The 72,089-nt window shown below is 36.0% G+C and overlaps 1 protein-coding gene, 1 long non-coding RNA gene and 1 other non-coding gene across 10 annotated transcripts; 1 reads left to right on the top strand and 2 right to left on the bottom strand.

Moving 5' to 3' along the window:
* Positions 1-4,922: 4,922 nt before the first annotated feature.
* Positions 4,923-4,996, bottom strand: Trnas-cga (transfer RNA serine (anticodon CGA)). Its single transcript has one exon. It is a non-coding gene; the product is annotated as a tRNA-Ser (tRNA).
* A 5,078-nt stretch (positions 4,997-10,074) lies between these two features.
* LOC149783816 (uncharacterized) lies at positions 10,075-21,799 on the top strand. Its single transcript, XM_089932037.1, has one exon. The coding sequence runs from the start codon at positions 11,714-11,716 to the stop codon at positions 13,571-13,573; it is 1,860 nt and encodes a 619-aa protein (XP_089788163.1). The 5' UTR covers positions 10,075-11,713; the 3' UTR covers positions 13,574-21,799.
* Positions 21,800-22,096: 297 nt separating this feature from the next.
* LOC149783817 (uncharacterized) lies at positions 22,097-45,845 on the bottom strand. Of its 8 annotated transcripts, none has more exons than XR_016413683.1 (6): positions 45,764-45,845; positions 43,205-43,295; positions 41,569-41,660; positions 39,198-39,333; positions 36,072-36,281; positions 22,097-26,177 (listed from the first exon to the last, which is right to left on the bottom strand). It is a non-coding gene; the product is annotated as an uncharacterized LOC149783817 (long non-coding RNA). The 8 variants fall into 8 exon arrangements; XR_016413686.1 differs by having other exon boundaries at positions 36,160-36,281; positions 41,569-41,671; XR_016413682.1 differs by having other exon boundaries at positions 41,569-41,671.
* Between the last annotated feature and the right edge of the window lie 26,244 nt (positions 45,846-72,089).

A 72,089-nucleotide genomic window follows, 5' to 3' on the forward strand; every position in this document is an offset into this window, starting at 1 on the left:
ACAAGCAACAGCTTCACCACCAAACAATCATAACTACACAGCACCAAACTACAAAACTCCATCAACAAGTCCCAGGAAACAAAAAGTGTCTGAGGGACCTAAAAAAGACCAACCGAAATAAAACAAACAAAACACAGCAAAAAACACCACCATCACCACCACCACCACCAGCAACAACAACGGAAGAAAGTAACATAATGAAATGACTATATAGTCACACATTTATAGACCAAAACTAATATAAACAATAGAAAACAAACAAACCTTGCCATATCATGGATAAAAAGGAATATAAATACTCTCATGCAATGTTAATGGTCTAAATCCAAACAAAACAAAAAAATTTATGAACTTAGCAAGAAACTATGAATTTATATGTCTACAAGAAATTCACAATATAAAAAAGCACAATTGATTACACTGAAGTAAACAGAGACCCAACTATATAGAAAGAAACAGGCTAACGACCCAACCAGACTACTATTGGCAAGGCCTATACATTTACTGGTTTGGTTTCTTAATTCCATACAGAAAAGATATTTACAATAACAACAAACTAATAAAAAAAATCAAACCACCAGCAACTGTCTATAGAATAACTGAAACACTAAAAACATACAAAAATAACAACGATATATGGAACCCCACCAATAACAAACAAAATATGAAATAATTCGAGATTTAAGAATGCCAAAAAAACAAAGTAGAAATACAAGAACCCCTTTTGAACTGGGATAAAATTTGGAGCAAATGGAAAAAATTTAATCTTTACACCTACCTCCTCAATGCGTGGTGGACAGGCCAAAAAGCCTTCGAGAAAAAATAAGAAAAATACCTAAATGCCCTTTATGTAAAAATAAATGTATGATAATTAAAAACACATTATCCTTTCCTGTGAAAAATAGAAATAAAAAGAAGTGAAGTAACAAAAGAAATCTCCAAAAAGATAGGACACTTCAAAGAAGAACACTTACTATACGCAGATATGATTGCAGAAAAAGATCATTATAGTAAAACAATAAACTTTATTTTAGACGCGATTGATCTAAGGAGACAAAATATATGGATAAATGACACATAAAACCCGTTTTGGATAAATGACACCTAAAACCCGTTTTGGAATAGCCAACTATAGGATAAGCTAGCTAAACAGCTCCAAACAAACATGTTTTCAATCCCTTTTGTTAATAGCATCTTACATGCTAGCTAAAAAGCAATAAACTAAGACAAACACCTTGGAAGAGCTATAAAATTAGGTATCCTGAAGGGAACCAAGGAAATGTCTTATATTTATAACAAAATATACACTTTGACTGCCCTCTCGCAAAACAATCACGGTTATGGATCTAATACAGAAATGAAAAATAACAAAAATACAGGAAGTACTGGGTTTTATGCCTTTTAGGCTCAAAACAGGAAAACACAGACCCCCCCCCGTATCTAATAAAACAAATAAGATAAAACACTAATTACAAAAAACATTCTAATATAATGTACAGGTACCAAGGTACTGCACAAACACTAAACCAACAAACAATTAAGGTAACACACACACACACACATATATATTATAATCTTTCGAACTACACGATTACATCTTTTGGCATATGTAATCGATGCAACCAATGCCCTCTCCCAAGACACGCAAATAAATTGTATACATGTACAACAGTAAACCCAAAATTACACACGTTTTCAATCACGTCCGCGTGATTGAACATTTCAATCCTCTTTCAGAAAAGAAGCGTCAAGATGCTTCAAAAATGAAAATCTAACTACAAAACGGGATGTTTTCCATCACAGAGGATTTCAATCCCTTTTTGTACATGAGGTGCCAAGGTACCTACTCATATAAACAACACATAATACAAAATAAAATAAATTTTAAGCAAATGCAAATATAAATTAAATACTCTTTCCAATGGAAAAACCAAATTAGACCAAACAAGTGCTATGGCACAAAATATACCAAACCATTGATACATATAATAAACAAATAAATTATGCTGAGGCATAAAATAGACACAAGCAACATGCACTCACAAACAGTAAAGCAATGCAGTATATACACTTTATTATTTTATCATTTGGATCTAAAGGCAAAGCCTCTTTTAAAAAATGTTAAGCCTTAAATAAGGAATAAAAACTGAGATGAATTTGACCTAGATAATACCATCCATACACAAATATGGGGACAATATACAACATCAACACCACACATTGAACTTTCCTGACTCTGGCAGAGTTGCTATTATAGCAAACAAATAAGCAAATAAAGGGGAAGAAAACTAGCTCAAACTTTAAATAACTTTAGAGGGAGCTCGTATTCTCCTAAGTTCATGTGAGAAAATGGAAATCAGGCCCACTGCCAGCCCAGACAAAGGGAAGATAATACATTTTCTCCAAACCTCAAAGGGATAATGAAATCAATAACATTTGAGGAACAAAACAAAGAGTAACCCTGCTAAATTATTTTACTATTTTATTATTTTATGACACAAACACTTATAACACATTGGTAGGTGGACAGGGAAACCCATAGCATACAACACTTTTTGGAAAACAACCAGGGTGCCACTTTTATGTCCTAACCAGCCATATGTGTTGGGATGGGACTAAGAGGTGTTAACACTCTAAATTATTGCATGGTAAAGAAAAGTATCATAATCAGGACAGCAAGTCTTAGTGGTGAACAGCAACTTTGTTCAAGGAAGCAGTCTGGGACTGCAACTTTATTCAGGGAAGCAGTCCTGAACTGCAACTGTCAGAATCCTGTAGAAATCCCAATACAATTAAGTTCTACAAACATAATTATTAGGAACTACAAACATAAATATGAGGAACTGCAACTTAAATGTCAGGAAGATAAGTATTACAATATAGAAGACAAAAAGCAAAGATATTAAAATTTTGCAAAATAAATATGTATATAAAATCAATGAGGAAGGTGAAACAAGAGTCCAGGGTGGGTATGATATATCTCACCTGCTTAGCTGACATGTAAGTTTGCAAATGCAAATTCGCATGCATATCTAAACTGTAGAGGGGAAGCCCAAGCTTGTAGTTTTTACACTGTCAATTAATGCTGATCTCTAACTGCATGGATTCCTGGGCCTGTCATTGCCCAGCTACTTATTGCCATGGATCATAATCAAACTCATCTGAGATCTTGATAATAAACTCCTATATACCCATATCCAGTTGATAATGTACATCATTACCAGCATAGACCCAGATCCAACTTTATAATGGACATCATTACCAGCATGGATGTAGCTCCAACTTTATAATGTACGTCAATATTGGCATGGACCCACATCCAACTTTATAATGTACGTCATTACTGGCACAGACCCAGATCCAACTTTATAATGTACGTCATTACCAGCATGGATGTAGCTCCAACTTTATAATGTACGTCAATACTGGCATGGAACCACAGCCAACTTTATAATGGACAACATTACCAGCATAGACCAAGGTCCTACTTTATAAAGGTCAACATTTCCAGGTTAGACCTAGATTCATTTTTACTGGCATGGACCTAGATCCAACTTTATAATGCACATCATTACTGGCATGGACCTAGATCCGACTTCATAATCTACATCATTACTGGCATGGACGCAGATCCAATTTTATAACGGACATCATTTCCAGGATAGACCTAGATCCAACTTTATAATGTACATCATTATCAGCATGGATGTAGATCGAACTATATAATGGACACGATTACCATCATACATCAAAATCCCACTTTATCATGTACATCAGCACCGGCATGGATCCATATCCAACATTACGAACATACAGATGCAGAATGGAATCATTGTGAAACATACCTTTTTACTTAATTTTTCCATAGATATATGCATGACATAGAAACTTAAATTCAACTGGCCTTGAAACAATATGGAAGTTGTGGCCCAATATAATGCAAACATAAAAACAAGCAATTCTTTTCAACTACTTTCATGATATATGGCTGATTGGAAAATCAGCACATAAAAGACATATGGTAAACAATGCCAACCCCAACCCAACACCCACCCTTTGCGCATCGAGTTTAGGACACTATGCAAACAAGAATATCATTATTAAAAATGCATTAATAAGAAATCCAATTGTAGAAAAAAATAATTAAAGAGCATGGTAAGTAAGAGAATGATCAGAATATATATATATATATATATATATATATATATATATATATATATATATATATATATATATATATATATATTTATACCAAACTGACAAAGCTCTGATGCACAAAGATAAATTAGAATGTATACTATGGGTACTACGGGTATATATATTATGCACTAATATAACGTAGTTCAATTAGAGAACGAAATAAATGTGGATAACAAATACCATGGATAAATGGATTATACAGAAGTATAACATGGTTTCAATTAGAAAATGAAATAATGTGAAGGTTAAGGTACATTACAGTACACATATTTGGCAGACAATCACCATCCTGTCTTAGAAATGGAAATTAATTCTTGAAGTAATTTCTTGTTACATTATACTTTTTATCTTTATTTGTTTTTCTTTCAATCTCAGATATTGATGCAGTCCCCTCATGTCTCAGATGGCAGATATTGATGCAGTCCCCTCATGTCTCAGATGGCAGATATTGATGAAGGTGCCCCTACCTCTCAGAGGAGCATGCCATATGATCTGGATTTTTAATGTAGCTTTAACAGTCGTATAGTCATATCGCTACGATGTCTACAATGTGGCAGTTTATAGAGATGTCTAGCACTGGGGCATCAGGCCGCAGACATGTGGCATGATATCCCATCCAGTCACATTATCTTTACACCAGGCCGACCAGTCTTAACACTAACTTCTTAATGCTGAGCGCAAAGTGAGGCAGCTGTTATTACCATTTTTGTAAGTCTTTGGTATGACTCGGCCGGGGATCGAACCCACGACCTCCCGCATTCGAGGCGGACGCTCTAACCACTAGGCTACCGGAGCCGTCTCTCAGAGGAGCAATGACAAGTGTCAGCGCCATAATCTCCAACCTTATACTTTTAGTTTTATTTTGGTATACATTATTGAGAACCACAGAGAAACTATATAACAAGGTATGTATGTATGTATGTATGTATGTATGTATGGAGATAGATAGACAGATAGATACCAAACAAAACAGAAAGTGCTATCCCTCGATTCTACAGGAGAATACTTGATAATACTGACATTATTTTTAAATATGAATAATCATACAAGATAGAGAATTCTTATTATATGGACATCTGAACCAGAGTATGTGGGTAAATATTACTTTTTGATGATGTGTGCATAGTCAAAATGGTACAAGGGTTGGTGATTACTGGCCATGTGATGCGTGCAGTTTACCTGAGGAACCAGGTTTGAATCTCTGTAGAGTACAAATTAAAATGCTCTATCCTGTATGATTATGATATATATATATATATATATATATATATATATATATATATATATATATATATATATATATATATGCTAGCGTTTGTCCATGTTTGAAAGTTGTATTTTTGATTAAAAAAACAAGATGTTTAGTACATAGTTAACTTTTGGCCATGATTATGAGTTGTTGATATTATGTTTACAGAGCATTTGTGTTTTTAACATTCTGCCTTGTTTACCATTACACTGGAATTTCCCACTGGATTGATTCACATTCTTTTGCTTAGCAGGGCTAGTGAAAATGTGCATAAATAGCACGTTGATAAGCAAATTATTAATTTCTGTTTTAGATTAGTATCTGGGAATCTGATGAGTTTACAATTGTGTCGTTAAAATCAGAAATAATTCGAAAGTTATTGTTTAGTTAAAATATTCATTGGAATTACTAAAGTGCTCATTGACCTTTCGATTATTTCATTGTTTTGGGCTATGTGAACTCACGCAAAGACTTTTAAAATTGCTTCTTTGTGGTATATCAGAATATTCAAAACTATTGAAATTCATTTTGAACATTCCATATTTTTGGACTTGTGATAGCTAGGGCATTTAGGATTATTTTGAGTTCAATTCACAATGATGTGTCTTTTGAATTTGCAATTTATTTCTATAAAAATAAATTGCTTTTTGAATTGTACATGAATTGCTAAAACAGTATTGTAATAAATCATATTACACACTTCTGTGGGATATACCACTAGCTACTAGGTGAGATTGTGCGCAAATACGACTCAGCCCATATGTTTCTTTTGTAAGAGCTAAGGGTGATGATAAGCTATGCTCTCAATGCACTAAATGAGGTAGAGAAACTCTTATTGGAGTCTCTGAAAACAAGGGCAGAGTGAAAGATATACTATAACATAATAAAGAAACGAAGGAATACACTATTGCATGCTAACAATTACTAGTCGAAAATATACTTAATAAAACCATTCAGAGCTTGAAAAACATTATGTGTTCCTTTCAGAGATTAAAAGTAACTCATAATGGAATTCGCCATCATCGACACAAATCATAGGCAAATAACTCTTTTACATCTAATGCAACACCAAATATATAAACCCAAAATGGACGAAGACATTTATTCATGCAAATGATCACTATCTCTCTTTATAAATACCAGAAGTAGACAAAACCAGATACAAGGTGTAATGCATGTGGAGTTGAGTACAAGTCTATTTATGAACAAAATTTAGACTTGGGGAAAAGAGCTCATGGAAACCAGTAAAGGAACCCAGTTTAAACAATGTTGTTAAAATTCTGTATTATTTGTTTAGATCAGAAATAATCATAATGCTGGCATTGAGAGCAGACATGAGCATATAAGGGCCTTTACCTTTTGTGCCATGGTGGGAGTCACCTCATATGCCTGTGCATTCTTTCAGAAGTAGAGGTCTGATGTGTCTACCCAAACAAATCTATCCCGCAACATACAGTTGGGCTAAATGCATGGTAAACCAAACACGTTAGTGTGGGCTTATCCCAACAAAACTAGGTATTGAGTATGTTTTTCACTCAAACTAATATTTGAGTCAACCTAGATAAGTATGGTGGACTTGTACAATATGGATTATGAAGAAAACCTCACAACTTTGACTAGGATTTGCCTAATCAAACCAGATGTTGTCTGTATGTCTGAAACATGCAAGGCAATTACGCGTATCCCATGGCTATGTTGGTGTACATTCGAGATAACAAAAATTCATGGTTATCTTGCCCGTTTTATGGTATTTTGGCATAAAAGGCATATATGAAAGTAAGTTTCCTTTTCCAATAATTCATCAGGAGATTTTAAACAATGATACTTTCAACAAGTGACTTTGATACTTTGCTGAAGGAGCTGCATACCATCTTCTCTACAGTTGGATCTATTTTAAGTGATAAATTTATATTTTTTGAGGTTTTTTATTTATTGCAGACTGTAAAATCCATGTCCAACTAAAGAATGTTCCCATCCCAAGGAGAAAATAAAAATAATATATTTTAACATAATTCTTTGTTTTCTTTTTCTGGATGCATTTTGCTTTAAAATTGCTGCTTTAAACATTTTCCCCGACCCGGATCCCCGGCCATTATTCATGCACGGGAAGCAGAAATGAGACATTTATCATACATAAAAATAGATTGCAGATTAATATTATTGCAGCATAATTGTGTCTTGTGTCAGGGTAAGAAAGTCTAATATCTAAGATCAGGCTAACAATAAAGCGGACGTTCTAACGTCGTCTGATAACACAGAATTCAATTCTTAAATGATGTTGGCTGCTTTAACATAAGAGGCGGTGAAGACAGAATGAAGATGGCTTAATGTGTGCAAAGCATTTACGCATGCAACATTGCAAATGGGAGATATTATCTCCCCCTTCACGATTATAACTGAACACATATTTGCTTTTTAACTTAAAAGAAAATCGACGTCTGCTTTGTATTTTCCAACCAGAGTGCACATTGAGACGTCATATAACCGTATAACCGGTTGTCATTTCCTATTCTGAGACGACAAAACCCCATTATACACTAAAGTTCGAATACTTTTAACGGTGATTTTGGGCCTATTTTCTATTGAACAAAATCTTAATTTCATGATATTTCGGCAGTTTGAAACTGAGAAAACACATTCAGCTTAAAATTTAGAACAATTTATAAAACAGCGACAGATTTAAACGTCTGACGTTAATGGCAATGAAAATTTATATTCTACGTTGGTTTGTTCCCAGGTGAAGTTGCGCCAAGTCATGCAGGATAACCTATAACATGAACTTCATTACGAGTATATCTTTGAGGTAAGTTGGAATAACATATGTATTAGGATTTGTTCACACTGAAAAGTTCATTAGTGACAAAGTAATGAAAAGAAGCGAAAATAAATCTGCTGGCGTCCGTGTTAAAAAAAAAAGCCGTCTAATAAAGAGATGCTCCAACTTCCTCTTAGAATTAAATTTAGGAACAGTGCGTACTAGATTGGAAGGAAAACTCGAAACACAGCAGATCGTTCAGCACTGACATATCTAACGTGCCATGCACATATGCTCTCTCTCTCTCTCTCTCTCTCTTTCAGAATAGACCTTTTCTAGAGAAATTGCGCAAATTGTTAAATTGCTGTGCTTTTTCTCGAAACAATGCATGGCATTTGGTTCCAATGGGCCATTCTAAAGAAATTGCGCGCAGCAACTTGGAATTCCAAACTGAACTACTTTATTAGAAGGCTTCCTAGAGATTTTAATCGGTGTGTGAGTGTGTGTGTGCTTTCAAATTACATTAATAATAAAAATAAAGAATCATTACAAAATAAATTTGTTAGTCTACTCGCAGCTATCTAATTATTACATATTTGTTTTTAACTATGTATATATTTATTTAATAGTTTTCCTTTGTTGGCGTATTTTTTTAAAGATCCGTTCTTGAGATATATTTTTGAAAAATAAGGCCAATAGAGTTACATTTCACAGTTATGGAGGTTATTCCAAGTTTTTGCATGATGCTTGCATGCCACTTTTTAGAATTAGGTTCAGAAAGGCTGAGTTAAAGGTAGGAAAGGTCTTGAATGGAGTCTATGATCAGAATAGCTAATAGAGTAAGCATGTAGGCGTACCAAGAGGTTGAAATAGACGTTTATTATTTCAGATATCTTCCTTATATTAGTTTACATCAATGGTTATATATTCATGGTAGTAAAATTATGTCACCTATTGGTACAAAGGGTTACATCATAGAAATGCCTGAAAGACCTTTTACACTGCATTAAAGGTATTCTCATTTAATATATGGTAGACTGGACACATTTAAAACAAATTTTAACAGTTGGTACTTACATGAATAAAGAACACTTATGGTGGTATATTATTTCTTTTTGGTGGTTTTCGAAAGTGTCATACCCAAAGTGTTCAACCATATATGCTTGAAAATAAAATGAATGTGGACTAAATCTTTCTTCTTTGCTTTACTTTCTGAACAGAAATAACCTTCTACTCTCCTTTACACTCCAGAATGTCAATATCAAATTTTACAGCATACATTTCAAAGGTATTCGCTTTAGGTCATAACCTTGCATTCAATATAACAGAGCCCTATTTATATACTACATTTCTATCTTCTTATTGGCAATTAACATGGTACAGGTCAAATTAATGCATTCCTGCAATAGAACTAGTTACCATTATTACTTGATTGATAGGATAGTCTGCTCTCGCTTAATGACAATGCCAATGTTTTGACTAATGTCGGACACAATCACACATACGGCGGATCAGTAAATAATCGTACATCCCACTTTGCGGCTCCAATGGTAATACAACCGATTCATATGTTTAAAAAATTCACATCATAGTTAGACAAACAGATCAAACAAAATTTATTTCTCAGTTTGTACACCTATTGCTAACAATCAATTCGTCAGATTAACATTCTGCAGAAATAATAATGATCAATTCTAACCATACACGATTCATATATTATTTAAGACAAATCAATTCAAACTCCTATCTTGAGACTCATATAAAGCAAAATTATTATGAAATTAAGACACAGCATCTTGCTTTGAGATTCGCTGTCGTCCCTTTAGCAGAACGGTCTCCTTACACTCACCCCCCCCCCCTCGTTACGTGTCTTTCATAGTGGTCTTTCATGGAGAACCAAAAATACGTCCATTGGACAAATTTTGCGAGGCTTTCAGCCCTTCCCCCAGATTCAAGACCTTCATTCTCGCACAAAAATTAGACTACCCTTTTCTCCTGGGTAAGTCATTTATAACATCGAAACATTGCTTGAGAAACATCCTTATTTCCCCTTAGCTGTCAACTTACCCAATTATAACCCAAGTTTATCTAACCTCCGTTATCAACACACGCCCCTCCAGAATGTGGACAATTTTATATTTTCTCCCGCTTCCATTAATATACTGAACTCTGCAAAGTTTCAAATTATGACAAATATTCCAACATGTATATTTCTGCAACATTGTGACCCCTGGCATTTCGGTAAACAAAACCCAAGCTTTACCCCCAGTCTACTTTCGCTTGACATAGTTGTCAAACGGTACCTCATTAACAATCAATCATGTTCATACCAGATCCATTCAAATATTAGCGTCCTTACATATGCCACAAATTTAACCCAGTGTAAAATCGCAGACATGAATATAAAATTGCTATATGATACATTTACATCTTCAAAATTCACCTGTTACGTGTTACAATTACATTTGCAAAATTCACACTATTACAACTTACAATGGATCCTTTGTCATTTACTATGGTGTCATTATAGCGGTATAACAAATCTGACATAGCTATGAAACATTTTAATTTACCATTAGAATATGTGCCTGCTTCTGATAAATGCTTTTATAGAAATCACTTTGTAGGTTCAAAACAATATAAATCAATCACCATATGTTTCCAATTTCTCATCCTGGATAATGGGTTCGGTTCCTCCGTTCGCAGGTCGGACAATTTCTCAAAAATGTACTTTGCAGCAAAACTGGGTGCATCCCATGATCCTGCATGTGAAATGGCACTCAAGAAGGGCGGACTGACATTCAGTTTCTTGAAAACCCTGGACTGGATTTTAGTTGTTTTTCTCTTAATTTTTGTTTCATTATTGTTATATTAGCAGAAGGTGAAAAGTGCCTCGTTCACTCAAATTTGAGGAGAATAATGTCTACTTTTTATTTTATCATTTTATTATATAATATAGTCAATAAATATTGTCTCAAATTCAAGCCGAAGAACCAGAAGAAAAAAAAGAGAATCAACAGGCAAATCAATATGAAGTTGCGAATGGTGCTGCATCATCTTAGAACACACCTGGCCTAGGTAAAATGGAATACTCTGTATTGTTGCAGAAGCATTAAACATCCTTAAGTCTCACATCCAGCATATAAACATTATTTGTCAAAAGCCCTTGTCACGGATTTTTTTGTCGTCTTATTATTCTTGTCTTTCTCCCGGCAAAAAGAACAGAGTTGCTCTATGAACATCATCCACTGTAAATGCACTAATGTAACTGATGCACCAGCCGCTCGGTCTTTCGATATCGCTTGGTACGGTCACACAAGTTCTCGAGAAAGAGCACAACAAATAGGGATTCCAAATTGTTGCGTTATTCCAAGTTGGAGCCCGAGATAGCAGATCAGGAAGTAAAAACAACTTTATTTAAGCAATGAAGTATTTGCAAATTTGTTATCCAAATAGTTGATACAACAAAACATTTAGACGTTTTCAAATCAAGGTTATTTAATGGTTGAATGTTAAAGATGGCAGCTGCTAAAACAAAGACTGAAGATCTACCTTGTTGTCCAATTTGTTTGGAGCAATTCAACATACCCAGACAGCTGCCGTGCGCCCACTCTTTTTGTGAAAAGTGTTTACAGTCTCACATAGCGACAGTGGCTGCCAAGCATAAGAAGTTGAAATATGTTAAGTGTCCAGTATGTAGAAATTCATCGAGTCCGTCCATTAAGGATAGACCGGTAAGTGAATGGGCGACTTTGTTTCCTTTCAACACAGTCTTGCAGTCAATATTGCCAGCGAAATCGAAAGTAGCTCGTTTGTGTGACGCTTGTAAAAGTGAAGGTGCCTCTGTCCCGGCTGAAGGATTCTGTGTAGTATGCAAAGAGGCCATGTGTGGAGATTGCTTGAAATTTCATAAAAAACAGACAGTATCAAAGAAACATACTATTATTGGTGTGGAGGAATTAACTTCTAACCCAGAACATGTTATGAAACTTGCCGAAGGCTTTACATGTTCTAAACATCATGGAGAAGATATAAAATACTACTGCAAAAACCACAACGTCCCCTGTTGTGGCACGTGCTTCTTCGAGTGCCATAAAATTTGTTCCCAGTTAATAGACTTAAAAAAAGAACTCCCTGCACTGCTACGTGAGAGCAAGCCAGACGAAATAATTGTGGATATGAAGAAAATCGAGATCCATTTAAAGAAGTTCATGGATATGAATGAGGCCTTTGTTAATAAACTTGAACCCAATGTTAATAGAATGACCGATAAAATCAGAGAAGTAAGAAAGAAAATCAACTCGGCTCTAAATGAGTTTGAGAAACAAGTGAAGACAGAGGGAAATAGAATTTTCAAAGAAGAGGTTATAAGGAAACAGGATGAGAATCAAAAGTGCTTGTCACTAGTTCATGCTGTGAGAAATTCTTACCATCTCCTTGAAACAGTAAATAAATATGGAAGCAATTTGCAAACATTTCTGATGGCAGAAAAGATGAGGTCGCAGTTAGATTCCTATTGCAATCTGATTAGAGAAAAGTATGAAGAAACTGGCTTTATAACAGTAGAATTGGAATTCTCTCCTATGATGCAATCCATTTCGTCCCTCTCTTTGTCTGAATTTGGGAATGTTGTAACTACAGCCAGCTCCAACACTCTACCCCTAACATGCTCATGGCAGCCAACAAAAGTCTGTCAGGTTGAGAGACTTGATGTAATTGATCCTAAAGCCCCTACTGGTAAATCGCTGTGGTATTCTGGTGTCACATTTCTCCATGGAGACAGGGTGATGATTGCTGATAACTTCAATAACCAGTGCATCCTACTAAACTCTTCCTATCAGTTCATCACAAGTTATACACTAACAGGTGATCCATGGAATGTCTGTGTACTGGATGACCAGGAGGTGGCAGTGTCGTTCTATAAACAGAATAATATCCAGATCCTGTCAGTGGTGGGCGACGTAATCAGGCCAGTCAGAACAATAACAACAAAATACTACTGTCATGGATTGGCAGCTGCTGGGAAGGGGGAGATGGTTGTGAATGGTTGTTGTGGTAATAACAAGAGTCACTGGAGTCTGATTAGCACGAGAGGAGATACAAAGTATTCACACCAGTATGACTCTCTGGACAATTACAACTACATAGCTCTGAATAACATGAAAACACGAATGTATGTCAGTATTGATAATATGGATTTACTTCTCTGTTTTGACATGGATGGTAGCAAACAGTTTACCTACAATCCCGACAATCTTAGAGGCCCCAGAGGTGTAGCTGTAGACAGATATGAGAACATCTATGTTCTTGGATACTGGTCTCACAACATGCACGAACTCTCCCCGATGGGTCTGTCTTACAGGTCATAACTTCAGGCGTGCCAGCATATCCCTCAGCAATTGGCATTCACAAGAATAAGAATATGTTAATCATCACAAATGGTTCAGACACAACAAAACTACACATTTATCATCTGAAATAGAAATAATCACAAGGTCATTTAATGTTATGTCATAACTTTAGGAGGTACAAAATATCAGTATGAAATCTGAATTCACAAGAGTAAGGATATGTTAATTGCCATAAATGCTTTAGAAAAACAAAATACAAGTTTATCAACTGAAATAACTGATTAACATGATGGGAGATGTACAGTATTCTTATCAGTATAAATCTGAATACAACTACATAGCTCTGAAAAACATGAAAACACGAGTGTATCTCAGTGCACATAGTATGAATTCTCTTATCTGTTTTGACATGGATGGTTACGGAAGCAGTTTACCTACAGTCCTGAAAATCTTAGATGCCCCAATGGAGTAATTGTGGACAGATATGAAACCATCTATGTTCTTGCATTCAGCACAAACAATATTCATCAGGTATTCACAATCGCCTGTTGATTGGATCTGTCTAACAGATCATAACTTCAGCAATTAATTAAATGTAATTAAATGATAAGCAAATATCTGTCATTAAGAAAGAAAGTTTACCCTTATTGTCATATGATGGATGTTAAGTGTGTAGCCTTGTATTGTATTCACATGGTTTGCTGTGTTGCTACTAGTGTTCGTATTATTATTGGTAGACAAGTCAGTACATAATTTTCTAAAACTGAACGCCATATGAGATTACAAAAATTGGATAAATTAAACAGAATCCAAATATTGTGTAATATGTCAGTTTGATAAATATTTGTGGATAATAACCTACATGATTACATATTTGACAAGTCAAATTTTATTTTTGTGCTATGTTTGGTTTCACTATTTCGATCTTATAGATCTCCACAAATCACCAACGGTGATTACAATTTGTATACGGCAATAATTGCAATCAGGTAAATCAAATATGGTGATGGACACAATGAAATTTTGTTGAGTTTGTATATTGAGTTTCTGTGCAAAGATAAACAGAGGCCTATTTTGTAACGTGTTTTCATGGTTGAATTCATGACAATTGAACTCGATTTTCCTACCAATTATTTTACATAAATACATAATTTAGAATTAAATCAATGAATTGTTAATTTATGGTGTAAAACAATTCAAAGATAGACCAGCACTCTCTGTAAATGTTTCCAGCCTTATTGCTTGTAAACATTCAGAAATTCAGAATTTTGAGGATGTATGATTTGCCTAATCTTCTAACAGTTCAAACTAAAAAATAAAAAACAATAAATGAAAAACCAAACAAAGAAACAATCAAATTGCAAGAAAGATAATTATATGAGGATAAATAGAGTAATTTGTACGTTTAGAAGAATATATTATGGTTTCAATGGGATGCCTATAGCAAATTGTTATTGATTTACTTGGACGTAATCATCAGGATCATCACAATTGCAAAGGAAAAAAAATCGGCATGATTATCAACTGAACTCGAGTGAAAATGAATACAATTTGTGTGCTAAATTACTATAAAGATGCAAAAGCCTTATGAAGAAAATGTTTGCTTTTATTTCCATTAATTAAATGTGAATAATATTAACTAGGGAGATGTTTTCTTTGTGAGCACATAGCTTGCATGGCAGCTGTTTCTTCTTCTTCTACTTACTGTTATTGTTATTATTATTATTATTTGTATACTATCAGAGCAATATTGTTTCAACATGAATATATTGTCATTTATGTAACTTTACCAGCTGAAACAGAAATCAAGTTATACCATTTTCCTTTGTCTATCATGTCCATTATGGTGTGTGTGATTTGTATTTTAACGTAGCTGTAAAAAAAAATCAGTCATATCACTATGATGTCTGCAGTGTGGCAGTTTAAAGTGATGTCTAGCACTGAGGCATCATGCCGCAGACATGTAGCATCATGTTCCACCCAGTCACATTATCCTGACACCAATCTGACGAGTCCTAACACTAACCAATGAGCAATTAGCGAGGCAGCTGTTAGTACCATTTTTGTAAGTCTTTGGTGTGTCTCGGCCGGGGTTCGAAAATGAGACTTCCTGCATCTGAGCTAGACGCAGTAATCATTAGGCCACCGGAGTGGTATGTCGATTACATGCAGCCTGTAATAGACTAGCAAGAGACTGTATAGAATATCCAATGTATATAATATTGAGCATGATCATAATGAAATCACACACAATTGCTTTATGAATCACATACATTTTAAATATTACAGAATCTAGAAATAAATCATGATGTTCCTTTAATGATGTTTGAAGTATTGCAATCATCATTATCTATTGTCTCACCTCCCTTAATCTGAAGAATGCCATTTTGTATGTTTGTCTCCGAACATCATATTTCATATGCACAATATAAAGCAACACAATAGCAAAGAAGATACCTTATGGCATTTAAATGACAGTCTTCATGTATTTGGTATCATCATAGCCCATGAATGATGTGACACTTTCATACATGGCAGTCATCATGCATTTGATATCATCAAGGTTCGTGAATGATGTGACACTTTCATACATGGCAGTCATCATGCATTTGGTGTAATCATGGTTCATGAATGATGTGACACTTTCATACATGGCTGTCACCATGCATTTGGTTTCGTCATGGTTCGTGAATGATGTGACACTTTCATACATGGCAGTCATCATGCGTTTGATATCATCATGGTTCGTGAATGATGTGACACTTTCATTCATGGCAGTTATCATGCATTTGGTATCATCATGGTTTGTGAATGATGTGACACTTTCATACATGGCAGTCATCATACATTTGGTATCATCATGGTTCTTGAATGATGGGACACTTTCATACATGGCAGTCATCATGCATTTGGTATCTTCATGGTTCGTGAATGATGTGACACTTTCATACATGACAGTCATGCATTTGGTATCATCGTGGTTCGTGAATGATGTGACACTTTCATTCATGGCTGTCATCATGCATTTGGTACCATCAAGGTTCGTGAATGATGTGACACTTTCATTCATGGCAGCCATCATGCATTTGGTATCATCATGGTTCATGAATGATGTGACACTTTCATACATGGTTGTCATCATGCATTTGGTATCATCATGGTTCGTGAATGATGTGACACTTTCATACATGGCTCACATCATGCATTTGGTATCATCATGGTTCGTGAATGATGTGACTTTCATACATGGCTGTCATCATGCATTTGGTACCATCAAGGTTCGTGAATGATGTGACACTTTCATTCATGGCAGCCATCATGCATTTGGTATCATCATGGTTCATGAATGATGTGACACTTTCATACATGGTTGTCATCATGCATTTGGTATCATCATGGTTCGTGAATGATGTGACACTTTCATACATGGCTCACATCATGCATTTGGTATCATCATGGTTCATGAATGATGTGACACTTTCATACATGGCAGTCATCATGCCTTTGGTATCTTCATGGTTCGTGAATGATGTGACACTTTCATACATGGCAGTCATCATGCATTTAGTATCATCATAGCCTGTGAAAGATGTGACACTTTCATACATGACAGTCTTCATGCATTTGGTATCATCATGGCCTGTGAATGATGTGACACTTTCTTACATGGCTCACATCATGCATTTGGTATCATCATGGTTCATGAATGATGTGACACTTTCATACATGGCAGTCATCATGCCTTTGGTATCTTCATGGTTCATGAATGATGTGACACTTTCATACATGGCAGTCATCATGCATTTAGTATCATCATAGCCTGTGAAAGATGTGACACTTTCATACAGGACAGTCTTCATGCATTTGGTATCATCATGGCCTGTGAATGATGTGACACTTTCATACATGACAGTCATGCATTTAGTATCATCATGGCCTGTGAATGATATGACACTTTCATACATGGCAGTCATCATGCATTTGGTATCATCATGGTTCATGAATGAGTTGACACTTTTATATATGACAGTCATCATTTATTTGGTGTCATCTTGGCTCATGAATGATGTGACACTTTCGTATTTGGCTGTCATGTATTTGGTATCATCATAGTTCGTGAATGATGTGACACCTTCATGTATGGCAGTCATCATTTATTTGGTATCATCATGGTTCGTGAATGATGTGACACTTTAATACATGGCAGTCATCATTTATTTGGTATCATCCTGGCTCGGGAATGATGTGACACTTTCATACATGACAGTCATGCATTTGGTGTCATCATGGTTCATGAATGATGTGACACTTTCATATATGGCAATCATACATTTGGTATCATCATAGCTTGTGAATGATGTGACACTTTTTATATATGGCCGTCCAGTGTTTATGTCAATATAGCTCGTGAATGATGTGACAGTTTCATATATGGAACTTATCATGTACCTCTTGAGTCAACAACATTTCATGTACTTAACTATTTATAGATACATACAGATAATGAAATAAAATCACTATGTTATGTAATATTATTCACAAAGGTGGGCTAAACACTTATTTGATTGTTCAACTTGATTATTTTGTTATAGGGGATGAAAGAGTCACAATATAGGAATGTACATCAGTGGCATGTATTTTCATTGCGTAAACAGCTGACGTGCCACATGAACTAATACAAATGGTCGTTTAGCTAAGACTGGCTATTTAAGTTTCTGAGGTGGAGGGCCTGGAATTTAATAAAAAAGTTCTGGCCTTGAACGCTTCAAAAACATATTCTTGCTCTGATTTATAGAAAGAAAGGAACCTTATCCATCATTATATTACTTTAAGAAAAAATTATTTTGAGGTAAAAGAAGGAAAAACATCCTGGTCTTACAAAAAAATCCCAGCCCTCCCCCCCCCATTAAATGGTAGGTCCATTAAGGTTCATCGTACCAGTTTGATCACTACACTACGTATTTCATCACATGACTTAAAACAATCACAGGAAAAGCTATACATTGTAATAAATTCTCTATACTAGTACTATGTATATAGATTATATTACAGTATTTATAAATAATAATAATAATAATAATGAGGACTTTGTATAGCATCTAATCTTTAGAAGCTCTAAGCGCTTTACATCATTAGACAACACCTATAAGATAAAAAACATATAATAATATTATTACAAAAACAAACACCATGAAATTAGAAAAACTTTAAAAACTAAAAAAAACATGCTGAGAATATTTCAGGTAGGAAACATTATTAGGTCTTTAAGATTGTTCTTGCAGTCGAAATAAGTCAGTTTTGAGAGCCCTCTTGAATGGGATCACTGTGTCTTTGTGTCTAAGTTCAGTGGGCACTTCATTCCACGTTGCTGGGCCCTGGTATGCAAAAGAACACTGTCCATATGACTTTGTTTTCATAGTGGGAATAATGAGTATACGATTGTCAGAAGAGGAGCTTAAGTATCTTGCTGGTGTGTACACATGGGTGAGGTCAGATAGGTATGTTGGACTAGAGTCCGACAGTGAAATGTAGCACAGAGAACAAATTTTGTGTTTGATTCTGGATCGAATGGATAGCCAGTGTAGGGTACAGAGCAGCGGGGAGGTGTGCTCTGATCGTGGTACTCTAAGTATGATCCGAGCAGCTGTGTTTTGAACTTTTTGAAGTTTCTGGAGTAGATATTGAGATGAACCAGACAGAATTGAGTTACAATAGTCCAGTCTTGAAAGTACTAATGAACACACAAGTGTTTTAGTGGCATCAACTGAAAGATATTTGCGAATTGAGCTGATGCGTCTCAGCTCAAGATATGCAGCCTTGCATATGTTCATGACATGTTGGTGCAGTGTGAGAGTACTGTCCAGAGTAACACATAGGTTTCATACTGATTGTGTGAATTTAATGTTGGCATTGCTGATATTTATTGTTTGAAGTAAAGGATGTGAATGAGAAAGTCTTTTTGTTGTTATCAGAATGGTCTCAGTTTTATCATCATTCATCTGCAGCTTGTTACATGTTATCCATGATTTCACATCAGAAGTGCACCTCTCTACACCTTGGATGGTAGCATCAACTTCAGTTGGGTGGCTAGATTTGTATATTTGGGTGTCATCAGCGTACAATTGGTGAGACACTGGATGATGATCTACAACAGAAGGAAGAGAACAGGTCCAAGAACAGACCCCTGTGGAACACCACAACATAGATCAACTGGGCTGGAGTGTATTCCATTTGCAGATACAATTTGTGTCCTGTTTACCAAGTAGGACTTGAACCACAGTAAGGCTGTATCATGAATGCCAAATACATGCTGCAGACAGTGAAGTAATATATCATGGTCTGTTGTGTCAAATGTTGCAGACAAATCAAGGAGGGTGAGGACTGTAATCTTTCCGCCATCCAACGCTGAGAGAATGTCATTAACTACTTTTAGAAGAGTAGTTTCAGTACTGTGGCAAGGGCGATATGCAGATTGTACATTGCTAAAAAGACTGTTTGAATTTAGATGAGACACAAGCTGGGATAGAACAACCTTTTCTAAGATTTTTTATAAGAATGGGAGATTAGAAACTGGGCAGTAGTTCTTTAAATCGTTATGGTCTAGTGTTGGTTTCTTCAGCAGAGGCTTTACAATGGCAGTTTTGAAAAATGATGGTAATTCCCCAGAGAGAGAGGTATTAATAACATCAGTTAGTGAAGGCAATACTGGATCTAAGCACTCAAGCAGCAGTGATGGTGGAATTGGATCAAGTTCACATGACTTTGGTGCACTCTTCATCACGATTGTACGTACGAAATCCATAGAGACAGGTTCAAATGCTGCTATTGGTTGCCGCTCAAATTCTGTATCCCAATTGTATGGTGACAACGAGTCAATTTAAATTGTGGTGTCAAGCTTATCTCTAATGGTTTGTACTTTGTCATGGAAGAAATTTGCAAACATGTCCGGAAGGTCGACTGGAGAGAAGGTAGTTGGAAGTGGTGTTGATTTGTTCCTTGACATTAGCTTGTTAGTAATCTCGAAGCGCTCTTTGCAGCTGGAACTTTCCATGGTCTTAGTAGTGTAAAGGTCTGATTTCGCTGCATGGACTATATTTGTGACATTCGTCTTAGCGACTTCATAGATTTGCTTATGAATAGTGAGTCTGGTGGAAAGCCAGAGCCTCTCAGCTTTACGGCTGTCTCTTTTAGCAGTGCGAAGCTGGTCCCTAACACTGCTATACCATGGAGAACACTTTTGAATTGATACTCTGCACTTGATAGCTGGGGCATAACAAAATATATTTAACATACTCCCACCACAACAATAAATTTTCGTTAGTGTTTTAAACTTCACCAAATTTTTTATGAAACACAAATATGGTTTTACGCTTGTAATAAATAGCCTCAGAAAGTCATATGATTTGAGAATGATCTTGCAAATGAGAATGGTTCCCAACTTGTGTTTCTTTAAATCAGATTTTCTGCTACATTAATTTCATTAACTAGAAAAATAAATTTAATACTGACCTTTAACACAATTTGTTCTGTATATTATGATGTTATAGATATGCTTATGTGGGAAAAGTAAAAAAGCGAAATGATAAGTATTATCGTGATAATTATTTGCCTGTAGCCAACTAAATATTCAAGTAAAGTTTAAGTCATATTCTTTGTCTAATAACTTTGCTAAGAATAAAGGTCCACTTTCCACATTCTTACTGCACACATTATTGAATAGAACAGCTTTTGTATGAATAGAACAGCTTTTGTAGTATGCGTGTATATATATGTGTTCATATGTCTCTTTCTCTCTCTATCTATCTATCTATATGAGTGTGTTTGTGTGTGTGTGTGTTTATTTCATCAATGTATAAAACATTTCCACTATTAGACTGTTCAATATTGATTTCCCCTGGCAAATTCCTAATGACTATATATTCCAAAGGCTTTTTATAATGTTACAATGTTTAATTGGTTATAGTGTTTAATTTATGTGTACATCCTGAGCAAATTTGCCCAAATATAATATTTTACCACACGAAGCCAGATAAACACTGGCAGTCATGTAAATAAGAAAGGCATTATAACAATGGTGCCAGGTAACAAAAGCTTCATATTCAAACTTCATTCACTTTATTTGGAAGATAACAAAGGCCAAACAAACGTGCCATGTAACAAAGGTGCGATTATCACACCTCATTCATTGTTAATACTTTAGACTCATGGGTTGCTGGCTTAATGACAATAAAGGGTGAAACTAAATGATTTTGTTTTGTACATTATTGACAAAATAATCTTAAATACCATAGCAACCATTATATGCCTGTATACTGTGTAATTGAGTAGTCATATTGAAGTAAATATCTCACATGTTCATTTTGATTCTAATTGTTGTGAAATGGATGAAAATTCACCAGTCAAAATCTCACTTCAGACACGAAACTACAAATAATATACGGGAACTGACGCAGGGCATTCAGAGAACTTTTAGTGTGAAGTAACTATATTGTGTTACGACTCTAGATCTTAAACTAAATAGAAGAAAGAAGCAAAGCTTAGTAAAGTAAAAAGATATAATGTATTTCTCTAAGTTACAAAGTTACAATTTAAGAGACACAGTATTGAGAATTAAATCCCAAATACTCCTAAATGTCTTTCACCACTTGATTCATGACACAGTAAAATTCTGATAAACAAATGAAAATTTCCACAGATTCTTAAAGAAGGTTAGGCCTTTAAACCAAATGCTAATAAATATTTGGTTTATCAGAGTTACTCTTACATCAAAAGTTAGGTATGCAGAAACTCGATCCGCAACCCTCAATCACACTCATGATAAAAGTCGGGTACACGATATAAATTAAATATACATATAAACATATTAAATTTACATAACAATTGTCCACAATCAATATGATTTATTATTGATGGATTATTGTTTCCACGGATTGTGTTGCAAACTATGTTGTTAAGGCAGTTTAGTGATATATCATTATAAGTGATAGTGATGCTGCTGTTTCCCTTGTTATTGTGTGTTACACCTACTTGGGTCTGCTAAAGAGGATGTTGATTTCTTGGATTATGTTAATCTTGACAGTTGACACTGTCACATCTGTGATACCAACGACTGGATATATTATTTGCAAATTAAGTGTTGCTAGGAAGCGACTGGTGTTTCTGCTATTGGAAGTGATGAAGATGATAACGCAATGATTTATTACCAGACATTATATCTAGGGACAGCTTAGTACAATGGAAAAGTCGATGACTTAAAACCAGCTACAGTGATATCCTTTTGCTTTTAAGTGAACATGATCCTGCAGTGATGTGTCTTCGTGAATCCTTTTTAAAAGATACTGACATCACACTTAAAAATGATTCCTTTTTTAACATCTACTCTCAAAACATTGACAGGGCCTCAGGAGGACCTTTCATTCTTGTGAATAATAGAACTCCTCAAGATGCCATTACTTTAAAGAAAAATGTACAAGCCACTGCTGTACGTATCACACTTCATCGAGAGATTACATTTTGTTATATTTATATAACATCAAATACCAGTTTACATCAAAATGTATTAGACAACCTCGATCAACAGCTGCCTACCCCATTTATTCCGTTTAAGGATGTCAATGTCCATAGCATTTTAGGATGATCATAGTACATACATGACAGACACAAAAAGTTAAAAGATTACATTTCCATACATGATTTTTGATAGCAACATTTTGCTAAAATATTCACCTTTGGGATCTGACAATTTGTTCTTTTCTGCTTTTTGATTATGATTGGAAGTTTACTACTGACCTTCACAGCAGTAACCACTTCACAATCTCCATAAAGAACATTAACTCTATTAGCAATGTGCCAATTCCACACTGGAATTTAAAAAAGGCCAACTGGGCCACTTTTGAAACACTGTTGTGTTTGGAAATAAAAGGCACTCGTCTCTAATGATTAACCACCAGGATTTCTCTAAAAAGGTGATGAATGTAGTGAAAAGTTAGCACCTACAAGCAGTGTTTATGATCTGTTTTTAAGTAATAATTACAAGGGGGATGATAAATACTTATTGTTTGGCAAAGAAGTACATGGATAATAGTAAATATTATCAAATCATTCTCAAAAGTCAGCTTGGCAAAGACTTTGAAGCTGTTGCTGTGTTCATAGTGAAACGATAAATGCTGAGTAAATGGATCAAATAAGTGTTCTTATATTATTATGTTGTGTGTAAGAATAAATCAATACAACAGTTCAGACTGCATCATTGTTGATGTAATTGAAGAAACGTGTCTGCTATTTTATCTAGTTTTAAAAGAAAACTTGACAAAGTTTCTACACAAATATTAATGAACCCATTTCAAAGAATAAGCACCAGTATGATGAGCAAGAAGATTCCAATTATTGTGGATTAATCAGTATCTTTGGCTAGAGTACAGCTCAGAAAATCTGCCACTGCAGAAAATATCCGCAAACTACTCAAAACAAAAAAAGGGTTAGCAAATCCATTTACCATTGGGACTGACAGCCCTAAGACCCTATCAGTATTTTACAAAGCATCTCTTAAACATTTGGCAATCTCTAATCCCCTTTCTGCCTATATATATGTGTGTGTGTGTGTGTGTGTGTCTGTCTGTCTTTGCTCTTCGGAATACATCTGCTTTTTAACCCTTCTCATCAGTGCACATGTAATATTTAAATATATCTGTCTTTAGAACTTTAATTTTTGGCATATGTTTTATCTAGCATCTGTGCAGTTTTACTCCAGAACTGACTTTTAGAAATTCACCAATATTGTACAATTTTGTGAATTGTCAAAGATCAATAAAAACAAATATCATCCGATTAAAATAATTTTATTTATTGAGACTGGAATAAACATAATGCCCTACTTAAGACTGAATAAGTCATTGCTTCCAATAAATGACAACAAGTGCTCAGAGTCAAATGGTAAAAATATTTTCAAAGCAGGTTCAAGAGCACAACAGCGATATACTGTTTCTATGACAACAGGCAAGTGACAAATAATAGGCTGTTCAGAGTCAATCAGAATTTGACTAGATATTTTTAAAGTCTCAATATGAGCACTTGCAGATGTTAAAATCTGGAGGGAATATACACTGTTGTTATTCAGTGGTAGAAAATGTAAATAAATCTCTACAATAACATTCATTTTAGCAGTAGAAATTTGTAAAGTTAACTGAAAGCAAATGATATATTTTTAACTGGTAAATTTGTATAGGTGGATATGAATTCTCTTCTGTATCCTGACACAAAAGACAAGTGCCCTATACAAATAATTTTGAGTACTCAATGCCCGTTTGGGGACTCCAGACACCTGCCTCTTTAAAATGTTAGCTGTAACACTAATGAGGATTAAATACTATAAATATATTGAAGGAGAAACCCAGCAATACATACAAGCATCTTGAATGGCTCTCAAGAGAATAATACATGTAGTACAGTATGTTGTAATCCCATGTATTCAAAAACATTATATTCCCTGGACATATGTACAGTAGTAATGTTATTGGCCAATTGGAATTCAGTTGTCTCTATCTAAACCTGTATTTTCAAACATCCATTGTACAAATATGAGAATGTCAACATTCTATAAATATTCAGTAAAGGCTGGTACAGTCATTTATAAATTCACACTTACAACCATAGTATGTTATTAACTAAATTCTCACAACAAGACATAGTTAACTGATTTGCAACTCACACTGACATAATAACTGAATTCTATAAGCAAGACTTTGTTAATTGATTTGCAACTCATCCTGACACAATTTTTAACATGATGCCTTAAGTTTCTGGAATTCATTTTAATATATTTTCCATGCAAAAATGGCATTAGCAGGTCTTCCAATATGAAAATGATCTTGTCTAATATGAAATAGACCGGTAGTGCTAAAATTAATGCAAATTTCCTAATTTCAGGCAGGCAATCAAATGAGATTAAAGTTTAATAGGAATTTTACAATCACACTACTTGCTAGATAAAAGAAACAACTGTGAAACATTTGATATGTTTTTACATATAATGCTAACACCAGAACATTTGCAGTTGTCTCCCTTGATTTGTCAATATTATCGCTAAGAGTGGGCTGTAGGGCAGACTTCCCCGACAATGATATGTAGAATAAAAAGAAACCATTCACAAGTTTTCTATATATGCAAAATGAGCATTCACACAAACAAAAGCTACAAGACAGTAGGTATCATAGTTACATTTTTTAATGGATATGACATGTCATTTTAGGAAAGAAATTGTGCCCTTTGAAAAGTATCTTTGAAATTGTTCTATTTTTTCTCCCCATCAACCGAATAATTAAATATGCAAGATGTGTATATATATATATATATATTTGACCCTTTCAAATGCTTTTCTTAAGAGATAAAATGTTTAACTTTTGAAATATTTTGTCTTCATATTCCCTGAGAAATGTAATTCTTTGATCCCAGTTGTCTTGCTTTTAAAGTGACTGCTTTCAATACATCAATCAATATTCCTGGAAAACCCCTCTTCACCAGAACATGCATGGCAATGACAGTGGTGCCTCCTGGAGAACAATCCCAATCCTTGAGTTTGCAAGGATGTTTATTTGTCTGTCTGTAAAACCATCATTGTTGCACTCTATAAGAAAAAGAGAACAAAAATTATATTGCAGTTATCAATTAATAAATGTCATATTTATTAGAATTCTTCTTCTTGGGTTTTAATATCAGGTACCTATTCCTCGATATCAAACAAACAAGAGCCCCTTGCACAGACACTCTAGTGATTAACAATTAATAAGTGCTACATTCATTGTGATTCTTTATCTTGTATTTTAATTAGCAGATATCTATTCCTTCTTATGAAACAATCAAGAGTTGAAGTTTTATAATTAAAGACACATTTCCCCTTATTTGTGACATAATAACCTTTTCTTCTGAACCCAAAATGCACACATTAAATCCTCACACCATAATTTTAAGCCATGTGCAGAAATATTTTTTCTGTTATGGGACACTGTGACTGATACAACTGTATTTAGGACCAACCATATATCATTAAAAGAATTTTGGTGAAAAGTTCATATTGATATGACCATCTGCTCAGGATGAGTGGTACTGTCAATACTGAATGCCAGATCAACACCATTTTAATTTAGGACCAACCAGACTGCACTCCAAGTCTTTTGGTTTAAACATCATTATTCATCCATTCAGGAGGTAGAATAACAAAAATTTCATGGTTGTTATATGTGATCAGCATCATTTTCATTAAGAAGCAAGTAGACATCCTAGTTTGAAATGTTCTCTGTTCATTAGTAGCAATAACAAAAGTTTTAGGACGGCTAATGTGGCAACCATATTGGAAGTCCAAGAGGTGCCATTTTCATGTAGGACCAACATGACTTTATGAAGAGTCTTTTAAAGTAAACCCAATATCAGCATGGCCAACACTTTAGGCAGAGTAGTTTTCAAACGATTTTCAAGATGGCCACTGTGGCAACCATAGTGGAGATCTGAGTGGCTCTATTTTCAATCAGGACTAACTAGATACAGATCTTTGGATGAATGTGTATAAAGCATATTTAACAAGTATTGATAATAAACTTGCACTAATGGGCAAATGGATGATGGACAACAATGGTTGCATGTACAATGGACAATAGTCCATAGCTTTAGCTCTTTGGTTTACAGCAATTACAGGTAAAAATCAGATTACTTGCACTTTATCTGCAGTTACAGTTAAAAGCATTAGTTTCTATTTGGTCTATAACATCAAGAACAGAGTTATGTTCTGCATGAAGAACTGTAATCACAAGTTTCATCTGTGTACTACACACTAACGCAGTTAATGTTACTAGTAAAACAACAGAGTATGAAGAGCAAACGTAGAACAACTACATCATAATGCAGACGGAATTAAAATTAGCTGAACAACAAATGTAAACAAACTGATAATAACAATTTGAAGAAAATGGCATACAAATGCAAACTGCAGAACAATAAATGATAAAAAACGGATGAAAATGAAAATACATTTCCAAAACATGGATTTGAAAACATTATTTTCAAGCTGTTGCTAAATTTCCATGGTGTAAGGCATTTTACCATTCAAAAAATGAACCAGATTCTTTAAAATGGCAGACAATTTTCAGCCTTACAAGCTATGATATTACATTATAGCAAACATAAGCAACTGTCACTAGTGTGATAAGATTTTTTTCAGTGGTTATATCTGAACAATTATTACAGTGGTTATAATTTCATGTTTTGGTTTTGCATTTGATCTATTATCTACTGTTTTTAAAGCAGGACATATTTAAAAAAGAAATGCAATGCTATCCCACATAAAAGCTCCTGATATGAGACAACCCTACTTTGGCAAACGAATTTCCATTTTGTTCCAAACAAGTGAAAACAAATGGGAAAGATAAATGGAAACCATAAAGAAACATCAAATGTATTCTGGTACCACAAATGAACAAGAGTCTCTCACAGGAATGGATAGTCTATTATCTGAAAGGAATTTCAAGGAATTCAAGACCATTTTGTTTCTTTAATATCTGAGTATTAAAACCATCTCTGATGTTCTCGAATAATAAATCTTACGTCCAGATGTACTGGATGTAAGATTGGCACCATTTTCATTAGAGCAGCCTAGCCATCATTAAAAGACTTTTGGTAAAAATCCTATAGCAAGATGACCATCCATGCAGGAGAATTAATTACACTATATTCAATATGTGCTTGTGGCATACTGGATGCCTGCAGGGCACCGTTATCATAAGGGACCAACCAGATATCATAGGAAATCTTTTAGGGAAACCTCTTGTAACCATCAATAGTAGAAAAGGAACAGCGTTGACAAGATATTAAACACTGCCACCATGGTTGCTGTATTTGATGTTATATCAGCATCATTGTTATTCAGTACCAAGCAGGCACTGTAAGAGGTCTTCTGGTAAAAACTGTATACCAATATGACCTTCCATTTTTCAAGTTGGTTGTCATCATGGCAGCAATTGGTGAAGGCAAATTGACTCATTTTTCATTTAGGATCAATATGGACCCCATATGGCCTAGAGGTCTAAGGTACTTGCCTTTACAGATCATTCCATTTTCATTCAGGATCAATATGGACCCTGTATGGCATAGATGTCTAAAGTGCTTACCTTCATGGATCACTCCATGTTCATTCAGGATTAATATGGATCCAATGTGGCCTAGAGGTCTAAAGTACTTGCCTTTATAGATCACTCCATTTTCATTCAGGATTAGTATGGACCCCTTATGGCCTAGATGTCTAATGTACTTGCCTTTGAATATCACTCCATTTTCATTCAGGATCAATATGGACCCCATGTGGCCTAGAGGTCTAAAGTACTTGCTTGTACAGATCACTGACATTTCACCTCTCTCCAACTGGGTTCAAGTCCTATGCTTAGATAATGTGGGTACGTGAGAAAACTTGCCAGTAGCTTCCCATGGGTCAGTGGTTCTTAATGGGATTGTCTAGCTAGGGTTCTTTTTCTATCAAATGTACTAGCCACCATGTATAGACTATCATGTGCTGAAAAACGGAGTTAAAGCCATAACAACAACAACAAAAAGATCAATAAGATATCATAATTAGTCTTCTGGTGTAAACACCATGTCAGTATAGTTTTTCAGCAAGCAGGACTAAATGTATGATTGACAAGACTTTCTGAAGGGCTGCAATGGTGGCATACTATATTTCCGATGAGCTCCATTTCCATTTAGTACCAACTAAACATGACGACGTCATCCAGTGTAAACAAAGTCTTGATATGACTTTTTATCCAGGAGAAGTAGCAATATGTTTAAGATGGACGCTGAAATGGCCATATTGCCTTTATTGGATATCAAATTGACACAATGTTTATTTAGGAGAAAGCAGAAATCATATGTAGTCTATCAGTGAAAACCCCCTATCAATATGACCTTCCTTTAGGAGGTATCATAGTTCCATTTTTTATGGATAGAAATAAGAAACATGTGCTAATGGACACATAGATGCAGGCATCAGGCCACACCACAAGGTTTTCTGGTGTATGGCCCTTTGAACTAAAATGTATAAGGTTACTTTTAATAGATCTGCCTGACAATACTGCCAAAAGTCATAAGGCCAGCCATTAAAATTCACAAATTGCGGTTCCCTAAACCACCATACGACAAGCAGCGTGGCTTCAAATTCATCGATATCAACTCAGTCTTCCACATACATCTCCATGTTTGCATTTTTGAGGATATAAACCTTCAGATTAGGTTGAGTGTATGAATCAAGTATGAGACTCTTCAGATCTATCATGTAAGCCAGACCAGTCACATACAGACTGCTTTGGTAGCTTAACTGGTCAGAACATCTGCCTCTGATGCAGAACTTAGGCCACAGGTTTGAACCCCACACTAATTAAAACAAATGGAACTAGCAGCTTCCTCAATAATAAGGAACACTTTCTCTGCATAGAAATGGCAAATCATATAGTGAATGAGTATTGTCCCATGATCTTTAACTTTCTATGGGAACTAGGCCTTGATTTCTACCTCATAAACTAATCATAACACCACCCTTAAATGATATACACTTCCTTTGCATTACAAGGGGAGTTAACTGTCAAATCTGTGGGGGTTCATGGGATTGTCCTTATGCAGCATACAGTCATGAATTGTAAACCATTGAGATCACACACACACCCGGTTACCATGGTAACTCAGTTGTTAAGTTGTTGGCATCATGACCAGAAGTTTGTCAGTTCAATTCCAACCACCTATAACCAAATTCATCTGAGATCTGGATTGTACAAGCACAGATACCATTTTTGATCAGTATATTTTAAGAAATAAGGTATAAAGAGTTTTTACAAGCTTAGTCTGTCATTACAAGATAAGTCTGTCAGATGCATGATACAAGCTCAGTCTGTCACATGCATGATTACAATTTCTGTCTGTCACATGTATGATTACAAGCTCAGTCTTTCAGATGCAGGATTACAAGCTCAGTCTGTCACATGCATGATCACCTCATTAGCTTGCATGCATATAAATATTTCATAAGCAAACTGGTCCAAAATCCTTCATTACTTTCAGGTGAGCTAACATGACACAACACATGAAATACACAGTCAAAATGTGTTATATAAATTTCATCCCCAATAAACGTAAGTACACTTTTGAGAAAGTTATTGCTAATTGTCTTGCAACTGTGCCTGAAAACTGACCCAGATGCAAAACCCTTCCAAGGTGTGATACAAGAGCAACACTAAATGCTCCTATTACAGTCACCATGGGACATAAAATGTAATCAAGGTGTGAAACAGATGGATGGACAAGGGTAACACTACCTGACCCTATTACTGTCATCATAAACCCTAGCCATGATGTGATAGATGGATGGATGGACAAGGGTAACACGACATGACCCTATCACTGTCATCATAGACCCTAGCCACGATGTGATAGATGGATGGATGGACAAGGGTAACACGACATGACCCTATTACTGTCATCATAGGGAATATATAACGTAAGGTGTCATAGACGGATAAACAATGGTAACACTACATACCCTAATATTCTTAGGATTGAGCATACAATCAAAGTGTGATAGACAGAAGGGTAACATTAAATACCCCTATTACTGTTATAGTGGTGCATTAAAACCTAAGCAAAGGATGACAGACAGAAGGATGGATAAAGGTAACACCACATACCCCTATTACTGTTATAGTTGGGCACTAAACAATAATTCGGTATGACAGATGGAAGGATGGACAAGAGTAATACTACATACCCCGATTACTGTTATAGTGGGGTGTTAAACAATAATTTGGTATGGCAGATGGAAGGATGGAAAAGGTTAACACCACATACCGTGATTACTGTTATAGTGGGGCATTAAAATTAATTTTGGTATGACAGATGGAAGGATGGAAAAGGTTAACACTATGGGCCCCTAATATTCTGGCAGGGCCTAACAGACCAAGTGGATTACTATCTACATGTGTTTACATTGTGCTTCATATTTTGATATATGTCAGCATTGTCAAGGCAGCCATTTTAATTGCAAAAGATTGAATCAGTCCATCTTTACTAGTTGCAAAAGCCTGGCAAAGTTAAAATCATATTTTATATTGCATTTAACAAGTTATAATATGCACTCAAATGCATATCAATACAGAACTGTCAATAAATTACATCTGCGTTTATGATCTTTGCTGTGTGTATGATATTATGCCAATAGCATAGACCCTCATCCAACTTAATAAAGTGTATTTCTTTGTATTATGGATGTTACCAAGAAAGCATTGATCCTAAACTGCCAACACAATTAAGTGCTTGAATATCTGGGTCTATGCTGTTAGCAGTTTGCTGAGAGTAACATGGCTAAATAAGATCTTGGTAGAAATATTTCACTGGATGAGAACTATATCCACATCAGATGGATGTTCTGCCAATGTGATGCATCTGATTCATTAAAAAATTCAAAGTCAACAGGGGCCATCACTCAGTAAAATGCAGATGGAAATCAATTAACGGTGGTACCAAATTTATTATGCTGCGCGAAAAGTAGCTTGAAATATCAGCTTTATTCTTAAATAGGTCACGCGAGAAAGAAGAGAAGTGTCCTTCCTTGTAGTTATTATACAGTACATGTATGACAGGTAAGTTGCAAGAAACGATACGAGCCCCTGCGAAAAAAGCCTGGACCGAATAAGCCTGTTACCTTACTTTAGATTAAAGGTGTTTTATTTGAAAGTCAAAAAAGCTTTGAAATTAAGCTCATGTTTAACCTAATGAGGCCAAACTTCATCTTTAAAGACAGCCAAATTTAAATGTATCAAAGGGTTTCCTGTTCTAAAAATAGAGTGTGACTACGCTGTGATCACATGACAAATCAAACTTGTAATCTACGAAGTGGATATTGATGTTTTCACATTAATAAGAATATATGTACTGGGTGTTCCATATATGATGAAATAACTTTAATATACAGTAAAAAAGCAGTAGGCAAAGCAAATAGTTTGTTGTGTAATGAGATCTCAAATTGTTAAAGATTGAAAGTATACATATTAATCTCTTTCTCTCTCAAAATAAAAAAAAAATAAACCAATAATCATAAAAGGATGATCCTTCTGTTTGTTTATATGGTACACCAACATACTCATCTCAAATTCACACACGGTGCAAGAACAAGCGGGGCCCCGAGTGGCCGAGTGGTCTAAAGCGCTCTTCGTTACGGATCACTGCCATCTCACCTCTGTCTGCGGCGGTTCGAGTCTAAGATTCAGCCAATGTGGGCATGTGAGAAAGCTTGCCAGTATCTTCTCGTGGGTCGGTGGTTCTTTCCGGGGTTTTCTGGGTTCTTCCTCCACCATTAATACTGGCTGCCATGTATAGCCTATCGTGCTGAAAAATGGCGTTAAACCCCACAACAACAACAACAAGAACAAGAACAAGCCCCCCCCCCTCGAATTATTGGGCCTTGGTGAAGAAAACGTTATTAAGTGTTTAAGTCTGTTCTTGTAGTCAAATAGGCGAGTTTAAAAGTGCATGCATCTCTCTCTCTCTCTGTTACAATAATAAAAGGATGAGCTCTCTCTTTGTTTGTGTGGTACACAAATATACTCTTCTCCAATTTTCACACAGTGCAAGCTGAGGTACCTGCAGAATTATTGGGTGGGGAAGGGTATAAACATGTAGTGGTTTGCTATTAAGTTTTACAGATGTAGGTCAAAACATGATTAGAGGTGAAATCAGGGGTGAGGTGGGGTGGCAATACCATCCTTGCCGCTTTGTCCAGAAGCCCATGAGTGCAAAATTGTTATTAATAAGTGACACTTTAGGGGAGTTTTATAATGAATATATATGAAAGATTGATCCACAAAGTTAGACAATGTAAATAATAATAATAATAATAATAATAATAATAATGTGGACTTAGTACAGTATCTAGTCTTTATAGTCTCTAAGTGCATTACAATTTTACAAAGTTACGAAATGAAAACATCCTGACACTAATTAAGAACGTAAACATTATTAAGTCTTTCAGTCTGTTCTTTAGGTCAAAATAGGTGAGTTTTAAGAGCACTGTTGAAAGAAATCACAGTGCGTTTGTGTCTAAGATCAATGGGCAATTGGCTTCATGTAACTGGGCCCTTGTACGCAAAAGACTCTTGTCCACATGACTTCATTTAAACAGCATGAACAATGAGGCATATCACACTTGAACAATTCTTGACAGTTTGACAATGTTAAATGAAGTGGCTTTGAAGATGTGAACATTATCTTACAAACCTGGTTGTCAATGGCACCATGATATACACTATGCACAGTAAAGAAATGTTGAGTAAGGCAAATACATTTTGGTTTAGCAGCAACAGTTCTTTGAATTAAGCAATTGTAATGGCAAAAGAAACAAGTTCATGGTAACATAGATAGCATAACGGATAAAAATATATATTTACATCATCATTCTCCACGTTAATTTTCCATAAGGATAACTTCATTCATTATATTTAATACATATCTATTCTTGTATCATTAATGTAAAATATCACTGTTGTTTAAATTTGCTGCAAGGATCGACTGATTATTATGGAATCATCTAGATTCTAAGGCAATAAAAATCCAGCGATTTTTATTTTAGTTTTGAGATGGCCCTTGTTCCCTCATATCAACTTAATTTAAGCCAATTTCCATATAGGTTGTATCCTTTGTCCTGTCTTCTAGTTCATATTTCTCTGTTTTATTGACCACTTTAATCCCGTGTGTGTATGCAGATTTTCCACGAATAACATTTCTTCTTGCTCTTCTAGGAGGTGCATCTTTGGTACTCCTAATGTATACATTGAATCATGAACTTCTATGGTAACAGCCACAGTTGTTCGAATATGTAAACATCATTTATATGCGCTATTTAAAGATATAAAAACCGATGCAAACGTTTATGAAATTTGAAAGCTGGACTTAGATCTTCTATGCTGGTCTGAATGTTTGATGTTAACTTTATGGAAAGAAAGGTGTGTGTTTACAAGGACAACACTCCTGTTGAGTTTCCTGGAATTTTACTATTTCTTTTCTTCTTCATATTATACAGTTGTGTTCCTTTAATATATGATTTGGAACAACACTGGACACACCGGAAAGTTCATTACTGACAAACAAATGTTGGTACAATATAGGGAAGATTAGTCTGTTCGAGTCCATATAAAAAGTAACCTGTTAAAGAAAAACCTATTGTGTCCTGCATAACAGAAATTTAGAACAAAATGAACTTGACTGGAATGCAACTTGAAACACAAAGTGAATCTTAGAAGTAATTGCCACTGACCAATTAAACACGTCCATGACCAATAAGTAGACACAGAACACAATTAATTTTACTATATGTTCTCTACATTTTTTTCTCAGTACTGACCTTTCCACTGTATGACAATCAATACAAATCATTTGTTAATCTAAAATACTTTCAAAGATGACTTCACGGTGAAGTTCTTGTCAAAGCTTAACCTGCATTTTTTGGAGTGGCTGGACTGTAAATAGAGCAGCATGTAAACAGAACACAGATTTCACTTCCAGATCATCACCAAGGCCTATTTACTCACTGTTCACTGTCACCAAAATACACACGGACAACCACACCCTAAGCTAATATTCTCCAGAATAAACAATCACCTTTAGATCCCTACCAAACATGTTTAAATCTAACTCTTCTATCACTACCAAAATGAGAGAGGAAAAATGTTCTAAAAATAGACTAGAACTACATTCATGGGTACTGAGCCGGAACTATTAATAGTAACCTGATTCCTGACAGGCCCAATGGCCAATTTTTTTCAAACTTTTCTATTTGCATACCACACCTATTTCAACCTTTTACATGAAGTCTTTTTAAATTTCCTTGTAAACAAGACATGTGACACCTGTCAGAAAGTGTGCAGTGCATGTGTTCCACAGGGTGCAAGTTTTGGTCCAAGTGCTCTTGAGAAACCAAAAACTAAATTTGCTATATCTTCCTTAAATATAGGACTTTTTCAATGCAGTTAAAATCTAAATGTAACACAAGATAAGGCCTGTCTGAAAATATGTTTAAAATTTAAAAAATATTGATAAACTTAAATTTAATGGAAATTTAAATAAACATCTTAATTTTAAAAACTAACTTTTAAAACTCAATTTGACAAATTTTAGACAGCAAAGTTGACTAATGAATGTTATTTTAAAAAATGGTAGTTTAGGTATGTACAACTGATAACAATTTTCCCAGGAGTAGTGAAGCAACATAGCTCATTGTGATTTTGGCAGCAAACAACAATATGCCTGTCCAGATGCATATAGGTGTACACACTAAGGAAACAATGACAGGTACTCTGTTCCATAATTATTGTGTTATGTATTTAAAGTTCTGATGGGACCACTACCATGTTTTAAAACAAAAATGCATTCCATTTCGATGTCGATAACTACAAAATGTGGAAATGGGATAAGAAAATGGTTTCTAGGGAGGCTCTACCTTACTGAAAAATGGTGCTTATCTCTCTCGTGAAAACCTAAACCATGTTTTTGAGGTGCTATATATCAGTGTGGTGATATGAACTAACCTTGGTCACTTATGGCAGTACACTGCACATGTCCTTATGAAACCTTGCTATTACCACCAGATTACTGGAGAGCTTCCAAGCTGATCCAACTCTAATACTTTGTTCCAGATACCAGGCTAGACCTGAAAAGATACAATGTGTTTCACTTAATTCTAGAAAACAGTAAGATCTATGTAAATGAAGTTAAAATGTGTTAGATATGGTGATTTCAAAATAACATTCATGTTGCAAGCATGGGAGAAAATATTAAACTTGACAGAGTGACACACATAAATGTTAAGCAATGACCATGTATTAAAGTGATAAATTCATCCTAAAAATAAATGAGATTTGTAGAAGCATATTCAGCCATTTACAGGTTAAATAACTAGTCAGGTAGCCTATGTATCATAAAGGTTAAGACAATGTTGGGGCGGTGAGGTTTGATCATTGGTGCAAACATTAGTACATACCATTATACAGGAAAGTCAAGCGACAATGTACTAAATTAAAATATATTAATATAAGCAATCTTATTCATGAGGGAAACAGCAGCTTTGGATACTGCAAGTGAATACAGCCAAAGGTGGCCACACAGATCAATTATAGGTACCAGTAAATCCTATATCATCAGCTAAATGTGAAATTCTGATCCCCAACACTTGTAAACAAGGATGGAAAGTTGCATATGTGGGACATGTACATTATACTTGTTGAGAACAAATGTGCTAATATAATTCAAATGATCTGCTTGCACATTTATAGTGCATTTTCAAGAGGGTTGGTTACCAATAATTACGTGCAATAATTCAATGGAATCAGATATCAGCTGATGCTACTATACCACTCTATCATAGTACTAAATTGAAATATGTTTCCGTACATAATCATATTCATGACGAAAAAACATTTTGGGATATTTTCAGTGCACACAGCCAGCATTGTGCCTTACAGATTCACTATTGGTACAATGTCAGCCTGGATGATGTACTGAATGTGAACTTAGATCCCAAACATTCTAAAATGTAAGGATATTTGTTCATGTGGGATATGTAACCATGTAAAGATCAGTTGTACAAAGTTAAATTCAAATAGTCTGTTTGAATATTTCTTATGTAATCTTTAGAGTGTCAGTTACCAAATATTATTAATAATTAATAATGCATAAAGCAAGATGGATCAATATAATTCCCATACCATCATATAGGGCACTATGCCACACTATATCAATCAATACCTTAACCAAACTGAACAATAAAATGGAATGTATTTTGTGTTCAACTTGCATCATTTTGCTGTTTTCTTACATCCAAGGGTAAATATACCTGGGGACAGTATATTTTATCCCTTTGACCTGTATTTCATTCTCGGACAGCTTAAAATGGTTTAGTAGAGAACTTGAGTAGGTTCTAGTATAAAGTTTTCATCTATGTTCTCTCACTAGATACCTTATAACTATATTTATAAACAATTACTGAAGGCTATACAAGCAGATATGTGTTACTCAGGAAGTCACAAAATCATAAACACATAAATTAACTGCTTGGACCCCTAAAAAATAGTTTGAATGACCAATAAAAAATAGAACTGTGTGACAATCAATACAAATCATATGTTAATCTAAAACACCTTCAAAGATAACTTCACTGTGAAGATTTGTCAAAGGTTCTTCTGCATGTCTTGACAGGCTGGACTGAAAACAGAGCAGCATGTAAACAGAACACAGATTTCACTTCTGGATCATCACCAATGCCTTATTACACACTGCACTATTGCCAAAATACACATGGACAACCACATCATGTGCTGATATTCTCAAGAACAAACAATTACCTTTAAATCCCTACTAAAAATGCATAAATCTAACTCTTATATCACCACCAAAATGAGAGAGGAAAAAAAATGTTCTAAAAATAGACTAGAACTACATTCATGGGTACTGAACCGGAACTATTAATTGTGACCTGATTCCAGCTAGCAACTGGAAAGTAGGCTAATGACAAACATTCTTCAAATGCATTAGCCTTTATAAGTTTGTTGCCCAAATAGTTGCACGCAGGCAAACATTTAAAAGCTGTCCAGGCTTATTTAATGGTTTAAAGATGGAGGCTGTTAAAATAGATACCAAAGGTGGGCCTTGTCAAATTTGTTTGGAACAGTTCAACATACCCAGGCAGCTACCATGAGCCCACTCGTTTTGAGAGAAATGTTAATAGTCTCATATTAAAACCGAGGCTGCAAAGCATGAGATCCTGAGATATATTAAGTGTCCAGTATGTAAAAATTCTGAAAGTCCTTCCCTTGAGGATAAACTGACAAGTAAATGAACAACTTTGTTTCCTGTCAGCACAGCCTTACAGTCAATGCTGCCAGCAATATCAAAAGTAGATCATTTGTATGATTCTTGCAACACTTAGGGAACCACTGCCCCGACTGTAGGATTCTGTGTAGTACGCTAAGAGGCCATGTGTGGAGATTGTTTAAAAGTGCACAGGAAACAGACGATGATAAAGGATCATACCACTGACATGAAAAATAGTTGTCATGGATACATACACTGAGCCCACGCCTGTAGTGATTAGACCACACATTCGATTCCCAAAGAACTTAATGTATAAAAAAATAATTAAGAATACTTTTTTCATTACATTGGAATACAAACTGCACATGCTTCCATTCATTCAATTTAGATTAATTTTTACACAGCTATGGCCCTTTCAAATATGACAAATGCTTTATATTGAAAATGGCAGATTTCCAAGAATTTAACATGTTAACTGTATCTGACAAACAATGGGACAAACCATCTGTATCAGAGATTTACATGTACAAACATAATCAAGTCAGTTCAGAAGAGTTTTTAATAAACAGCTTGATCAAAATGTTAAACAAAATACATTCACAAGGCTTTAAATACATTATAAATTTGTAGACTGGGTTCACCTACAAATGAAAAGCTACCTTTAACAATAACAATGTGAAGCCAAAATTACATTTGGAAATTTAAACAAGAGTTCTAGAAATTACTAATTATAAACCTGACAATGTTTAATATTCACCTATGTTGATAATTGAAATTTGTATGCAGACACCATTTTTCTTGTTTCAGTCTGAGTGGCCTTGCCCCTCTAAATCAAACTCAACAGGTCTTTTCCTTACTCAAAGAGCAAGCCATCCAGAGAGTTTGAACCAGGTCTGTGATGTAAAACTAATGTTATTATGAGTAAAATATAATTCTAATGCAAGCCATCAGCAATGTTTGATAAATGTAGCTGGTGACTAAATGCACTGTGCACAAAGAAATATGGTAACAGAAAGATGGAAGGATAGATAAAGAACATCATAATATGACATGCTCTAACAAATGGTTGACATATCTAAATCAGAGAAATTCCAAATCAAATTTACGTAATTTCTGCACCATATACTGTATGTAAGCAATAAACTTTCGCGCTCGAAGGTTCTGCAATCATCAAAGTTGTAAAACATTAAAAAAAATCTCCTGAACAGAACACATCATACACCAAGATCTACACACAGATGGAATGTACCACAAACCAATATGCACATACAAACAGAATACACTATAAACCAATATTCATATGTAAACAGTATACCATATAATACAAGCATCCCTACAAATACATACCAATATGCACATACATACAAATACATACCAAAACACATGTATAAGCAACAGGTGAAAATGAAGTTTAATAGAATTTTGCAATCAAATTCCCTCTTAATAAAAAAAACTGAGATGAACCACTGTCCATGAGTTTCAGATAATTCAGAAGCAAAAAGAAAACACTAGTTACACCATCTGAGTTGTAAAGACAGAATATGTGATACAATCTGTACTGTAAAGACAGACTATGTGATACAATCTGTATTGTAAGGACAGACTATGTGATACAATCTGTATTGTAAAATCAGACTATGTGATAGAGTTTGTATTGTAAAATCAGACTATGTGATACAATCTGTACTGTAAAATCAGACTATGTGATAGAGTTTGTATTGTAAAATCAGACTATGTGATACAATCTGTATTGTAAAATCAGACTATGTCATACAATCTGTATTGTTAAAACAGATTATGCGATACAATCTGTATTGTAAAAACATACTATGTGATACAATCTGTATTGTAAAATCAGACTATGTGATACAATCTGTATTGCAAAAACATGCTATGTGATACAATCGGTATTGTAAAAGCATACTATGTGATACAATCTATATTGTAAAAACAGGATGTGATATAATCTATATTGTTAAAACATACTATGTGATACAATCTGTATTGTAAAAACAAAACATACTATGTGATACAATCTGTATTGTAAAAACAGACTATGCAATACAATCTGTATTGTAAAAACAGACTATGTGATACAATCTGTATTGTAAAAACATACTATGTATATCATCTACAAGATAAACTGAAAATAAGACATGTTCATGGCATACTCCAAACAGTAGACATAACTGGGGATGTCATAAATAAACAGAATACATCATACACCAATAAATACATACAAATACAAAACCCCTATACATACATATGTACATACCAGTAAAAGAGAGCATACACCAATACACACACATATGAATACATATACATACCAATATACACACACAAATACATATGCATAGCACTATACACTTACCAATACATATACATACCCATACACATAAAACATTAGATGAAAATGAAGTGAAATATAATCTTACAATTGTCTTACCTCATAAATAAAAGAACTAATATGAAACATATTCTATTCTGATTTACATACAATGCTAGCAGGGACATGGATTACAAGACTGATTTCCTTGGGAACTCATGCTCTTTCTTAAGAATGTCAATGTTGATTCACAGTCCCATAATTTGGGGTTTTTTTCTAGGAGTGCTGCATATCTGCCAATTATGTTGCTACATCTGATCTAAAGGTCTAAGTGATATCGCTAAATATATGCAGTTGTTTCCCTTGATTTGTCAGTATTAAAGCTTAAAGGATTCATGGCACTAATTATATGGAATAGGTTTGATTGTGAGCATTCAGAAATTCAAAGATATTGAAGTTAAAGAATGGTGTTTCCATACATTTACCATGGGTGATGAATTAGTACCATGAGACCTGAAGTGATTGATATATTGCCAGTATGGCAGATTTACAAGACAATGGTGCCCAGATTTTTAAAACAAATTAATTTTTTTCTAAATGTGCAACATGAAGATTCATGCAAACATTTAAAGTATCCCATTTACCATACATAACTGATGATCAGATTTTGTTAACATGAGATAAAAGTGTTTCGCTTTTGACATTTGTTTCCTTCATATTCCCCATGAAAAGTGATCATTTGATCCCATGGTACCATTGCGTCAATCAAGATTCCTTGGCAATCCCCTTCTCTAGGATATACCTGGCAGAGATATTGGTTCTTCCTGGTGGGAAAGCCTCATCCTTCCACTGACATGGTTAATATCTTGTCTCAAAGACCATTTTAATTGCATGCTATAAGAAGACTAAAAAGAATGATGTTACTGCATGTTAGCCATTAATGAGTTCTAGAAAAAAATCCAGTAAATTCAGTCAAGGTCATCATACTGCTATTCATTTTGGCATGACCTTGACCGCTTATCAACTGACTCAAATCAATAATCAAATTATGTCATCGAAAGGCTGAATTTATTTGCCTTGTGAAAATCTAATAAGTCTGAATAGTATCACTTATTGCATGTACAAAATTTAGTATACAAAACAGTTTAACTTGAGTCTGTAAACCAAGAAGTCCCTTTCCTAGATGTAAAACCCATACTCAACTAACAAATGATGTATAAATAACAGCTTGGCTTGATTTTGAAAATACTGCTTATATCCTGTATGTACAAATTTAGTATAAATAAGTTTAGCTTGATTTTGTTAACCAAGAGGTCCCTTTCCTGAATGTAAAACCCACACTTAGTTCACATCTGTGTTCTTTTATACCAGGTTCCAGTTTCATCAAATTTCTCAAAAATGTCTCCTCCAACTATTTTATATTATCTTGATAATGATAATTCAGAAAATGACATGATTTTTTTATAAAAGCTTGTGACTGAAAAAGATGAAAAATCACTCTGTGGTTTTAAAACTGAACTGCGATCCAAGAAACAATTTTATTCTTAAGGTAGAAAAGTACAGAGTTCCTCAAATTTGATGAAATTTTCAAATATGCTTCAAGATAAAAACAAGGCCCTTATATGGACAATTTAAAATGGTATGATTGTATTTTGATCCATGACGTTTGCTGAATGTTCTGTGAAACATCAGTTGTGTCCAATGTTGTAGTTATTAGAAGAATACATATTTAAAATTTCAACTGAAGGATAAAATTGTGAGACATTTAGTGAAATGCAAGCAAAATGTGTATTGGTCAGTACTCAAGCAGTGTCAGCCATGATCAGTATAAAAATAACATGTGTATTGGTCAATACATGAGCAGTATTTATAGCTATCAATGCATAAGGAGTATGTGTAGTCATCAACAAACAAGCCATATATATATATATATATATATATATATATATATATATATATATATATATATATATATATATATATTTATATAAATTTATAGTAGTCAATACACAAGCAGTATATGCAGTAGTCTATATACAAGCAGCATGTGTTGTGGTCAATACACAAATAGTCTATGTAGTAGTTCATAAGTAATAAATATGAGGCAATAAAACAATGCAGGAAATGACGGAACTGGTTTGTGAAAGAAATAATATGGAATTTTCACAACACATGTCTGTCTATCACAGACCTGATAATTCTACAAATTCCTTGTCAATAAGGCAGTCAATATTCCATAGTTCCAAAGTCTGTGTATGTCAACGACTTCTTTTTAGATCCATCAGATCCATTTCTCTGTGTGCGTGTGTATATATATCTATATCTATATATATATATATATATATATATATATATATATATATACATGTATCCAGATTCAGTATATCATCATTAAATAATAAGGCCACCATCATAATGTTTCAAATAGTGATACATACCAGTATTGTCAGTTGCCGGTATTGTTGCCAAATCTCCAGACAGTCCCAACTTCATACAACGGACCAATAAGACACCAACAGCTGCAAAAGCCTGACAAACAACAAACGAATCATACTGTATACTGCATTAACAAATTAATAGCATGCACTCAAATGTAAATATTAATAAAATATCACAACTTCCAATCAATGTATGCAATCTTTGTTGCATAGTCTTATGGAAACAGCATATACCCTGATCCAACTGAATAATTTACACTATTTGTAAAAAAAATATCAGCCAGATAGGAATAGTTGCGGAACTAGCAACACAGTGATGCTGGAACATCTGGGTTTACACTATTAACACTTTGCTTAGTGTTCATGGCTAAAAAAGCTCTTGGTAACAACATTGCACTGCATTAGAAATGTGTGCACATGACAAAAATATGATATCCTACACAATATGATGCAACTGAGGTAATACTTCTATGTCAACAGGGCCCATAACTCACTACAATGCACTGACTGTGCCGAAACAATACAGAAAGTTAATCTTGACCAAGGTCCATTTTTAGGGTAAAGACTTTTAAGATTTTCACTCTTTATTATTTGATAGATAGTAAATATTGAAAAAGTACATAAAGTTCTGAAAAGCCAATGCTTATGAAAACAATAATAATGGGTCAAACATTTTAAAATGTAGCATGTCAACAGTGTGTTTGGTATGTATAGTGTGTTTAGTATTTACAGTGTGTTTGGTACTGCCATAATGCAGAGGTGAAATGTATGAATGATGTGAAAGTGCCTTGTCAAACGTTAATTGTTACACCTAGATATTGTTTTGTAGTCACTGCACTGCAGAAATAGGTAAATTTATCATTGAAACAACAACATAATGTAGAACAAATAAAGAACAAAGAAAAAACAATTAATTTGCATGGACCTTTATCAAACAGGCCAAGATCTTGATGATATAGGCAAGTATTCCAGGCCTGATCAAAGTTGGATAAAAAAAAATACTGCCTCCAGTGTGATAACATGCTTAGCCAATCAGATGAAAGATTACTTTATTGTTATGTGTGGATTGTGCCATAATCACTGAAGAGGGATCAAGAGCAGACATTTTGTCAAGAGCAGCACAAACAATGGCAGCTATGTCAAAGATAAGACCCATCTGGAGAGACAAGAATATCTGTCTGAAAACTAAAATCAGACTATTGCGAGCTATAGTCATCTCATTCTTTTTGTACTCACGTGAGGCATGGATCCTGACAGCAGAATTACAACGAAGAATCCAGTCACTTGAAATGAGATGCTACAGAACCATCCTTGGCATCTCTTACATGGACCACATCACAAATGAAGAAGTGCGTAACACCATCAGGCCTATATGAGGACCTCCTCACCACCGTCAAAAAGAGAAAGCTGAAATGGTATGGCCATGTCACTAGAGCCAAGAGTCTATCAACAACAGTCCTGCAGGGCAGTGTCCAGGGTGGCAGAAGGAGAGGTAGACAGAGAAAAAAGTGGACTGACAACATCACAGAATGGACCAGGAAAAGTTTTGTGGAGACACAGGCATTGGCACATGATTGAGACAAGTGGAGGGAAATGGTCATGTTCAGCAGCACAGTGCCTCAACGACCACACTAGGTCATGAGACTGATGATGATGATGATGTGGATTGTGCTTCTGGTCAACCTTGTCAGAATATATTCCAAGTTTCATCAAAGTCTGATAAATTTTTTGTCTTCCACTACAGTAACAAGAGACCCAAATGTGCCTGATATAACTCAACTAACTAGTAACTTTAATAATTTAACAGCTGAATGTCTCACAAAGCAGGGCTTACTGTAGTACTGGAAGAAATTAACTTTGTACACTAGACTCCCAAGCTTTATCTCAGGTTGATTTAACCCATATATACCCAGATGTACATTACTTATGTAAACTCTCTCCCAAGCTTTGAATCATTTTGTAATTACTCATATACACTGTACATTACTTATATAAAATATTTCTCTCTGTCTCTCTCTCTCTCCCTTTCTCAAACTTTATGTGATGTTGATTTTAGTCATATATACATTGAACATTACTTATGTAAACTCTCTCCCAAACTTGATATGATGTTGGTTTTATTCCTATATACTTGTACAGTACGTATGTAAACTCTCTCCCAAACTTGATATGATGTTGGTTTTATTCATATATACTTGTACAGTACTTAGGTAAACACTCCCCCAAACTTGATATGATGTTGATTTTATTCATATCCTGTACATTGCTAATATTAATTGTATCCCGTAGTTTATATCGTCTTTTTTTAATTCATATATACACTGTACATTATTTATTTATGTAAACTCTCTCCCAAACTTACAGATGGAAGGATGGACATGGGGATTCCTATATTTTGAAGATTTAGCATGTTTACAGCAGTGTTGCACCGTCGGTATGTGCTGAGCATGTTTTATAAATAATCACCAATAAAATACGTTGAAAGTAAATACAACTAACTCTAACACTATAAATACTCAGATCTATTATCTAATTTTCTAAATGCATATTGTTTTGAACCTGTGATTGACGAATGTTTCCTCACTGCTACATTTTCGTCTATTGCGGTGATTGACCTCATTGTGGTAACCTTGCTCGTATTCACTTCCGGGTCATCAATAGCTTTGAGTGCCACTACAAAATATCCTAAGTTTTGTAGAGTTTGTTTTGTATATTTTACCACAATGAAATTGTGTTCAACGTGAAGTGAATGTTATATAATGATATTTAACAGGTTACTGTTTAAGCTGCATTGCTTTTCGTTGAAATTTTTTATTTTGTTGAATGAATTCCGTTGCGAGGGTTAATTTTTTCGTGTACTGTGGGTTCGTAACGATGCTTTCAATTCGGTTATTAAAAACACCGAAATACCCTCAGAAACTGAAATTCTTTGAAATACACAATTATATAGATGTTGTAGGTGTATATGTTTGTGCATCATGATATTACTATTTCTAATTGTTTTAATGATTATTATTATTATTATTATTATTATTATTAACTATTCGTTGAATGCCGTCATTAAGGCTTACTTAACTTTGCTCGACTGGACAGATACAATCAGGGCCGACAATGGGGGGTGGCTGGTGGGGGGGGGGGGGGGGCAACCGGTTCAGAAGAAGGCCCGTTCCGAACAACACTTTTTAATTTTATAAAATAAAAATTTTGTTTGAACAATAAATTAGGAGAGGCTCGGGTGTTTTTTATCCCAGGGCCCATGATCGCTGTCTACGGCCCTGGGTATGATCAATAACGAATAGGTCAGAACTTGAAAAATGAAATGGAAATTATGATTGAGATAATCTAGAATGTGTATTTACATATTATTGGTGTGTGTGTGTCTGTGTGTGTGTGTGTGTGTGTGTGTGTGTGTGTGTGTGATTTGGAACTTTAACATAGCTTTGAAAAAATTTCAGTCATATCGCTACGATATCTGCAGTGTGACAGTTTATATTTATTCTACACTGGGGCATCATGCCGCAGACACGTAGCATGATGTCCCACCCATTCACATTCTTCTGACATAAGGCCGGCCAGTTCTTAGACTAAACTCTTAATGCTGAGCGCCAAGTAAGGCAGCTGTTAGTATCATTTTTGTAAGTCATTGGTAAGCCGGGGTTCGAACCAATGACCTCCCGTATCCGAGGTGGATGCTCTAACGACTAGGCCACCGGAGCGGTCGGTGGAATGCGTGTTTGTGGATTTTGCAACATATGTTTGTATAGGATTGACAAACATATTTCTATTACAAACACATAAAGAAATCTAATAGTGGGACAATGTCAGCTGGATACAGAAAATAGAGTGGTCAAGGACAAGGAAGAGAACATGCAATATCTTGGCTTCAGGATTATGCATACCACCATGCTGACAGAATGACAGATAATGGTGATATAATGCTGCCAGACAAATCTAAAACATTAACACTATACGAGCAGAATCTGCATGAAAAAACAAATGATCCATACAGTTAGTCGGTCAACATTTGTTGGACATATGGAATAAAAGTTTCCATCACCGGAAGATAAAACACATTAGGAAATTTTCTTTGACCATGATTTAGGTAACTTAACTCGTTGTATAATTGCCATGGTTCATATGCAGATTATGTGATAAATCATCATTGCAGTGACTCTAACTTTCACATATAATGTTCATCATAAGAGTATGGAGATTATTGTCCATTTGAAATCGGAAGTCTATTGGCCTTAATAGCAAGTCGTTGTTTTGCAATTGCATGCAGTTTAATGTTTATCATTAATAGAGAGTAGTCAGAAACTTGAAACAATCTTTCAACTTCTGGTCTAACTGATACTGAATGTAAACAGGGTAAATCAAATAATTTAATATGAACTCGATCAATGTCATCTTGAAAATATTCTCACTATTAAATATTACAAAATATTTTAGAAGTTTATATTCAGTTTTAATAATAAATGTATTCTTCTGCTTTTTGTAAAAGGCAGATATTATATGATCCTGCCGAGACCGCTCCGGTGGCCAAGTGGTTAGAGCATCTGCCTTTGATGTGGATTTGATCCCTGGACAAGTCATTAAGAGGTTAGTGTTAAGACTGCTTGACCTGGTGTCAGGATAATGTGACTGGGTGGGACATCATGCCCCAGTGCTAGATATCTCTATAAATTGCCACACTGCGGACATTGTAGGGATACGACTGAAAAATGGTTAAAGCTACGTTAAAAGTCCAAATCAAACACACATACATACGATCCAGCCCGTTCAACCACCTATATGTATGCTGATACACACATACACACCTAATGTAGGCTCTTAAGAAATGCAGGTGGAGATCTGAAAGATGGCGTGTGTAATAGGTTTCAGCACTAAACTCTTGGGTCTTCCCATTCTCCAGTTATGTCCTTGGGTAAGCTCCTGGAATCTGTTGTGAGACCCCTATAACCATATGTAGTTTTAAAGACCATCTTGTATGCGATGTGTGTGGTGGTTCAAAATAGTATTAACACATTTTCCGTGCTATTGTCTGCAATGTTTTCAAATAAACTATTTTATCATTTTAGAAAATTTATGAGGCGAAACTCTGTATTAGTGAAGACAATCCCTTTATGTGTAGGCTACATTTTGAGAAGATATCGATGGAAGAGCAGAAAAGAATTTACATGAAACTCTAACAGCTTCCTAAGGAAAGAATTAGCCAAATAGCTGCCTTATGTTGAAGAACTACCATAAATAACAGCATGAGATTCTAGTGACATTTTAATTCTATTACATGAGAAAGAAATTGTGCTTTACATTACTGTTGAAATTATCTATATTTTATGACGATTAAAATGTTGTGTACAAGTACTTCAACATACTGAATATCATCTATACATAGCACCTTCAACAATTTCAACTAGACTGTATTATTACTGGACATACTATTAAACCAGACTTCATACTATTAAACCGGGCTTGGTGATGACGGCTTCAGAACAATGCAGTCTCCTAGGAACAACATTATTACAAAATGATTTCGAGTTTAACAATGTAGAAATGTTACATTAGCAAGTAATATTGTGGCATCGGAGAACAATGTAGTATTGTTACTACATCAGGTTTGGAAACCACAAAACCAGTGCCCTAGAAATAGGGTATTATTACTACATGAGTTTGGTGGAGAGCTATGTAATATTGTTACTACGTCAGATTTTGAAGAAGACAAATCAGTGCCTAGAAATATGTATTCTTACTATGATGGTTTAGTGGAGAGCTATGTAGTCTTGTTACTACATCAGGTTTTAGAGAACACAAAATCAGTGGTGGGAAATAGGGTATTGTTAATACATATGTTTGGGAATTAACCATGTAGTATTGTTACTAGTACGTTTACTAGTACAACATGATTCACTTTCCAACTTCTTATGCTTCTTCTTATTAAACTTGATATTGTGTGTACAAGGTATAAAATTCCTTTCAAAAGGACAAGCAAGCATTTTCTTTTTTATTCTGACACCCATTATAAGTTACTAATAATTCTTGGTTTAGACTGTTGAGTTGGAACCCTGTTCTCACAAACTGTTCAATATGTAAATATTTCTTAAACTGGAATGGGAAATCTCGTTAAATTTGTAGAGCGTTATAAACACGCATATGTTGAAATGAGATGCGAGAAACATGTGTGTCTGTGTTTGTGTCCGTCAGTAGTGAATAGGTCCACCCTAGCGTCAATGGACTTACCATGCAAAAACGGTCCATGCACTCTGGCGTCAAGGGGAATTTAACATGGGGAATTTTAACATGGATGGAACTGTAGAGCGTCAAGGGGAATTGAACATGGAAATTGAACAGGACCGGTGCTTTAGCGTCAATGGCACTTTAACGTTAAAATATGGGGTTTGCACTTTGGCGTCAATGGGAATTGAACATGGAAATGTCACCTGGGGATCAATGGGAATTAAACATTGGTGACGTCATAGGTTTATAGGGTCAAAACCTTTTATAGCATGAAATGTATTTGTAGGGACACAGGGTTGATAGGGACAAACATAGACATACAGAAACAAACAAATACACATCCAAACACACAGAAAAGAGAACAGAAATATTCTAAAGAAAGACTCACAGATAGAATAGAGACACTAAAAAGAAAAGTCTGTTTTATGGGTTTAAAACATTTATTCAAGAATATACATGGGCAATCTGGCCTATGCTTTGGTCTAAGCACTATCCATTTAATACATAAACATTTGGACATAAAACAAACCTATTTACGAGTTGTTTAGTTATTGACTCTAGTAATCTAATGTTTAAAATTAACGTTCACTCCTTTCTAAAATCACTTCATATGCAACAAATTTACATTAAATGTTCGTTTATAAGAAAAAGCTAAAATAAAACAAGTAACAAACAATCAAATAAGAGAAAGTTCATGTTTGTCTCTCTATCCGTCACACACGTTGTTTAAAATCTGGTCAGCTACCACTTGTGTCCCAGCATAGATGTTTCCCATCACGTACTCCCTTTCAGTCGTAAATCTGCTGTTACGTCCATCGTGCTAGGTACACTTATCGGTAAGCAGATCAAGAGCAGTCATCGTCTTCTTCCCATGGAGGTACAACATATGCCATATGAATAGTCACTTTTCCATCGGTGATGTCAAATTTTTCTCTCATCGACTGCACGTCTTCAATAGCCCTCAGAAGTTTGGAAGAAGTTATTTCTGCAGGTGTGCTAAATTCGAGACATACAGGCGAGTTCAAACTGTCGTGATACATAGATAGGCTCAAATGACCTCGATCTTTGACTTGGCAATGACATTTGAGTTCCTCTAACAGTGAGTCAAGTAGATCCGTAACGAAACCTGATACTTCCTCGGCTGGAACGTCAGACGCAAAGTCTTTAAATTTCACCGTGTAGGTGTAAGTTGTCGTTCTAAATTCTCTCGAGGTCGCTGTCTGAGTCATTTAGATGCTAAAATACTCCTTTAGGTCTATTGAATCCTTTCCCTTCTTCAATGCACTTTGCCGTGACGGTATGGTGGTGAAAGAGGTCAATGATGTTTGTTCCTTCTCTTTTTTCTTCTGCGTAGAGTTATTCATCTTTCTCGTCGCTTGTCCTCGTAATGAAGTGTCGTTCTTGGAAGTTGTCCCTTTTTATATGCTGACCAATATCGATGTGACCGTACGGCAACGTAAAGTGATTGGGAAGTCTCACTCGCTTCTGGTACACGATTTCATAGACTTTTTCCAGGGATCGACTGACGATTTGGTGAGTGGGTAAAGGTACAATCTTGTTGGGTTGGTGAGTGGTCACTTTAAAGTTTCCATCCTCTCCAGATTGCAAGGCTTCTTTCAATACCCCAAAGTTGACCACTCGACTAGTACGATAATTCAGAGTCAGTCCTTTCACTTTGCACTCCGTGTGCACTTCTCCTTGTTTATCCCGGTATTGGTAGCCGTAATTTTTAGGACCGCCACTTGCAAAACTTAGAATCTTGTTGTCGGGGTGTTCGTCTGTCCAGGCTCCTAAACGGTCTCCTTCGATGTTAGGGTGTTGCTGACCCGGTCGATCGATGTAGATGCAACTGTCCGTGTCAAAGTACAGGACACGATCCCCTAACAGTTCTAAAGCTTCGTACAATTTTAAGCGAGCATGGGCTGTCACGTAAGCCGCAATGATGACATTTCCAAAAGGGTCGGCTTGTACAAAGTTCAGATCTTCTTCGTAATTGACTAAGATCAAATCCTCGCGAACGACGTCCACGTGTTTCATGAATTTGGTTTTGTCGTGAATCATCTGGAAGTAGCGGGAAGGTTCTGTCAAATACTCCGTCTTGGGTAAACACGACCCTTGTGCCATTTTACCCCACAAGCAATTTAACATCACTTTGGCAAACGATCGCCTGCCTTCGTTTTTCTCGATGTGGTCTAAAGAGATGCCTTCTTGTGCCCAGTATTTCTCTTTGAATGTCTTTTGGTCTTCGGGAGTGTGACACCAGGAAGGATAGCCACTGGCTTCTTGCTTCAGTTTCAAAAAGGCATCCACGTAGTCTGCGAAAATGCCTTTCTGAGTGGGGTCACCCTTGTGGAATTGTTCTGTCTTGGGAAAGTGGTAAATTTCATACACTTCTAACAGTTGATATCCCATGTCCAGACGTTTGAACAATTCTACGCTGACCCAGGTTCCCGTCAAGGTGCGTTCTTCCTGGGTGTGCTGACAAGGTTGATCTTGGTTGCACGTTTCAGCACAAGTATGGCACAAAGGAAACATCAGTTTGCCTTGACAATGGTGAGATAACACGGGATGGTACAAGTCCGTGGGAGGCAAAATTTTGCACTTGATCAAGCCTTCGTATTGTCGAATGTCTTTCAGGTCGACGTGTTCCGTTAACAATTGCGGGTGCCCTACAGGAAAGCGACAATATTTGCACACGTAGGGATACAGCGAACACACGTCCAAATATTTGATTTCTTCTCCTTTCTCTTCGTCGGCTTGGTACAGCAAAGAGGTGGCATTGATCCTTCCTCCGCACAAACTATCCCTCGGGTTCAAGGGGTCCATGAACTAGTAGCTTTCCACGAGGTGTTTAAACTCGGCATCAGTTTTCAAACGGTGATCGTACTTGTGTTCCCATATTTCCACCACTTAGTATCCTTCCTGTTCTAACTTTAGGCATTGCTGACAAGTGGCCTGGTACAAGTCTTCCATGGTTCGTTGTAGAAACTGATTTTTAGTGCCGCGGTCAGGGTAGCAGACGGGGCATCCGTGAAATAAGCAGCCGTTAAACTCGTACACGATCTTGGGGTTTTCTAAGTCCCATCCATCGACCGAATGCTTTCCGATGGTCTTTTCGCCCCCTCCGTTGCGGGCATGCTGAATCCATTTGCCTTCCTTGTCGCACAAGTGACGTAACCAGCGTAGGGCTTTGACCGAGTATTGACGTTTGACATAGTTGGTCGTTTGAAGACTGATGACAGCAACGGTGTTTTCAGGCATGAATCGTTGCCTATACACTAAGGAACAGGCTTTGGCAATTGTGCAAGCTTCTTTCAAAGGATCGACCCCTCCGTGTTCCATGAACAGTTCTCAAAATTTTCTACAGCAACGCCGTAAAATGTCCACGTCGGAACGACAATACTTTAGCATTTCTTCCTGAAAGTCAAAAGGGTCTGAGGCGTGAGCCTGGTACCAAGTGTAGAAAGCTTCTCGTTGTTCGGTACGCATGTTGTCAGGGTCGTAATAGTGAGCCTCAGGCAAATGGGGTAGAACGGTGTGTTGATTGGCTTCCGTATTGAAGAAGTGTCTAAAGTACCCTTTAGCCATTTCTGTCATTCCAAACGTTTCAGGCATTCGACTCAAAGACATGGCCAAATGGTTCATCGAATCTTTAAACTGTCCTTGACCCACTTGCATGAAAATGATTTTGGCTCCGTTCAAAGTCACTTTAGGACGCTCGGTACCATGTTCCGTATAGTATCTCAAAAGAAACTGTCCATCGTATCCGGATAAACTGTGAGCCATCACCGTGGCATGACGATGACAATCTCGGTAACGTTCGATGTCCTCTTGGCTCCACGTCTTGTCGATGGGGTCTAAGACCCATCGGGCGAAATCGGCTAGCGTGTTCGGTCCTCAAAAGATTTTTTCTCGTCCTCCAGGAATCTTACTGCAGTGAGGGCAATAACGCAAGATAGGTTCTTGAATGCACTTTTCGCACGCTCGATGAGCCACGCAGAAATTAGGAATGTGAATACCGGTCTCTTCCATACATTCGAAATCGAAAAAGATGAAATTGCCTTTCTTCTTCTTCTTGTGACCATCCTCTTTCTCTGGTTGGGGTTGGTATTTTTGCACGTAGCATTGGTGTTCCAAGTCCACCATGTGATGACAAATGTGACATTTTTTCTTTCCTCGATATACGTGTGCCTTGACAGTATTGGTACATATGCCTTGTCCACAGGTAGGGCACAATCTCAGGAGTTGACAAGCACATTTCTGCTGTGAACCTTGCATCTTCTGATGTTGTTGGTAACAGCCAGGGCTGACAAACGTGCGCAGACAAGCTGGACAATGCACTCGTCCTTGCCCTTCGTTCAGACAGGGTTGAGAGGCCAAACATCCTGAGCATTTCGATCCACGATGCTTGTGTTGCTCTCGATTGTTATAGCCATAGTCACATTTCTCACAGTAATATCTGTATCCCAGGAATCCGGTGATAGTGGTAATGGTATCGAAATGGTCATCGTGATGATAAAGGTGAATGTATTTTCCATCCTTAAAATCTTGGCCTCGAAACAACAGAGGTCAGCGCACTTCTTGAAGGTGCACTTTCAAGGTGTATCGTGGAGCTAGGACATCTTGCAATTTTTGCATCTCAGGAATGCCACAGGATGTGTCTTTAGACAGTTTGGCTTGTTGTAGCAGGAGTTCTGCTTCATTTCGTTGTTTGGCTCGGTCGGATTGTTGAATAGTTTTCCAGGTTCTTTTCCATTCTACCGTGTCGTTCTTGTTGGCATAGGTTCGTCCCACCACGATGGCACGGGCTAAACACATCTGGTCTTGAGGGTTGTTAATTCGGACGAGACTTGTTTTGGTGTTGCGAAGGTCGTCCACCAATAAGACCATTTTCCTTCTAGTCCCTTGAGGAGGAGACACGTGGGTCATGGACAGTGTGGCTTTTCCATCGGTGATGTCAAACTGGTCATTGGATTGTTGCACGTGTTGAATCTTGTCCATGACTTTGGAAAGGATCAATTCTGCAGGGCTGCTAAACTCGACCCAAACAGGGGATTTCAAGCTGTCGTGTTCTATGGAAAGACTCAAGCGATCGTCTTCTTTGGGTTGACGTTGTCGCTTGAGTGTGGTGAGCAAAGAATTCCACACCTCGGTGATGAACCCTTCTGCTTTCTGCAATGGTACGTCGGACTTGAAATTTTTAAACTTCACCGTGTATTTGCAAGCTGTGGTTCTAAATTTTCTAGAGGAGCGCTTTTCCGTCTCTCGAATGTGGTAATACTTTGCGGGTGATACTGGTGGACATTGGTTTGGAGTAGGCTCTCTTTGTCTGGTCGCAGACGTGGAAGGTATTGGTTCAGGTTCGCTCATGTCTTCTATTTGAGCGAACACTTCTTTTCGTGTGTGAGGTGATACGTCACTTCGCTGCCTCTTACGTTCTTCTTCTCTCTCACTGAAATCGTGCGATCGTTTCATCTCGATTGCTGATTCAGAAATGATTTAACCAAGTTCATTCTCTCCATATATACCCTCTCGACCTCTTGTTGTCACAATGACTTGGTATATTTCACAAGGGCAAGTGAAAGCCAAGCATATAGGAACCCAACGACGGCGGTGCGTCTTAAACACCTCATGCATCTTGACGACCCTTCGATTCAAACCCTACCACGGAAGAAAAAAGTTGCAAGAAAAAAACCCAGACAGTTGGTGTCTTCAAGAGAGCTAGAGACGGTGGCACTGTGTCGCTGGGACACGTACGTACTCCAGAAAACTAAGCCATTCGACAACGATGTCTCCTTCTCTCAGTCATTTCTACTTTGTCACTGACTACGATTCTACCAACCCTGTTTTAACACACGTTTTTCTTCATCCTATATTTTTAAAAAATATACTAAACTCATTTTTAAAAAAACTACCCATTTTCGACAGCAGTGCCGGCGTCTCCTCCTGCTGTTACCACTGTTGCTGCACAAAGTTTATCTTTCCTTTAGATCAAAATATGAGACAGAGCAAGTAAGTTGTGAAGTTGAGCAGAGGTGTCCAAACAACAACTGTCAAGCCCCTATGTTCCATTTCTGTTTGTGATAATAACTTCTGATACTTCACATTTTCTAAAGTGGAAATCTTTACAAACCGTACAAAAGTTATATGAATTCGGCTTCTGACAGTTGCACAGACTCTTCACTTTATAAGTGTCACGAGAAAATTGTGTATCCAATTTTTACCATTTTCCAAAACACACACGCACTTGCAAAGTGACCAGAAATCTGTACTTCTTTATTTGTGGTTATCCCACAGACCCGTCCCAGCATATAAAGCTGGTTAAGAACTGTAGGAATATCACCTCATTTTTTCAGAAATATCAAAGCTTTTATGTGTATCTTCCCTGTTCCACCCTTTATTATTTGATACTTGCTCTGTCTCATATTTTGATCTTAAGGATGAGTTTAGTATATTTTTTAAAAATATCAGATGAAGAAAAACGTGTGTTAAAACAGGGTTGGTAGAATCGTAGTCAGTGACAAAGTAGAAATGACTGAGAGAAGGAGACATCGTTGTCGAATGGCTTAGTTTTCTGGAGTACGTACGTGTCCCAGCAACACAGTGCCACCGTCTCTAGCACTCTTGAAGACACCAACTGTCTGGGTTTTCTTCTTGCAACTTTTTTCTTTCGTGGTAGGGTTTGAATCGAAGGGTCGTCAAGATACATGAGGTGTTTAAGACGCACCGCTGTCGTTGAGTTCCTATATGCTTGGCTTTCACTTGCCCTTGTGAAATATACCAAGTCATTGTGACAACAAGAGGTCGAGAGGGTATATACGGAGAGAATGAACTTGGTTAAATCATTTCTGAATCAGCAATCGAGATGAAACGATCGCACGATTTCAGTGAGAGAGAAGAAGAACGTAAGAGGCAGCGAAGTGACGTATCACCTCACACACGAAAAGAAGTGTTCGCTCAAATAGAAGACATGAGCGAACCTGAACCAATACCTTCCACGTCTGCGACCAGACAAAGAGAGCCTACTCCAAACCAATGTCCACCAGTATCACCCGCAAAGTATTACCACATTCGAGAGACGGAAAAGCGCTCCTCTAGAAAATTTAGAACCACAGCTTGCAAATACACGGTGAAGTTTAAAAATTTCAAGTCCGACGTACCATTGCAGAAAGCAGAAGGGTTCATCACCGAGGTGTGGGATTCTTTGCTCACCACACTCAAGCGACAACGTCAACCCAAAGAAGACGATCGCTTGAGTCTTTCCATAGAACACGACAGCTTGAAATCCCCTGTTTGGATCGAGTTTAGCACCCTGCAGAATTGACCCCTTCCAAAGTCATGGACAAGATTCAACACGTGCAACAATCCAATGACCAGTTTGACATCACCGATGGAAAAGCCACACTGTCCATGACCCACGTGTCTCCTCCTCAAGGGACTGGACGCAAAATGGTCTTATTGGTGGACGACCTTCGCAACACCAAAACAAGTCTCGTCCGAACTAACAACCCTCAAGACCAGATGTGTTTAGCCCGTGCCATCGTGGTGGGACGAACCTATGCCAACAAGAACGACACGGTAGAATGGAAAAGAACCTGGAAAACTATTCAACAATCCGACCGAGCCAAACAACGAAATGAAGCAGAACTCCTGCTACAACAAGCCAAACTGTCTAAAGACACATCCTGTGGCATTCCTGAGATGCAAAAATTGCAAGATGCCCTAGCTCCACGATACACCTTGAAAGTGCACCCTCAAGAAGTGCGCGGACCTCTGTTGTTTCGAGGCCAAGATTTTAAGGATGGAAAATACATTCACCTTTATCATCACGATGACCATTTCGATACCATTACCACTATCACCGGATTCCTGGGATACAGATATTACTGTGAGAAATGTGACTATGGCTATAACAATCGAGAGCAACACAAGCATCGTGGATCGAAATGCTCAGGATGTTTGGCCTCTCAACCCTGTCTGAACGAAGGGCAAGGACGAGTGCATTGTCCAGCTTGTCTGCGCACGTTTGTCAGCCCTGGCTGTTACCAACAACATTAGAAGATGCAAGGTTCACAGCAGAAATGTGCTTGTCAACTCCTGAGATTGTGCCCTACCTGTGGACAAGCCATGTGTATCAATACTGTCAAGGCACACGTATGTCGAGGAAAGAAAAAATGTCACATTTGTCATCACATGGTGGACTTGGAACACCAATGCTACGTGCAAAAATACCAACCCCAACCAGAGAAAGAGGATGGTCACAAGAAGAAGAAGAAAGGCAATTTCATCTTTTTCGATTTCGAATGCATGCAAGAGACCGGTATTCACATTCCTAATTTCTGAGTGGCTCATCGAGCGTGCGAAAAGTGCATTCAAGAACCTATCTTGCGTTATTTCCCTCACTGCAGTAAGATTCCTGGAGGACGTGAAAAAATCTTTCGAGGACCGAACACGCTAGCCGATTTCGCCCGATGGGTCTTAGACCCATCGACAAGACGCGGAGCCAAGAGGACATCGAACGTTACCGAGATTGTCATCGTCATGCCACGGTGATGGCTCACAATTTATCCGGATACGATGGACAGTTTCTTTTGAGATACTATACGGAACATGGTACCAAGCGTCCTAAAGTCACTTTGAACGGAGCCAAAATCATTTTCATGCAAGTGGGTCAAGGACAGTTTAAAGATTCGATGAACCATTTGGCCATGCCTTTGAGTCGAATGCCTAAAACGTTTGGAATGACAGAAATGGCTAAAGGGTACTTTCCACACTTTTTTAATACGGAAGCCAATCAACACGCCGTTCTACCCCATTTGCCTGAGGCTCACTATTACGACCCTGACAACATGCGTACCGAACAACGAAACGCTTTCTACGCTTGGTACCAGGCTCACGCCTCAGACCCTTTTGACTTTCAGGAAGAAATGCTAAAGTATTGTCGTTCCGACGTGGACATTTTACGGCGTTGCTGTAGAAAATTTCGAGAACTGTTCATGGAACACGGAGGGGTCGATCCTTTGAAAGAAGCTTGCACAATAGCCAAAGCCTGTTCCTTAGTGTATAGGCAACGATTCATGCCTGAAAACACCGTTGCTGTCATCAGTCTTCAAACGACCAACTATGTCAAACGTCAATACTCGGTCAAAGCCCTACGCTGGTTACGTCACTTGTGCGACAAGGAAGGCAAATGGATTCAGCATGCCCGCAACGGAGGGGGCGAAAAGACCATCGGAAAGCATTCGGTCGATGGATGGAACTTAGAAAACCCCAAGATCGTGTACGAGTTTAACGGCTGCTTATTTCACGGATGCCCCGTCTGCTACCCTGACCGCGGCACTAAAAATCAGTTTCTACAACGAACCATGGAAGACTTGTACCAGGCCACTTGTCAGCGACGCCTAAAGTTAGAACAGGAAGGATACTAAGTGGTGGAAATGTGGGAACACGAGTACGATCACCGTTTGAAAACCGATGCCGAGTTTAAACGCCTCGTGGAAAGCTACTAGTTCATGGACCCCCTGAACCCGAGGGATAGTTTGTACGGAGGAAGGACCAATGCCACCTCTTTGCTGTACCAAGCCGACGAAGAGAAAGGAGAAGAAATCAAATATTTGGACGTGTGTTCGCTGTATCCCTACGTGTGCAAATATTGTCGCTTTCCTGTAGGGCACCCGCAATTGTTAACGGAACACATCGACCTGAAAGACATTCGACAATAAGAAGGCTTGATCAAGTGCAAAATTTTGCCTCCCACCATTGTCAAGGCAAACTGATGTTTCCTTTGTGCCATACTTGTGCTGAAACGTGCAACCAAGATCAACCTTGTCAGCACACCCAGGAAGAACGCACCTTGACGGGAACCTGGGTCAGCGTAGAATTGTTCAAACGTCTGGACATGGGATATCAACTGTTAGAAGTGTATGAAATTTACCACTTTCCCAAGACAGAACAATTCCACAAGGGTGACCCCACTCAGAAAGGCATTTTCGCAGACTACGTGGATGCCTTTTTGAAACTGAAGCAAGAAGCCAGTGGCTATCCTTCCTGGTGTCACACTCCCGAAGACCAAAAGACATTCAAAGAGAAATACTGGGCACAAGAAGGCATCTCTTTAGACCACATCGAGAAAAACGAAGGCAGGCGATCGTTTGCCAAAGTGATGTTAAATTGCTTGTGGGGTAAAATGGCACAAGGGTCGTGTTTACCCAAGACGGAGTATTTGACAGAACCTTCCCGCTACTTCCAGATGATTCACGACAAAACCAAATTCATGAAACACGTGGACGTCGTTCGCGAGGATTTGATCTTAGTCAATTACGAAGAAGATCTGAACTTTGTACAAGCCGACCCTTTTGGAAATGTCATCATTGCGGCTTACGTGACAGCCCATGCTCGCTTAAAATTGTACGAAGCTTTAGAACTGTTAGGGGATCGTGTCCTGTACTTTGACACGGACAGTTGCATCTACATCGATCGACCGGGTCAGCAACACCCTAACATCGAAGGAGACCGTTTAGGAGCCTGGACAGACGAACACCCCGACAACAAGATTCTAAGTTTTGCAAGTGGCGGTCCTAAAAATTACGGCTACCAATACCGGGATAAACAAGGAGAAGTGCACACGGAGTGCAAAGTGAAAGGACTGACTCTGAATTATCGTACTAGTCGAGTGGTCAACTTTGGGGTATTGAAAGAAGCCTTGCAATCTGGAGAGGATGGAAACTTTAAAGTGACCACTCACCAACCCAACAAGATTGTACCTTTACCCACTCACCAAATCGTCAGTCGATCCCTGGAAAAAGTCTATGAAATCGTGTACCAGAAGCGAGTGAGACTTCCCAATCACTTTACGTTGCCGTACGGTCACATCGATATTGGTCAGCATATAAAAAGGGACAACTTCCAAGAACGACACTTCATTACGAGGACAAGCGACGAGAAAGATGAATAACTCTACGCAGAAGAAAAAAGAGAAGGAACAAACATCATTGACCTCTTTCACCACCATACCGTCACGGCAAAGTGCATTGAAGAAGGGAAAGGATTCAATAGACCTAAAGGAGTATTTTAGCATCTAAATGACTCAGACAGCGACCTCGAGAGAATTTAGAACGACAACTTACACCTACACGGTGAAATTTAAAGACTTTGCGTCTGACGTTCCAGCCGAGGAAGTATCAGGTTTCGTTACGGATCTACTTGACTCACTGTTAGAGGAACTCAAATGTCATTGCCAAGTCAAAGATCGAGGTCATTTGAGCCTATCTATGTATCACGACAGTTTGAACTCGCCTGTATGTCTCGAATTTAGCACACCTGCAGAAATAACTTCTTCCAAACTTCTGAGGGCTATTGAAGACGTGCAGTCGATGAGAGAAAAATTTGACATCACCAATGGAAAAGTGACTATTCATATGGCACATGTTGTACCTCCATGGGAAGAAGACGATGACTGCTCTTGATCTGCTTACCGATAAGTGTACCTATCACGATGGACGTAACAGCAGATTTACGACTGAAAGGGAGTACGTGATGGGAAACATCTATGCTGGGACACAAGTGGTAGCTGACCAGATTTTAAACAACGTGTGTGACGGATAGAGAGACAAACATGAACTTTCTCTAATTTGAGTGTTTGTTACTTGTTTTATTTTAGCTTTTTCTTATAAACGAACATTTAATGTAAATTTGTTGCATATGAAGTGATTTTAGAAAGGAGTGAACGTTAATTTTAAACATTAGATTACTAGAGTCAATAACTAAACAACTCGTAAATAGGTTTGTTTTATGTCCAAATGTTTATGTATTAAATGGATAGTGCTTAGACCAAAGCATAGGCCAGATTGCCCATGTATATACTTGAATAAATGTTTTAAACCCATAAAACAGACTTTTCTTTTTAGTGTCTCTATTCTATCTGTGAGTCTTTCTTTAGAATATTTCTGTCCTCTTTTCTGTGTGTTTGGATGTGTATTTGTTTGTTTCTGTATGTCTATGTTTGTCCCTATCAACCCTGTGTCCCTACAAATACATTTCATGCTATAAAAGGTTTTGACCCTATAAACCTATGACGTCACCAATGTTTAATTCCCATTGATCCCCAGGTGACATTTCCATGTTCAATTCCCATTGACGCCAAAGTGCAAACCCCATATTTTAACGTTAAAGTGCCATTGACGCTAAAGCACCGGTCCTGTTCAATTTCCATGTTCAATTCCCCTTGACGCTCTACAGTTCCATCCATGTTAAAATTCCCCATGTTAAATTCCCCTTGACGCCAGAGTGCATGGACCGTTTTTGCATGGTAAGTCCATTGACGCTAGGGTGGCCCTATTCACTACTTCCGTCTGTCTTTGTGCGATGTCTTCCTTTTACGATACATTATCGTTTAAACAGGAATACTCTAAATATATGGCATTATTATTGGTTTAAAATATAGACAATATCAATTTTAATATCATAAATGATTTATAAATATCTCAATGATTGTAAATGGAGATCAGATCAATCCTTAAAGGATGTTTATTTACTCGTATCGCGAACAAACATGGTTATTTAAAATAGTTATTTCAGTTTCGAAAGACCATATGTATTAAAATACTATAGAAAGCGAATAGGTGAATGGGAAGTTATATTAGAATGGTATCAATATGTCTTCCGTATGCTATATTAGTGCATGGGAAGGTAAAAACCGCTATTCCAACGACTGCATATCCCGTTTCAAGTGATTAAAAACATATAAGACAACAGTTTATGTTTAGAAACTGTATACACATCATGCAACTGAATATTTTCAGAGATACACAAACACACACATACAGATGTATATATATATATATATATATATATATATATATATATATATATATATATATATATATATATATATATATATATATATATATTGGTAGAGCATTGTGCCTAAATGGTATCTTACGATTCAATGATGTGTACATAAGTTATTAGTCTATTAATGAAAACTAGTGGATTCTAATTCAAGTAGTACACTCGACGACCATTTTATCATAAGGACAAGCATTTTAATTCTTATGATGTAATAGGAATGATGCACTCGAAACAAGCAATTATGTCAACATTTTATTCAACTGTTTACATGACGTTAATTGTATTAATTAATACAGGACACTGTAATAATTCATTTTCCTGCTACTGATGTGGTTGATCTTGATTCAACAGTGACAAAGTAAGGTTGTTAAAGATAATGCAATAAAATTTAGTAAGAAAACTCGGCTAAACATTCATGAAGCGATATATATATATGGAATCAGTTTTATAAACTTATGACACATTTATGGAAAGATGATCCAAAATAATCCATTAGAAGTGCTTGTTATTCTTAACTTTATCCGATGTTAATGATATGGTGGGAAATAAATTTAAAATGTACATTGTAAATCAGGATTATTGTCTGGCTATTATGACGCATCGATCTTGGATAATACCTGAAACAAATATATAAATTTATGTTATTGTCGCTTGTAGGGTCCCACTGTTCACGATATAAAAAAAGCAGTGTTATCAAAAATGTTCACAGCTGTACCGTAAACAATTTTGTCAAATGCGAATATCTCTCTCTCTCTCTCTCTCTCTCTCTTAGAATACTTCATGTGCCCATATAACTCTTTCATCCATAACTTGCTATTCATTTGTTAGTTCGTCAGTCGCTAATTTTTAACGGACGATGTGTATATTAACATTGAAATATATCGTAGTTTCGAAGACATACGACAAGCGTTATTCATTAAAATGATTTTTCTGAATTGTGCTTTAAAGACTGGTGCAAAATGTGTGCTGGTGGTGGAAGCCTTTGGAACAACAATTTGATTGATTTTTATTCTATAGATTTTGAATTTATCCGATAAATTTTGTGACATTATCAGTCACCTGTTGGTAACTTTTAGTGGACTTTGTGTTTCGTTGTGATATTCCTAACAGTCTTAGTGAGGTTATCACTTTTACCGATTGGACCCAGTTTTATTTTGTTCTCTTTAGCCGAGTCCGCGATTCCATGGTTGCTCTTGTGGCTATTTATATCCTCAGCACTTTCGATTGAGCTCAAAGTTAGGACCATACAAATTAATTTGTATGTTATGATTTCGTTCTCAAGCATAGTTCCGTTGAAAGTCGAAATCTTGTGTCTGCAAACTCACTTCGAGCATTGATTGTTGGTCCGGCTGTGTCAGAACAAAATTAAGCCGTTGATAAATAGGCGTTTGGGATCGCCTGAAGGACCGTATTGTAATGTAGTGAGAATTGTTCAAAACAAGTATCGGACATTAGTGAATGAGAATGCATAAACGGTTGATTTCTTTCCATCTAGTGACGATGGTTCTATCATTGACGACTTTGATGATGTTATACCTGAACAAAACATCAATCGCGAGAATCATATCAATATTTCGACACAAAAAGGATAGTGTTTCGATTAAGCGATCCTTTCAAGTGCCAAATGTGATCCTTGGCAAAGTATATTCATTATATAGCGTGGCATCGACGCTAAAACTGCAAGAGTTTCGTTCCTCTGTTTGTATCTCTGTATTTTGTGTCTGTTATATAGTATCTTTAGGTGGCTTCTATGCATTTGATCAGTGATTAAACTAATTTGAAAGAATCTACAAAGTATAAAGAAACGGATACACTAATAGGTCGGGATACTTCGTCAAAGGCAAAGTATGCTACCGCAGATAGCATATTTATGTTAAAAAGAGTATTACTAAATAATGGAACTAGAGCAAATAACAATGTATCTTCTGTTATTTATTATATTTTTGTTGAACAAATCGAGGTTTGAAATCGGACAATTTTGTATAATTCAACAAGTTCAAGAATAGTTATCGTTAGTGTGAAACACATTTCGCTATACTGCATTGGGCCTTATGTAAGTTTAGAGTGTATATTTTCTGTTTTTTATGTTTTCTAATTTCATGGTGTTTGTTTTTGCAATGATATCATTATATATGTTTTTTATCTTATAGGTGATGTCTAATGTTGTGAAGTGCTTAGTGCTTATAAAGATTAGGCGCTATACGAACTCCTCGTTATTATTATTATTATTATTATTAATCATAGTAGTTAATTAAAATGGCGTTATTTTACTTTGGAATAAATCGGAATCAGCATAAGTGTAACTTATTCATAACACACTTTATAAACTCCCGGGAAGCTATGTACAAGATCCCATAACGTTCATTTCAAAGTTTTTAATTATTATAATTATTAAAATGAATTCAGGTATTGGAAATATAGAATCAATCATATGTTCTTTAAACATGAATATTTTCAGGGCTCACTATATTATCGCATATTGTTACACACAGATAGCCAGGTGTTTATTTTTGATTAACCTGATTTGTTCATAGATAGTCGGTAAAGATTATTTACATTACGCCTTTAATACGGTCCGTGAGGTAGAAGGATGACAAAAACAATAATTTATATACGTTATTTATATTCTGTGTAAACTTACTCGTTGTTTTCTGAGTTTTCCTCTCCGATACCATCCTAGACGGTTTCATTTTGCAACCTTTCGTAACCAATGCGTACCTCTAAATAAAACAAAAAGGTAGATTCAATCATATTCACGTGCATTGTGGAGATATATCTGAAGTCATACCTTCACTCCAATTAGAAACCGTACTGCTTGTTTATTTCACTGTACATCGCTTAACGTCATTTTACAGCGACCAATCTAACTGGTTTAAAATGATCCCTTTAGAAGCGCCAATAAAAACCAACAACCAACTTGTAGCTACTGATACGTTTCTCAAATACCCTCACTGGCTGAGCAAGAGATTCAAACCGAAACGCACAGAAATGAGATAGCAGTGATATGTAAAGGCGAGCTGATTATACCGCTCGGCGATTCTGAGCCCAATATAAGAATATATAGTTTCCATATGGAAAACTAACATACAATACGTTGCCAATATTGTGGGCCACCTGTATAGGTACTTTCCATCTGTTTCGTAACCAAGATCAGGTCTCTTGATTTAATGTTTATCAACAAACCTGAAGTAAATCAAGAAACCACGAATTTGTCGCAGCTTTACTATGCTTTGAACTCACACTCAAACTCAAATTAAAATTGTTGTCGCCAATGATCTTTCTCTTGAACACGTGATGCGTATAAATCACCAGTCATGAAATAAAATGTAACACAAAATACAGTTAGTTCACTCTTATAATTGTATTCGGGTTAAAAGTTATGTTTTCATTAATATAGATAGATAATACATCCTGCATATGTAAGGACTATAGAAAAGTCAACAGCTTCACCAAGAGGAATTCATTTTGAATGTCAAGATCAGATGTTATCAACATACGAAACGTAAATATGCCAAAAAGAGCATTATCTTACAACGGATGTTAGCAAATTCATGTCAATATGTTTAATTTAAGATTAAGTCTATCTGCAACTTCATAGTTCCTTTTAGTCAAAACATGAAACAAAATGTCAGTATTTCTAACTCAAGATAGACCTTGTCAACATAAATTCTAACAGGACAAATTATCGATCAACATTCAATCGTTTAATTAACATGAAAACATATGTTGCAGATCATTGTGAAACATACAACAATGAAGCCCTCATCTACAAATATAGCTAGAAAAATCATTTGGACACCATTCGTAAATTATTTGATCACATAGGGATCCAAATCTGACAATTAATTTAGAGAAAGTTGCGTTTCTGTCTTACTGTGTGATAAAATTACTGGTAATTGATCTACATAATTCATTTCTATGTGAACATAAGAGCAATACATTTTCTTAAAGATAATGAGAGCAGAATACACAAACATGTATATTTACAGCAATCCATATGGCAGCCTACGGGTATAGTTTTCTGACAGCATTAGTAACTTTATGACAAACACGGAGTTGAGACGTATAAGGACTAGACAAGAAAACAAACAGCTTTCATATTCCATATAATCGACATTTTTAAGTACTTCTCTTTGTAAGAAAAGTACGCGAGACTCATCTTCGATATTCGATATCCAGCATTTTTCGATAAAATTCGTTCCACTTCGATCCTTGTCATATTTAGCTATATATATATATATATATATATATATATATATATATATATATATATATATATATATATATATGTAATTGTGTATTCCAATATCATTGGGTGTTTCAATAAATACCATACACACTGCGAAACAACTAAATTGACCAATCAGAGATGTTAGAATACCATGATATTTTCTAGCATAACGTCCACATACTACGGCTAGGATGGCGAATGTATAGTATTACACAAAGTACCAAAAAAATAAGGTGAAATCAAAACGTTTAGTAAAATGAACAAATACATCTTTCTCTAGAATACAAAATTAAAATTTATGAAAGGAACCTTAACTTACTATAAATTGAATCACACATGATGGTCTACAAGAATACTCGTATTGATTATGCTAACATGTCAGCTTACTATTTCATGAAAACATGTCAACAGTTTTGATGTCTCACAACGAAGAATTGCTTTGAATGATTTCAGAATGATCCACAAATACTGAGCACAAATAAAAGACTATTTCTCGAGCGAGATTGTAAAAAAAAGAATAAGTCCGATGAAACAATTTTATATCCTTGCACAGTTATTTTGTCACAGTAATATTGTTTTGAAAGCCTGTATACTCGTTATCGTTACCATCATGCACAAAACGTTAACATATAGGATTCCATAGGTTGAAACACAAATCAATTCCACTTGAGTAGTAGTCAGCTGATGCTTCGATGCTTCGATAAATACATACAAGTATCGTAAGTAAAGAAACCAACAAGAAGTATAAAACACGCTATTCTAACCCCAGCAAAAGTTACTTTTACCTATTTAGCAATGGACCATGCAAAATCAATTGAATTCAAGGTTCATAACGAGACAAATGTTCCTCTGCAATACAACTGGATATGTGTCCTTTTTTACAACATGAGAACAACAAAGTTTTACTTTGTTCTTTGACAACTGTCAGAAACAGTCGAGGGACTACCAATCAAATATTTTCATATTCATTTATTACGAGTATGCGATGGCGGATTATGCATTTGATTCTATATCGGAACATGCTAAACATATAGACTCTAGACTGAATTTAAAAACCATACCAAAATATATTATCATACAAATCCGCTCGACACACCAATAAGTAGAGATAATGAGGGAATAGTATACCTTTAGTGTCAAGAGTCTTGCCAGTTTGCATGGAAGCATTTTTCTTAATCCAGTTTTGCATATCTACTGCCTTGATTTGATTAATTTGACTTGTTGGTAAAAGCTGAAACGGACTAGAGCATGCTGTTAACTTTGCTAATATAAAACACTGCCGATCACCAAAACGAAACGTAATGGAGGTTGCAGCATAAGAAGCATGTTGCTATCAATATATTACCTTCAAAACTTATTTTTCCATCTGTATTAATGTCCACAGCCTTAAACAGGTCATCTGGTGAAACTGGAAAATCATCTGGCAAAGTAGCACTTTAAAATAAAAATTACAGATATAATGAACATTTGGTCGGGCTGAGGAATACAAATTGCTGCTCTCACGATTTGACTAGAAACAATATGATCATGCCGTAATCCAGTATGAATTATGCTGACACTAGGTACACATCAAGGCGAATGAAGCACGTATATATAAGATACGAATTTTAAAATTGAAACAATCTCTATTCTGCATGATAGTTTCATTTCTATTAAATTCTCATTATGCCTAGTATTATCAAGCAATCTCCTATACAATTTTGGGTTAGCACATTTTGTTTGGTGTATATTTTTAATTCTCTATCCCTTTATCTCGCTCTATATATACCTCTCTCTTTAAATATACATACATTGCTAGCGGAAAGAATTGACGTTGAATTGTACAATAATGCTTACATGTAACAAATTAGAAACCTTAATATCCATAAACGGAAGATATGTATCATAGCTAAAATAATTAATGTGTAAGTCTACCAGCTCGAGTAAGGCTATATATAACTGCAATAAAAAAGTACTAAATACGAAGGCTAAGGTAACCATCTACTTCATCATGTGCTAAAACAGCAGCAATTCTAAAGAATATAAACGGGTGAATGTAATGTAGTTTTGTGTACAGTTTTCCTGTAGCAATTACAACAGCTTTATAAAATAATATCTAGGCCAAGTCAAAGCTATATACTACAGAAACGTATATCTCTGTGACAAAATTAGAAAATTTATTAATTGCAAAATATACAGATGCGAACGTAATTAATAGGACAGCATGTAATTAACAGAAATAACAGTCAATGATAATAACACAAGCGTTGATGATTACGCAACTGCAAAATATAATATTTGAAACGAATTCCGCTTCTTTTAATGCCAAGACCAACATATCCGTTTTCATTCAATATGACACTATATAGTGGCTTGCTTCTCTGAAAAGTATGACTAAGGAATTAGTCCTAACATTGACGGTATTCGCTAGATAACCATTTTGTGTTTGACGATGATGTATCTAGATGTGCACCAACCTGAACTCTTCCATGTCCAAATACCCGTCATTGTTTTTATCCTTCATGTCAAAATCTTCACGGAATAATTGCAGGTCTTCTTTTTCTGTATTTGATCTAGATGACCTAATCCTCTCGAAGCCGTAAGCCCCGTCGATGCCTAAAAGATATTAGGAATGTTGAAACGTTGTCATAAAAAGGAATTTCAGTAGCATAGCGATTTGAGTGCTTGAACTGGGGTTACAGAGATCACTGTCAAATTTGAGAATTGCAAGAATATGTTCCGCACTGATTCCTTAAGATAGGCAAGTGAATTCTCATTAGAAACTGCATGTATTTTGCGTAAAAGTAAGACTTCTTAAAATATTACATATTAGCTATTACAAGAGCCTAAACATTTCGCCTGTGCTGATTAATATATATATATATATGTGTGTGTGTGTGTGTGTGTGTGTGTGTACATTTCACGGTATATCTATATCATGTACACTGTATCAATAATATATCAATAATATACCTCGTGGTGTATAAATTTAATTAAAGTGAGGCGTGCCTTACATATATTTGAGTTACGATATGTTCCGGGCACATGTACATGTGTATACTGACAGAGAGAATGAACCCTCTCATTCGTTCCAAATCAGTAAGCTATACAATGTAGTGCTGTGCCTTTCGTTGTTGTTCACAATCATCTTTGCCAATTGTTAATTTTATTGTTACAGCCCTAAGAGACCTCTTCATAGGTAAAATTCTCTTCATGTAAAAAAACTAATTCTTTCTAAACGTACTGAACATAATTTATAAATGATAAATTTAACTAACGCTTTATCTGATAAGTTACAAAACAAACGTACACCAAGAAGGGAACAAAATATGAACTTTTTAATGGTGTCTATCATATATCCAATAATAAAAACGAAAGTAAAATACGTTTAAACTATATATAAAATTGAACGTACCCCATAAAAATAATATAATACATACCTCTGAGAGAGACCATCGTAAGCAGAATTATCAGCAGCAAACACACTACTTGGGCCTTCATCTTCTCAAATTATATTCGATCTTTATCCTGGGCTACTGACGAGAAGTATTGAGAACCCTCATTTATATATCTTGCGATTTGTCTTAGTCATCAAGAAAGGTCTGATAATGTCAAATGCCACACCTCTGGATAATTAGAACGATAATCCCATCTTGACACGTTGAACTTTCTACTTCAAAAGAGTTGCCTCACTCTAAATATAATGGTGTTTGAAATTACAAGCAAAGTTCAGCCTGTATCCGCAAATTACATGCAAGTAAATAAAGCTTCATATATAAGTGTATTACAATAAGTAAGCTTCATAACAATGCTATATAGTGATCTGGAAATGAAAAACTACTAAGCTTTTCCTTGATTACTTGAAGGTTATTTCGTATTTCATGAGTATAAGAGCAAGAGGTCATAACGCGTGGTGCAAAAATGTATTAAGATGTTAAGGACGATATATAGGAAATATGTGCTTCTGTGCATTTGACGTTCAATCCAGAAAATCCCACGGTAAAATATGCATCATTCATAATCGTTCCAGTTCACCAAAGCAATTCGGTACCCTCGTGGAATCATTTTATGTACTTTAGCAGTCTTATATATTGCTCGATAACGTTTTAAGATAAACTTTCAGGGCCTTTTAGTACGTTTGTTAATTACAATTATAATCAATCTTAACTCTCTACTTCTGTCATCGGGTTAAAAAACAATATAATCCGAATGTGTTATTGACGAATTTCATCCAGATTCATTATTCATGGGTGAAAGTATTCTTATTCTTGCGGATTAACAGACATTATTTGTTAATATGTTATATATTTTTGTACCACCAAACGGATATTGTTCATGCGTTTTCAAACAATTTTTATGGAAAACAATAAGAAAATCACTGTTTTGCAATTCAAAAGGGTATTTCTTCAACAAACAATGGGCAGTTCAAATATACAACGATTACTTATTAACCTATTAACCTGGTTCTAGTATAAATATACAAGGTAAATTCAGCCATAAGTCAAGAAAGAAAGCCTCACATTAAATAAAAGTTTGACCATACGGATTATCTGAATCCATATTTCAGATAGATGATAAACGCAAATTGGTTAATGAAACCAGACCCGGATAAGACCTAGAATAGAAAGAGACAGAATTTTGAAATATTGGCAACATTACTTGAAGAGTTTTGATAAATTATCAATTCAAAGTGGAGGGGGATAATTAACATTATGTTGGAGTAAACACGGCACATTTAACACTTAATTACAGACATTTTGTATTTAAGCCATAATATGAAAACCTAGAAATGTTAAAGAAACATATATATGTGTTTATGTGTGTGTGTTAAACGAAGATGGGTAAAATGGCTTATTCACGTCTGAAATTATGCTTGAATGATGATTATACACTGATTTCTCATGAACTGTACAGACCTTCTAGTCCCCTGTTTCAGTGTTTAACCGAAAAAAAAAAGAAAAAACAATTTACACGACACAAATAATGGTTTCAGACACGTATCAGAACTGGTCATATCTAAGAGGGTTCATGAACTCATGTATGATGTTCATAGTCACGTCTGAAACGTATGCTTGAATGATTATACACTGATTTCTCATGAACTCTACAGAACCTTCTAGTACGCTGTTTCAGTGTTTAACCGAATAAAAAGACAACACAATTTCCAAGACACAAATAAAGGTTTCACACACGTATAAGAACAGGTTTTATTTAAGAGGGTTCAAAAACTCATGTTTGATGTTTATTGTCACCCAAATGTAAATCCTACTGAGCATTCCAGTAATCAATTTTATTTTGTATGGATGCTCAGATGTAGATTGTCAGCTATCCCTCACTAGTCGGATTAGCTGTTCTGATTATTTGTACCTTAAGTGTTGCATACATTACACTCAAAATATTTTCTAAAGAACATAGGAGACTAACTGTAAAATCATTGTTATGTTTATGATTTGAAGGAAACAACATAAACCCAGATCCAACTTTATAATGGATGACATTGCTGCCATGACCACCAATAAAAACTATAAAACGTAATTACCAGTAAAGACCCACATCCAACTTGATAAAGTCCATTGTTACTGGCATGGACCA

Source organism: Sinohyriopsis cumingii, chromosome 14, assembly GCF_028554795.1.
Source record: "Sinohyriopsis cumingii isolate HCF-2022 chromosome 14, ASM2855479v2, whole genome shotgun sequence".
Classification (NCBI taxonomy): domain Eukaryota; kingdom Metazoa; phylum Mollusca; class Bivalvia; order Unionida; family Unionidae; genus Sinohyriopsis; species Sinohyriopsis cumingii.

Coding starts and splice junctions, on each gene's coding strand:
- LOC149783816 (XM_089932037.1), top strand. CDS start 11,714: ATGTTAAAGATGGCAGCTGCTAAAACAAAGACTGAAGATCTACCTTGT.